Genomic DNA, 70,701 nt, shown 5'->3' with positions numbered 1-70,701 from the left:
ACATGTGATGAATGAAGATTAAGATTGTAAGCCCAGTTGTCTCAAGCTCATTTAAACTTATCACCATGTTAATGAATCTCCAACGTAAGCCATTTGAAATGAAGAAATGGATATGGCTTGGGCCAATTCATTTGGATTCACAATTGTACTTTTCACCTCTTTTTATTCACTCATAATTCTATCATTTATACACCAAATCTGAAAAATAACATAAAATCTTTATAAATTAAATATTTCCATTTAAAATAATTTAATAATTAAAAACATGAAAATAATTAATTAAATTAATTTTATGTCTACAATTAAAGACTTAAAATGTACAAATACGAGTCTTAATCAGGGTTTTTCCTCTAGGGCAATGCACTCTCGTGTTGTTCTGTCCCTTGTACCGGGTGGTTTCCGGTTGTTGGTGTGCCTTACCTTAATCATTTTGTCAAGATGATTGTGATTTTTTCCTTGTGTTGTACAAGTTGAGATGAGCTTGGTTTAGCCTTTGTTTAGTTATCTCCTTGTGAAATCTTTGCACTTGACCTTTTAGGCTTGTCCCGCTAAATTGTTGATGTTATTTCTCTTTAAAAAAATGACGTGGCAAATGAAATCTATAGTCCAAAAAAACACTACAATACTACCATGTTATTCGGCATAATATTTAGTGCATATTTTGCGTGGGCAAATATTATAACTCGTCATACTATTTAAAAAAAAATAGCGAAATTCCTTTCTGTTTTAATTTTTACACTTAATCCCCTTATCTTTTTTTTTTTTGACAAAATTCCCTTAAATTTATTCTTTGCTAATTTAAGGTGTCAGTTAGATAAAACCTTTAAATTTCAACTAGATTACTACTATATCGACTTTGAGATTTTACTGTTACATATACACAAATATATACAGTGATCTTCGATTTCAAATTTAACAGTAATATTTAACTGACGTGTCAAATTTACAAAGAAAAATAAACTTAAGAAAATTTTACCACTAAAAACGAGTTAAATGTATAAAAATTAAAACATAAAGGAATTTCGCTGCAAATTGCTCTTAAAAAAAGCATTTGGGTTATAAGAAGAAAAGGCAAATACTACAATCTCCTCAAGAAAATAAAACAAAGAATCTTACAAGAATTGGACCAATTACTTTGCTTTCATACTCCTAAATCCAAATGCTAGCACATCTTCAAACTCTTGTTGAACATGATAAAATTATTGTTCATTTACTAACCACTCTTACAGAAATTTTTACCTAGGAATTTAGCAAACAAAACACAAAAATCATTGAACTTGAATTCATTCCAGTTCTACAGCTATTAAATTACTTGAAATGCTTTAATGAATCATAACAGAAGAGAAAAAAGGTCAAGTTGGGAGATCTCTGAAGAGATGGTATCTCAAAGCAATCATTTCCCATAATAGGATCAATCAAGTCAAGCTTTGTAGAGCCTTAAAACATGAATCCCAGATACTTTAAACGGTTGGCGAAGCAACGAAAATTGCTGACAACATGGCCAAATCAATTGAAGAGTTCTGGGTTTAGCCAATCTCTGGAAATTACACACACAAAGATTGGTCAGAAGGGTAAAGTGTTTAAACCAAATCTACAATTGGCATACATAAGAGGGAAAAAATGCATAGGACTTACTTGGTTATGTCATCAAGGTGGTCATCGAAATCTACCACGTCTTGCCATTTTTCAGTTGAGATATAATCCAATAGGACCACATTTGCCGATGGCTCTTTTGTTGTCAAAAGGTAGCCTCCGCCTGATCCAACATGCTTCCAATTCTTCGATGCATCTTTTGCGTAAAGCTGGAAGTTTAGGAAAAGAGAAAACAAAACTAAAACTTCGGCTACTTTCAAGGGAAATCTAGGAGATTTGAAAGGCATCATGCACTAAGATTTCCAATGACCAATTCATGAACCAACCAACTCAAAATAACATCTTTGCAAGAATATTCTTGCCTATCATTTGGGCAATTATCAATAATTTCTAGTTTGTACTATGTCAAATGTTTAAATAGCATTATACTGATAAGTAAAACAATACAATATAGAGCTACTACTATACCATTCCCGTACTAAAAGACGTGACAAACGCCTTTTAATACGATTAAGATACCGAACAAAAGCATTTGGAAAATTACTGGCACATACTTTTTCAACAATAGGACATGCGAGTAAGGTTGTTCATTATTACAAGAGTAACATCAAAAGAACCTTAGGTCACATTTAGAAAGTAGGATTGAATTAGTTTAAGGAATATAAGAAAAAATTCTTAGAGAATCAATTAATTTGAATATTTCCAAACAATAAATTGTCAGAAAGAAAATTGGATACAAGACTGTAATTTTTCTTTTGTAATAGGATACATGAAAATTGAGATTTCAATTGTATAAAATCTAAAGTATTTCAATGATACTAAGTTATTATCTCATCACGATAGCTGAATTAACTAAATTGTTGGATTGCTATTTTCAATATCTAACAAAATATTATCCAATCCTCTTTTCAAACATGATAGTGTTAAATTAGAGTACATTTGGTAGTACGGAGGAAAGAAACACCGAATGAGAATGGAAATAAAAATAGGAATAGACAGAATTTCCATCACTTTCAAAATGGAATGGTCATTCCACCAAAATAATAGAAAAGTTTTTCCATTGGAATGACAATGAGCAAGTTCGGTTCACTGGAATGAAAATTGTAATGGAATTGAAGTTACAATTACAATGTTTGGTTTGTCATTTAACTTTTGTGATGAAACTCCATAATCCATTGTAATGAGAATTCACAAAATGATTTTTGTGAATTCTCATTACATACATATATCTCAATAAAATGATTTTTCTACCCTTCTCTCTCTGACACTAACACAATAAAGCAAAATTGTCAATACACAAATCATTCCATTCTCATTACTATTACCATTACATTCCATTACTATTCCTATTACCATTATATTCCACTAAACCAAACAAAGATTAGAATAAAAATTGATTCTTTTCCTTTCCATTACAATTCATTAATTCCAACCAAACACGACCTTAATATAAACAAGTACAAACATAATGAAAAAACAAAAACCAAACAAGGAATAACAATGGTGATACTAACCTGCATCACAGGGCTTCGATCTTTACTCTTTTCCAAAGATGCAAGCTTTTTATTATCTAACTACAAAATCACCACAATAATTAACAAAAATTAAACAACAAAGAAACCCCATTAAAGCAATAATAATTAACAAAAAAGAATTACATCAATTTCATCACATACCAATAAAATTGGTGCTTGAGGAAAATAACGAGAGATATGATCACCAATATTCTTAGCCACACCACTTAGCTCAAAATCATCAAATCTCTCATTGGCATGAAAATACCCAACAACACCAAATCCCTTCGCAGCATAATACTCTTCAATCTGAACCCCAAATTCATTCAACCAATCACACATCGAAATTTGACCTAAAGGTTAGATCTTTACAATTAAGAGAAAGAGGGGTTTAGGTTTACCAGAATCAGAGAGATCTCAAGCTGAGGTAGAAGACCGATATGGGAGTGGAAAAGTGGGACTGAATCAGTGATCTCGATAACGTCGTCGTTTCCGGGAGCAACGCGGCCGAGTAAGACGGCGTTGACGGAGGAAGCTTTGTGCTTTAGGGCATGAAGCACTAGCTTTATGTAAGCGTTTTGAGCTATCTCGTACTTTAACTCGCCACCCATGACTCACTGAGTCCGACCTTAAGATGAATCGCCGAGTAGAGAGAGAATTGCAGTGAGTCCAAAGTTTGAGTATTTTTTTTTTTCTTGTGTAGATTTTTGAGGAAGAAGAATCTTTTGTTTGGAGATATTTAAAACGTTGTCGTTTTGGTTTCGTCTAATTAATTTAAATTTTAGTAAATTTAAAAAAGGGTAAATACCATTTTGGACCCTGTGTTTTGCAAAAGTTACAGATTGGACCCTATGTTTTGTTAAATGACAAAATAGACCTTGTATTTTTTAAAATAGTAAAAATAGGACCCTGAGCTTAATTTTTAACAACTTTTTTTTTAATATAACCAACTTGAAGACAATGCTTAATACGAACAGATACAAAAAAATGTAAACAGTTTTGTTATAACACTTTTAGATCAGATTATAATTAAACTTTATTTTGATAAAAAATCAATTCAGGGTCCTATTTGTACTATTTTAAAAAATACAGGGTCCATTTTGTCATTTAACAAAGCGCAGGGTCCAATTGGTAACTTTTGTAAAACAGAGGGTCCAAAATGGTATTTACCCTTTAAAAAATTAGGGTTTCTTATTCTTAAATTTATAGTTACATGAAGTTATGTTTCCATGAGGTATAGGTGCGGCTTGGTCGGAATTGTATTTTGTTATTGTGATTCGATTTTTGGTCTTGTCTTTGTGATATAGTTTTGAGTGTTTTAGTCTTGTTTGTGGGATATAGTTTTGTTTTGTTATTTTGTTGTTGGTTTTTCTTTGTTCTTCGATGGCTCGTCATCAAATCGTTGTTAGTAGTTGAGAATAATAAGTTCTCTGTGATTGAAGGGATTGTAAGTAGTGCAATTACGTACCTTGTACAATAGTTGAGTGTTCAAGATATGAGGTTGCATGAACCTACGGGAACAATTTTCTACTATTGTGTATTATGAGCGATAAATGAAACTGAATATAAGTGTTCTTAAGGTTAATTGTGATGTTTCAACCTTTTTAATCTAATTTTAGTTTTAGTTTTTTTATCAAACAACCTAAAAATTAGGCAGTTGATTATTTGGCTCGTTTTTCTAATTCTAATTCTGATCGTGTCTCCAACGAAAGAGATGTCCCGATTGGATTGCAGGATATTATTTTAGTTAATTTTATTTAAAAAAAAAAAACAATTTTTTTTTGCCAATTAGGTTTTCTCCCTCTGAACTTTTCAGGCCGTTAAAATTTCTCTCAAACTATTGAGATTGTTTGACACAAGGACCTCTGTCCAATTCCTTTCAATTTTACTTAGGGATGTGCAGAAAGTCATCCAATCTAATTACAACTGATCCAATAGTTACGAATATTCAATCATAATTGGATAGAATCATGTGCAAATTTTAAAAATCCAATTGGATCGGATCGGTTGTTGGATGACATCCGATTCAATGGATAACCGACCAAAACGATTCAATTATCATCCAATGGTCATCCAATTATATTTATATATTTTTAAAATACATTTATAATTTTATATATTTAATATATTTCATTTAAAAATATATATTAATTGATTTAATATACATTTAACACATGAGATTAAAGGAAAAAAAAATCTTAAATTTAAAATATTAATTCTTATTTTTCTAAACGCTAATAAAAGTATTAATATGTACTAAATAAATTTTATTTTTTAGGGGTTTTATTATGATATCATGAGAATTAGGTTGGACTGAACTAATATTTATTATGTATGTTGGATTATTAAGTTTTAAATTATGTTTTTTATATATATTTTTCTTTTTAATGAAATCAACTTAAATGGTAGTTAAAGTGGATTGGATGGATCCAATCTAATTCAATAGAAAACCATTCAATGCATCCAATGGTTGGAACTGATCCAATCCAATACATTCATTGAATCGAATCGGATCGGATGACTCAATTCAATTGGATTGGATCAGATGACAAAATTCAATATCCAATAAATAATTAGATTGGATCGGTTGGGTCCAAATCGGATGTGATCTAATGAACACTCCTAATTTTACTAACGTGGGGAGTGTCCATCTACCATATCGTACCCCCAAACTTTATCATGTACCAAATCACACCCCTAAACTTTCATTTACGTCAAACTTATGTTAGTAAAATTAAATAAAAGTCCTTAAATCAAGCAATCTCGTTCAAGAAAATTTTTAAATTTAAATTTTATAATTGTTTAAATTTTATTTTAGGTATACTAAATAAATATAACTAAATTATTAGTTTGTGAGATTTAGGATTCTCTCTCTGTAACGTTCCTGTTTCGAGCAACTTCTCAAGAGATCATCTATCTTAAAATTACCACAAGTCAAGTATATTTAACGATGCATATTATTAATATAAGTAGTACTAATCAATTAATTTAAGCTTTTTTCAACTACGTAGTCCTATACTTACACTGGGACTATTGTAAAAATATTAAAAATTTCGTACTATTTTTGTAATTTCTTTTTGTTTTTTAAAAAAATTATCCCATCTTTATATAGTTTTTTTTTTAGGTTTAGGTTAAGATGAGCTAGACAAAAGACCAATGGACTCATAATCTATTCTATGGCCGCATTCACTGAATTTTATTTTTACCATTTTATTTCAACTTAATAAAATAACATATCTTTTTTAATTTTTCTATTTATTAGATCTAATTATTTAAATATTAATTTTAATAAAATAATTATAAAAAAATATATATTTTAAATATATTTATTATTAAATCGACAAAAATCTTAATCAATCCACTTAAACCTCCTTTTCACCAAACAAAAAAATAAAAATAAAAATTCATTTAAAACTCCCCTTTGCCTATAAATAACATAATTAAGTAAGTTCCAAAGTTTGTTATATATATATATATATATATATATTAATAATTTTCAGAAAAGTATAATAAAGAAAATGTATTGAACCAACAATTATTATCATGACATAGTTCTAAAAAAAATATTAATTGCTCAAAAATAATAATCAAATTTATGACTTGATTAACCGTGGTTGGGAGACTTAAGACTCGAGATAAAGCGTTGCAAATAAAACAGGTTTATTTGTAATGTCTTTGTTGTTAGGTTAATGCAATAATTTAGCAGTAAAAAATTCGGGAAAAAAATGTATATATATTTTAATTAGTTATACAATATATTTATTTGTAAAGGTTAACCTAGATTGGTTTAGGTTGATTGTAATGTGTTATTAGTAATTTCTAAAGAGTGTGAATCACTATAAATATGTGATTGTTAGGCTATTGTGAGATATAAAATGAGTAAATACAACTTTGGTTCAATTGGAGTTTGGTTCAACTTTGATTCGAAGAGTGCATTTTAACAGATTTATCCTGTCTCGAAGAAGACAATTATCTACTATAATGAGAGATTAAGGGGGGTCATTGTTTATTGTATAGTAATATGTTGATCAATGAATTCTTACTTACAAAAAAGGAAAAACTAATAATAAGAACCGAAAAAAAATATTATAAGAACCTAAGGGAAAAAAACAAGGCCAAGAAAGAGTAGCATCTGACATGTAAATATTTAGGTGATTTTACATTAGCCGATGATGTTGAACAATTCCCTCTCCCTCCCGCTCCCCCTCGAAATTTGGGAGAGCCACCACGGCGGGAGCGACCACCACGAAGGATACGACGGTCGCCATTGCCATCAATGATAACTTTTTTGAAGTTATAATAACTCGTTTTATGAATAATGACATCACGATCATGAGTTGAAATAATATTACTTAGAAGTAGTACTATTAATAATAAGAAGAATAAGATCATAATAATATTCTTAGTAGAAAAACAAAGAGAGTTTTTCATATTGAGAGATGGAATAGTTTTCATTTTTTTTTTTTCCTTTTTTGTTCTTAACATAGAGATGGAATAGTTCAATCGAGAGGTTTTCACCTACTTATTTGTAATATAATAGATTAGTTACCTTCTTTTTTGAGAAATTAGTTACCATTTTGACTACCCATTTCGTGGAAGATTCATTTATTTATATATAGTAGTAATAATAATAATAGTTTCTTTTTGATATTTAAAAAATTATCAATAGTTAAAATTAATAACAGAAAAAAACAATACTTAAAATGACTTTACTTAATTGAATTATAGGAAGGGGTAATTTAATTCTTATTCATCTCATTAAGATATGTATTATTTTTTAGAGATAATTATGATTGAATTATAAAGATGGAATTTTTCCAAAAAAATAAATTTGGTCTCTCCTAAATTTAATCTTCTTCTAATTCTCTTTAATTCACTTAAACCTCTTTTACAAAAATAAATAAAAATCCATTTAAAAAGTGATTTCCAAACTTTGATATTAGATCAATTTTATAGAGATTCAAGGTCAAGAACTAAGTAAAAAATATATATATATTACTTTGTTTATTATTAAGAATATTACATTGCAACTGTTTGCAGGTATGGTTTATTTTATTAGGTAGAATTGAAATATTTATACATTTAAGCAAAAAAAAAATTATAATTGATAATTTAATTAAAAGTGATTTTAAAGCGAGATTATTTTTAATTTTGTTTGTAACATGTAAGTAAACCTGTCCTTGGTTGTTTTATAAATGATGACCTTTGTAGTTTTGATTAATAAAATTTTCTCCTGTCATCAAAGAAAATAAAAAAGAATATTACAAAAATAATTGAAATTAACACAAGTGAAAAATTCTCTCACTACCAATAATCTTTACATGAACAAGTACCATCTTTGAAACAATGGAACCTATTCCTATCACGTACAACAATCTCTCTATTCCCAATAGTTGAGATCAATTTAAAAGCTTCATGACAATCCTCACAAACTCGAAGATTCTTCATAACCCTAATCGGTGTTCTAGCCGGGGTGTTAATCAACCCGAAAACCACAGCAAGTTTCTCACTATGTCTATACAAAAACCTCTCCTTTTCGGTTTCTTCAATGTCAAGCAACACAACAGAAGTGTTAGGTACATACCCCATCACCTTCATTTTCTCAACTAGTTTGTCCCAAGTTTCGAATATCTTCTTAGCTTGGGGATGGCTCTCATCCCCGGCTACAAACTCGTGGACAACTCCATCCACGGTGATTGAGCTTGCCCCGGGAGTCTTCCTCACTCCTCGGTCTCTCATCAACTTCCTCACTCGCGCAGCCTCTTCCCACCTCTCGGCCTCTGCATAAATGTTCGATAAAACAACATAATAACCATCATTAAAAGGATCTAATTCCGAAAGGTTTTCAATTGCTTCTTCAGCTAATTCAATGTTCTTATGAACTTTACATCCACCAAGTAAAGCTCCCCACACTACTCCATTCGGTTTTATAGGCATGTTCTTGATGAATTCCCGCGCCTCTTGAAGCAACCCTGCTCGGCTTAACAAATCAACCATTGAACCATAATGCTCAATCTTAGGAACAATGCCATAATCACTAGTCATACTAGTAAAGAACTCTCTTCCTTGTTCAACCAATCCCATATGACTACAAGCATGTAATAACCCTAAAAATGTCACCCAATTCGGCTTCATCCCAACTCGAATCATCTCATCGAAAACTCTCAAAGCTTCCTCTGCTTTACCATGTATAGCAAGACCTTGAATCATAGCCGACCACGAAACAACAGTTCGTTCTTTCATCTCATTAAAAACGCCTCGAGCTTCCTCTAAACAACCACATTTGATGAACATGTCAATAAGAGTATTCGAAACCCGAACATTGCTTCCAAACCCGCTTTTGTTAGAGAATTCATGAATCCTCCTACCCAAATTCAAATCACCCAAATCAGCACAAGCAGAAAGAACAGCCACAACAGTCACCTCATTAGGTTCCAACCCAACTTTCTCAAACTCAAAGAACAAATCAACAGCTTCCTTAGGTTTCCCACACTGAACAAAACCACTAATCATCAAAGTCCAAGACCTCAAATTTCTCACAACCATTTGTGAAAACAAATCAAAAGCTCTCTCAATATCATCTCTCTTAATCAAATGAGTTATCATTATATTCCAACTCACAACATCTCGTTCAGACATTTTATCGAACAGTTTCAACGCATCATCAAATTCACCACAATAACCATACAAATGAAGAATCGTATTTTTCAAGAACAAATTCGAACTCAACCCAAGTTTTTCCACATACCCATGAACGATTCTACCGTTCTCAACATCCAATAAACGCAAACAAGCCTTAAGAACGAAAGACAGAGTGAAACTATCAGGTAAAAGACCGAACTTTATAATCTGGTAAAAGAGCAAAACGGCGTCGTTTGGGGATTCGCCTTCGGCGAAAGCTTTCAAGCAAGAATTCCATGTAAAGATTTCTGGGGTTTTCACTCGTTGGAAGATTTTCTGAGCGTAAGTGAAATTGGGTGTAAGAGCACAGACTGAAGCGACCTGGGTTAGAGGGAGGAGTGAGAGAGGAAGAGAGGTTTTGATGAAGTGGGTGTGGAGTTGTTTGAGCTCAAATGGTGAATTGAAGCTTTGGAGAAGATGAAGATGTTGTTCAGTGGGTAAACGAAGGTGGTTGTTGTTGTTACCATGGTGAAGAGAAGAAGAAGAAGAAGAAGAAGAAGAAGAATAGCAGAGCATGGTGATGTGATACGTCACAGTGAGGGAAACGTAAGTGAGAATGGAGAGAAGAGAAGGTGGTTGAGGCCGGCGCCGGCGTTTAAAGCTCCAGCAAAGCTTGCTGTCTGTGAAGAAGAAGGTGGGGAGGAGAATTCACATAGTTTTTTCGCTTTTTTTTTTTCTTTTTGTTTTTTTTTTTAAATTTTAATGTAATTAGAATTTTTGCTTCTAATTTCCACATAATACCAAATCATACCCCTTACAAGTCATTGAAAATTGAGATTGTTGAATTTCAACATTTTTATTCAATTTTAATAAAAAAAAATCTAACATTAATAGCAAAAAAAAATTTAAGAAACATGATTTGATACATGTGATCAAAAATTCTAATTAACCAAAATAAAAAGAATAATAAAATAAATTATATATTTTTTAAAATGATACAAATAAATCCTAAACTTATTTATTGTGAAAATAAAATTTAATAATAATTTAATATTATGACAAAATTAGTTACATTTTTTAAATCTGTTCGTGTTGAAAATTATCATCAACATGAATTGAGTTCAGATTTATATTTTATTATTTTAAAAAATACAAAGTCTAATTTATCTTTTTACAAAATAAATAATTCAATTGATAATTTCAACAAAATACAAAATCTAAAATGATATTTACTAAAATAAAAAAAATAAATAAAAAATTCTTGAGTACTTTTCCAATGCACATCTTAACACGATGCACTGATTCATTCTTATCTATTTCGACATTTAAAAAATAATAGTCTAATTTTTTTCATAGTTAGTCATGTATGTTAAAGTAGTTTACAAATACACCTTAAAATTTTCCAAAATCATTTTAGCTACAACAAAGTTTATTATACTTATGGTCTTTTTTTCCTTTTAAAAAACACCAAGTTCATTAACCAACTAGTAAGAAGGATAGATGGGATTGGGAATCACAGAGGTAATTTAATTTCCTCTTCTTGAATTACACCATTTACTTGTCTAGAAATTCTAGAACTTTTTACAAGTCCATTTGCAAAAGAGTTTAAACAACACTTACTACAATCTGCGACTTAATTAATTAGACTTAAAACTTTCTTATCTAAAACTCTTCACAATCAGAAAGAAAGTGAATTGTACTCCAAGAATTCTAGCACATGTGTATCTACACGAAGATAATCTCAACTTAGGTTAGATATCAAAATTTCACTCTAAATTAGACTCAATTCCTAAGCCTCTTTGATGTTAAATTATCAATTTACTTTGTTGAAACTTAAAGTTCCTATCTCTAATAGTATTCTTTATTTTTTTTTAACTAAAATAACAAAAAAATTAAAATAGAGAGCCAATTTTATTGTTGTTGTTCCAATCATAATCTCTACTATAGTTAATATTTAATTATTTTAATATTATTTTATAATCAAAATTTATCAAATATAAATTAATTTTATAAAATAATAGAGAAATAATAATATTTTTGATTAAAATAATATTACAAAAATTTAACAAAAAATAAAAAGATCTCTACATTTAAAGAGATTCATATCCATTATCTATTATAAAAAATTATGTCTTTTTGTATGATTAGAATTTAGAACTCATTTTGTAAGTTCCACTCTCTATTTTAGTTATGAACTGTTTAGAGAACATAATTGAAGATACTCTCATTGCTTAAATAAATAAAATTGGAACTAAATTATTTCTTTTGTACAAAAGTAAAGAAAATAAAGTAAAAAATATTCATATATTTCATGATTAAAAAACATTGTAAGAATATTTATTTTATTTATTAAATTTTATAATCAAGTCGATTTGTGTCAACCTTACAAAATATGCAGAAACTATAATTTATAATTTCAAAAAAAAAATTACAATTCATATGAAGGAGAATATTCATGTGCATAAAGAACATGTAAGAATGTTTCCCAATAATTATGAATGACTGCCCATCTAAAAACTATATTATAAAAAAAATACATAACATCAATATCTGTGGAGCAATGTAATACAAATTTAGTCATAATAGGCTATGACATTCTTACTTTCTATTAATGGAGAAATTATTCACAAGATAATTTTACAAATGTATCATTTGATCTTTATCTCATTGCAAAAACAATTACAGGGATTTTCTATAACATCTACACAATCTTTTTCTCAGTCACAAAGCAATTCAAAATTTGACTATTTGCTAATAATAAACATTAAAATGTATACTCTCCAAACAAACAATGACTAGTCATATGGGAAAAACTGTATTAAGAACACACCACCAATGTGGTTAACACAGCCAACCATAGGCAAAATAGAATTTCATTACTATATCAAAATTGACACTTTTCAATTTTCACTCAAGAAAAAAGAGAGTTAAGAGTGAAAAGCTATTAACAAAGTAAATGTAGTGTGATCAATAATGAGAGTTAAAACTCCCACAAGGCCATTTGGTATGTCATATCGACTAGATGTTATCTACCACCAAAAATATATAGTCAAACAGTATGCATTTCGTCGATTCTAAAACAAAAATACTTCTAGCTAGTACTAGTACTAGAAAAGCGAGCCACTCGAGCAATCTTATGCGAGAATGGTTCGCGAATTGTGTACGTTAATTGTTTTTGCCTCGCCTGTAAACTATAAAAAACTAGTCCGGCCAAGACCTATAACATAAGTTCTAAACTTAAATTGACTATCATAAATCATAAAACTTAAGTCATTAAATAAGGAAATCTCTAGCTGCATCAAACTAAAGTCCTGCAAGCTGTACAACTATGTAAAAAATTTCAAACATATTCTAGAACAAACTTAAGTAGATTGTATCGAAAACACGACAGAAAGATAACTATAATCTGTTAACACGCTATATTCAAATTAACTAAAGGAGATAAACACTGCACTAGCTTTGAAGAAATCTATAAAAATATCTCTAAGCCATACAATAGAAGATTGTCTAATAAAAACTCTTCTGATGGGATTGTTCAAAGCTTTGCCAACTTGCGATTTATAGGGGTGGCCTCTAGCATTTGTAAGCAAGTGCCTATTGGTGCGCAAGAAGGAAGAAAACTAGAGGAACCTGTGTCATATACTTCTATGGCAAAGCTTACTGACTAGTGGCCCTTCAAATCTACCTTGCATATGGGTGGTACCGACTACTGCCACTATAGCCTCCTCTTCCATAAAGCCCACCTGCTCCACCATAACTAGCACCAGGGCCAGACTCATAACCACCACCACCAAAGCCTGAATTGCCATACCCTCCTTCATAGCCTTCACCACGACCATATCCACCTAAACCGCCCGCACCATAACCCCCACCATAACCGCCACCATAGGGCCCATATCGACTAGAATAACCAAAGGAAGATTCACCACGGTAGCCACCTAAGCTACCGCTGCCAAAGCCTCCATAACCCCCACCAAATTCGCCACTACCACTACCATACCCGTAACCTCCTCCACCAACTCTGCCCCCAAGACCCCCTGGAGTCCTATAGGGACCAGGACCATAACCCCCATCAAACCCACCATATGGACTGCCAAATCCACCGTAGCCTTCATTGAAAGAACGAGCCCTAGAATTGCTACCATATGCAGGAGCAGGTGGTGGATTAGAGGCTTTCTTTGGTTCAGCTTTCTTGATCTCCACCTACAACAAAGCAACTTAGTTAACCTAGGTCCTGCTGCAATAAAACTATGATGGGAGCCCTGTCCTGGTATAACCTATACCTGTAACAACCTCCATCTAAAATTAGAAATAAAAGCACTAAAGTAATCTCTATAATTAAACATCTAAAAATTAAAAATAAATTTCCTTTGCTATTGAATATCATTAATAAGATCTGAGAATGCAATAGTGCACTCTCAATATTGACAAGGAGTTTGTGTACATGCTTGTTACTTGGACACCATCCAAACAAGCTCACCTGGGTACCAGACATATCAATCATATTTCCCTTTGACAAAATTTCATCTACTACTTCTTCACTGTCAAAAATTATAAATCCAAAGCCTCTAGATCGATTGGTCTCATGATCACGAATAATTTGGTGTTCAGCAACTTTCCCATACTTTGAGAAAAAAGTTTTGAGTTCATCTGACAATTCAAGAAGGAGATCACTAATCAGTTAAAAAAAGTCGGCCCTAAACGAAACTATTACAACGAAAACCGGAGGACATACTCTACAAAGTATTTCCCTAAAGCAATAACATATAAAATCCTTACCTTCTGTAACAGTTGAGGGAATCCCACCAACAAATATCTTCTTTGTTTTAAAGTCCTTTGATTGACCTTGGCCTTTAGGGATAGTTCTTTTGATCTCAACCTGCTCATATATACCAAAGTGTGTGAAATAAGGACAACTAATATACACAAGTGTGCATGAATGGGATGTTTTGTTTATGAGATCGGTAAATATTATCAACAAATAATACCCAAAAAAAAACATTACCTGTTTTCCATTGATGACATGTGTATCCTCAATAACCTTATCAACAACTGCAGGATCAGCATAAGTAATAAAACCAAAACCTCTAGGCTGACCAGAGAACCGATCTTTCATTATCACAGAATCCACTACCTCTCCATACTTTCCAAAATGCTTATTGAAGGTAGCTATAGACCAATTGAAAAATTAAACTAATAAGGCTCCCAACATATCAATCTAAGACCCAATTCAATCTATCTACCAAAAAAATAATAAAAATCCTTCCTTTTTAATAAACATGTATTTCAAGACTAACCGTAATTGGTATCTTTAGCCAATCCTCCAATGAAAATCTTGCTGCAATATCCAAAGTACTCAATTTTCAGTTATAACACGCATACAAGATTCAATAAAGATTCAAATTAAACCTTATTGATGAAGATCTCAAATAATCGAAAACAAAATTCTTGAGTAAATAAAATTGAGCTAAAAATACATACCCAGGACTAGCGCCGTCGCCGGTAAGTGGATTATCGCTCTTTGATTTCGAGCCCATGTTATCAGATTAAAGAAATTCGCCAATAAAATTTAAAAAAAAAATCGAACTTTTAGGGATTTGCAGAGAGAGATAGGAAAGGGATTAGGGTTTTAGAGACGAATGACGGTGGTTTTTGGGGAAAGAGGAGATTTATATATAAAAAATAAAAATAGATGTATTTATGAAATGACGAATATGCCCCTGAAGAGAAAAGATTTAACGAAATATTTTTCTGGACTGATTTGGCATTTAACTAATTGGGGATTTTTCTTTTTAACTTGTTTTGCAAGGTTACTCTTTTATCATTTTCCTTTTTGAGAAAAAAAGGTTTTTTTTTTTTAATCAAACAAATAATAATTACTCTAAATTCAAATAATTTGAAAATAAGTGTTCACGAATTGATTTAGTTCAAATTTTCATAAACTAAAAATATTGAAATCAAACCAGAACTTTGAATTCACGGTTTAGGCGAAGATTATAATTTTTTTTAAAAAAAAAATAAATAATTGTACTATTTATGAAGTTTTTAATTTTATTTTTTAAAGTATATATTTAACATAATAAATAATAGGGATATTCGCGGCTAAACTACCTGAACTTTACGTTTTGTAACACTTAACCGCAAAAACTAAAATTTTGGTGGCAAAACCTACTAAACTCCCATTCTGTTTTGCTTTGTACCCCTCCGTCCAAAAATCAAAGTTAAGTGACACGGTGGACTGTCCACGGGTACACACTTGTACACATGGCAAATTTTTAGTGGTCCACATAATATTAGTATTAAAAAATAATTATAAATATTTAGTAAAATTAAAAATATATTTTTTTTTACTTTTTTTTTCTTTTTCTTCTTCTTTCTTCTTCTTTTTCTACTGAACTCCTCCCAAGCCCTCTTTTTCTCTCTCGTCTTACCACCGAAGCCGAAACACCAGGCCAGAGGTGAAGGCTCTCTCTTTCTCTCTCCTGATCTTCTCCTTTTTCTTTTCTTCTTTTTCTTCTTCTTCTTCTCTCTCTCTCTCTCTCTCTCTCTCTCTCTCTCTCTCTCTCTCTCTCTCTCTCTCTCTCTCTCTCTCTCTCTCTCTCTCTCTCTCTCTCTCTCTCTCTCTCTCTCTCTCTCTCTCTCTCTTCGTGGTGGTCGTCGGAGGTCTCTCTATTTGTGGTGGTCGCCGAGGTTGGTCGAGAGATTGGGGAGAGGAGGAGGTCAGGGTTTTGGGTTTCGGGGCTTAGGGGTTTTAGGTCTCCTGGTCTGTTGGTGGCTCCGACGCCGCACAAGGGGGTCGGGGGTGTCGCCGACGTTAGGGTTTGCAAGGGTTTTTTAGTGAAGAAGAAGAGGAAGAAAAGAAAAAGGAAAGGAAAAAAAGAAAAAAAGAAAAAAAGAAAAAAAGAAAATAAAAATATAATTTATTTATTTTTATAATTTTTAAATTATTTTTTTTAAAAAAAAAAGAAAAAGAAAAAGAAAAAAAATTATTATTTATAATTATTTTTTAAAACTAATATTACGTAGACCACTAAAAATTAACCACGTGGACAGTCCACTGTGACACTTGATTGTGATTTTTTGACGTAGTGGTACAGAGCAAAACAGAATGGGAATTCAGTAGGTTTTGCCACCAAAATTTTGGTTTTTATGGTTAAGTGTTACAAAACGTAAAGTTTAGATGATTTAGTCACCAATATCCTTAAATAATATGTATATAGCAAATATATAACAATATAAAATTATTCTCAAAATCAAAACATAATATAATGATAATATTAATAATATTTTTTATTAGGAAGCTATTATATTTGTAGAGTTTTACTTCTTAAATAAAAATATTGAATATTTTTAATAATTTTAGCGGTTTGATCTGGTTAACACGCACAAATAAAAAAAAAATACAAATATGATAGATATTTCAAGCTTATTAAACACATTATAGTCTAAATTAATATTAAAATCATCAAAAAAAATTCATAATAAGTAATCATTAATTGAACCAACATTAAGTATTAAATAAATATTCATTCTTAGAACACTCCCATAATCTTATTAGCTAATGTAAATGTTAAATGTAACTAAAAATTCAGTACATTAGCTCCTTTATTTTATCTTTGTTTACCTTTATTATAGTAGCTTAGGTATATTTAGCTATAACTATTTATGCTTTAAAATAATATTTTATTATTTTATCAATCTTTTTAACTTAAATATTTTAATTGAAATAAATATATTAAGAATATAATATTTAAATAATATAGAGAAAAAAATAAATTAATCTATGGTGTAATGTTAAAAGTTGAGGTAAAAAAAAATTACAATAAATTTAGCAATTGTTGAAGGTGAAAAATTTACAAATGAATACTTACTAAATTTGGAAGGTGAATATTGTTTGGTTCACCTCGATTCCCTCTAAATATTCTGCTAACACTAAATTTGGAAGGTGAAGGTGAAAATAAATTAATCTATGGTGTAATGTTATCTTTGTTTGGATTGACGGAAGCCTTGGGGTTTATTTTGCAAAAAAACTCTTTGATGCTTAAGTCAGTATAGATTCTATTTTAGAGAGAGAGAAAACACAGGAAAACTAGAATTTGAATCCAGGGAGAGAAAGAGAGAAAGTTCAGTCGATTCAATGAATAACCCATTGATCGGTAAACTCCTTAAGCAACTAACCCTTTTTTCTTATTGTTTCGCACTCTTTATAGTAGAGTTTTGCCAAAGGCGAGAAAATCATTGAGCTAGCTAAATGTAGTTGACTCAACAATAATTTGAATTATGGACCCCAAACTTTTTGCTTACGCCCTAACTAATTTGGGTGTGTGGATAAATGACGGAAACATCACACTTTTTCTGTTTTCTGAAGATTGATGACATCATTAGAAATAGATTTCCTCCTTTCGGCATGATTAACTCCTCGTGTCTTATGCAATTAGGTTGGGTTATTCCGTTGTTGTGCCTTGAGCCTTCCTTACTTAAAAGAAAAAATGGGCCGAAATATTTGAACTCAATAGTGATGTATTTTAAACGATGTAACAGAAAATTTATTGAGAGCACTATTAAAAATATTAAGCAAAAATACATCAACATATTACTACTAAGTCTTTTCCCTTTCAAATAGCTCATGAAAAATATGAGCAAAAACCCATGAGCAATTTGAAAGGGAAAAAACGTGCTCATGAAAAATGTAAATTAGTTGTTAAAGTAATGGGGTTTTGTTCTTTTTATAATAACCGAAGACATATATCTTACATCTTCGGTTATCAAAATACTTTTCTCTTCGTCTGGAACCTCTATCGAAGATGTTCTAGCAAGTGAAAAAATATTTCCATGGGAAATATGTGCATCACACTTGCATGTGATGTAATCCAACCTTTTGTGCCCTCTATAAATCAACAAACAATATGTATTATGTTGGTGATCTATGGATGGTTGCACATAATAGAGAGTTTCATAGAGAGTTTCCTTAATACTTCCACATTTACGGTAACTATATATTATTATAATACCTAATTAATTCGTCAATAATTGTTTGTTCAATGCAAACACGATTATATTTTATAATTTTACATATGTTGGCCCTCGCTCCGCCATTAGTTGTATTATTGTGTTCATATTTACAAATCATGCTATTTATGTTTAAACATAGTTATAAAAAGGGTATTTGCAGTGAAACTTACTGAACTCAAGTCCTATTTTGCTTATTAGATTTTCGTTTAAAAATCTCAGTTAAGTAGATTGCTTACGTGTATACAAGTGTACACATAGTACGTTTTTAATGGTCCATATAATTTTAATTATTAAGATATTATAAAAATAATTTTAAAATATGAAAAAATAAATAAAATAAAAATAAATAGTAAAAAATTAAATAAAAATGTTAAAAAGAAAATAAAACATTTTTTTTTTCTATTTCCTTTTCTTTTTTATCTTTCTTCCTTCCTGATCTTCATAACCAGCCACCATGATAAACATCCTCATCACTTTGGCTTGGATTCGACTGTGACAGTCAGTAGTCCTGTAATTCGTACATGAAAATACTGAGTAAGCTGTGCAATTCCACATTGCTTGGAAAATGTCAAGTGTGATGATTTTGAGGCTGTGTAGGTATGTGAGTACACAGTTGAAGAGAATTAAATATATTGATTGATACTACCTATATCAACAAGGTGCATCTTATTTTCTAGTGGCTTATTACGAAAGAACTCCACGGTAAAGCATGCTTAACCTGGGATAATTTCAAGATGGGTGACCTGTTAGGGTTTATAAAACACTTAAGAAATATATAAATCACAGATCTAAACATATTCATAAAGTGCTTTAATATAGAAAACCCTAAATCATAAATCTATAAAGCCTTTGCTAAATTAAAGAAGAAGATGATTATAAAATATGAGCGGAAGCACTAACCTGAAGCCATTGTTGGAGATTGCAGAGAAGGTTTTGATCTTCCAAGAATACACTATTTTCTAAATTTTCTAAAGTATTTTCTCTGATGGGGAAGGAGAGAATACAGAACCCTAGTGTTTCTTGGGGACCACTACCTATTTATAGAGTCATCTTAGAATAACTCTTGGGTATTTATAATTTGGCCCCTCAACAAATTATAAATTAACTTATGGTATCTACACACTAATTCCATGACACTTTAATACCCTTTTGATACCCATAACATAATTGGTCACTTAATTTTGTATCACACTTTATAATAGCATATACATTATACATATGTGCCCACAAAGGATTTTTAATCCAACAATCTCCCACTTGGGCAACATATGTTACCTGATAAATGTATAACCTTATGAGCTCAAAATTTGCTATTATGTAAAGGTATTTACAACAATCTCGTCCATCAACTATACCCATATAGGATCAAAGCGATTTTCGTCATATCAATCATGACTAAACCCATCAATGGTCACATATACAAATATAGCCAAATGACATAGATCAATCATGGATGTGTAGCATGGAAATTACATGCAATGTGAACCGAACATGCCTATTTCCAACTGGTCCTCCTTAAACCAAAGTGAGGTCAAACTTAAACATAACAAAACAGAGTGAATAAACTGAAAACTTTATTTCTGATCAGAAAATAACCAAATACATAAATGTCTTAAACAAACATAAAGCAAAGAGAATACAAACTCCCACTAAATCATGATATCCTCAAGTAATACTACACCCATATGAGCAGTGTGCTCATGAAAGACCTTGGGTGGTAATCCTTTTGTGAGCGGATCCGCTATCATGGAGTTTGTCCCAATATGCTCTATGGAAATCTGTCCACTCTGCACTCTTTCTTTCACAACTAGGAACTTTATGTCAATATGCTTTGACTTGGATGAGCTCCTATTGTTATTGGAATACAACACTGCTGATTTATTGTCACAGAATATCTTAAGTGGTCTTTCAACATTCTCCAAAATACGCAGCCTAGTGACAAAGTTTCTCAGCCATATTCCACCGATTTGATGCCTCATAACACGCTACGAATTCGGTTGCCATAGTGGAAGAAGCTACAAGTGTCCGTTTGACACTTTTCCGGGATATAGCTCCTCCGGCTAACAAGAAAATGTAGCACGATGTAGACCTTGCTATCTTGGCATCCGGCGAAATCGAATCGAATACCCTACGACCTCCAAATGATCCGATTTCTGTATGTGAGCATGTAATCTTTTGTTCTCTCAAGATACCTCATAACCCTCTTGGCGCTATCCAATGGTCCATACCGGGGTTGCTTAAATATCCGCCTAACATCCCAACAATGTACGCAATATCCGGACGCGTACATACTCGAAGATACATTAGACTCCCTACAACCGATGCATAGGGAATCTTTTTCATTTCTGAATTTCAAGGTGCTTTTAGGGCATTGTCTAAGACCGAATTTGTCTCCTTTAGCAACGGGGGTATCACACGGTCTACAATCTTGCATGCCAAACCTTTTGAGTACTTTATCGATATAGCCCTTTTGTGATAATCCAAGAATACCCCGAGAACGATCTCGACGTATTTGAATTCCTAATACAAAAGAGGCGTCACCAAGATCTTTCATCTCAAATTGCTTAGATAAAAATCTCTTGGTTTCGTGCAATAAGCCTATATCATTAGTAGCAAGCAATATGTCATCGACATATAGAACAGAAATATGTATTTACTCCCACTGAACTTGTGATATACACAATCATCAATAATATTCATCTCAAAACCAAATGAGATAATTACTTGATGAAACTTGTGATACCACTGACGAGAAGCTTGCTTGAGTCCATAGATGGATTTCTTTAATTTGCAAACCATATTCTTTGGGTCACCAACCACAAAGTTTTACGGTTGCTCCATATAAATTGTCTCATCAATGTCGCCATTGAGAAACGCCGTTTTAACATCCATACCGATGTAACTCAAGGTCAAAATGAGCAACAAGTGCCAATATTATCCTAAAAGAGTCTTTCGATGAAACCGGAGAGAAAGTCTCGTATAATCAATGCCTTGTTTCGAGTATAGCCTTTTGCTACAAGACGTGCCTTAAATCTCACCACATTACCATATTCATCCTTCTTGGTTTTAAGTATCCACTTACAACCAATTGGTTTTACACCTTCTGGTAATGGGACAACTTCCCAAACTTTATTGTCTTGCATAGACTTATTCTCTTCATCCATGGCATTAATCCACTTTTGAGAGTTAGAACTTTTCATGGCCTGATGCAAGTTGATTGGATCATCTTCCATCATTCCAATTTCATCCTCATGTTCTTGAAGAAATACAAAATAGTCATACGAAATAGCATTTCTTCTCTCTCTTGTGGACCTCCTTAATGGCTCTTGTTCTTGAGGGTGTTGAATTTGTTCTTCCGGAACAATAGCCTCATTTTGATTTGGGAGTTGTTCAACATTATCTTGTTGAGGTTCGGATTCATTTCTTGATCAATGACGAGTGTGGAAGCACGAACATTGTCTAAAATGATAGTAGGAACCGAGTTTGAATTCAATTCCTCCTCAAAAACAATGTCTCTAACCTTATTTCTCCCCCCAAATTCAACATCCTCAAAAAATGTTGCGAGTTCCGTCTCAAATATATTTCGACGGTGGGATCATAAAACTTATAGCCCCTAGATCGCTCGGAATAACCAATAAAGTAGGCTAAGCTGTTTTGGAGTCCAATTTATTTTCATGTGGCCTATAAGGCCTTGCCTGTTGGACATCCCCAAATGTGGAAATGCTTTAGACTAGGCTTTCGACTCGTCCAAAGCTCATAAGGTGTTTTTGCAAGTGCTTTACTTGGTACTCTATTCGAATGTAAGGCTGCTTGTCTTTAATGCTTCTCCCCGTAGGGACTCGGGTAAGGTAGAATGAGCGATCATGCTCCTTACCATATCCTTAAGAGTCCTATTTCGTCTCTCGGCAACACCATTCATGCTAGGTGATCCTGGCATGGTGTCTTGTGGGACAATACCACATTCCTCTAGGAATTTAGCAAATGGTCCTGGACGTTGTTCACCTGAGCCATCATATCTACCGTAGTACTCACCACTACGATCAGATTTGACGTTCTTAATCCTTTTGTTGAGTTGATTCTCAACTTCAGCTTTGTAAGCTTTGAACACGTCCACAGACTGAGATTTTTCATGAATGAGATATAGGTACCCATAACGTGAGTAATCGTCTATGAATGATATAAAATATTGTTGACCATTCCAAGATGCCGTAGGGAATGGCCCACAAATATCTGTGTGAATCAATTCTAAGACTTCTGAAGCTCTATTGGCACCTAATCTCTTAGTTTTGGTCTGTTTTCCCTTGATACAATCTACACAGACATTGAAATCTGTGAAGTCAAGAGACTCTAAAATGTCATCAGACACAAGACGCTCAATTCTACCTCTTGAGATATGACCTAAGCGTTTATGCCATAATGACGCTGAATTTTCTTTATTTAATTTGCGTTTAGTACCTCGTGATTCCACATGCAAGGTTTCATTATAGGATGCAATTGTTTCTAACAAATAAAGATTGTCATAAGTATTCAAATAACCAGTTCCAATAATATTCGAATTTAAAGACAAGGTAAACTGATTGTTTCCAAATGAACAACAATATCCAAATTTGTCCAACAAAGAAACAGAAACTAAATTCCGCCTAAAAGACGGCACAACAAAAGTGTCTTTCAAATCCAAATAAGAACCAGTTCCTAATAACAATGCGAAATGCCCAATTGCTTCCACTTCCACCGATTGACCATCGCCCACAAAGATGTATCTTTCACCATCACTTGGCTTTCGGTAGCTCGAGCAACCCCGCATAGAAACACTTATGTGAGTAGTAGCACCGTAATCTATCCACCAAGTGTTTCTAGGTACTGAAACTAAATTAACCTCAGAACAGACCAAAGCAAGATTACTACCTTTCTTTACACGCCATGCGTGATATTTGGCACAATCTTTCTTCACATGTCCAGGTTGGTCACAAAAGAAACAACCCTTAGAATCTTGTTGTTGTTTCTTTTGAACTGGACCCTTAGCAGCTTCATTCTCAAATTTCCTTTTCTTGCCCTTATCCTTAGGGGTAGTGGCCAAATGAGCACTTTCGGTTTTGTCCTTTTTCAACCTTTCTTCCTCTTGCACACAATGAGAAATAAGCTCGTTGAGAGTCCATTTCTCTTTTTGACAGTTGTAACTAATTTTAAATTGGTTAAACTGTGGAGGAAGCGTTAACAAAACCATGAGTACAAGTACATCATCTGAAAGCTCAATCTTAAGTGTCCTTAATCTTGAGACAATATGATGCATTTCCATAATGTACTCCCTTACATTTCCTTGACCCTTATACTTCATGTTCATTAAAGAACCAAGAAGTGTTGTCATTTCAACCTTATCGTTTTTAGCAAAACGTTCCTCAATTTGTTCAAGGAAATTCTTAGCCATAGTAACCCCTTCGGATTCGGTGCCCCAAAAGGCTTCTGGAATGCTGTGTTTCATAATCATTAGACTCATGCGATTTGAACGATCCCACCTCTCAAATTCCCTTTTATCATCATGGGAACTTTCCTTAGTGAGAGGTGCAGGTTGTTCATTCCTTAGTGCATGGTCCAAATCCATACATCCCAGAACTATAAGTAGGTTCCTTTTCCAATCCTTGAAATTGGTCCCATTAAGCATATGAATAGAATTAATGTTAGCAGATATTGAAGCAGCAGAAGATGAACTAGCTGAATATAGAACAAATAAAACAAGCTCACATTAATATGCATAATTAAACAATAAATTCAAAATTTGGTTAATCCCATCTCAAGATACCAAACACACATTAATATCAAGTCTTTGGACAGTAATATTAACTGTAAGCGGTACTCTTGGTGTAGCAATCAAATATTGACAATAAAACTGTGTCAAACAATAGATTAATCTTTGGACTAACGTATTGCTCACACAAAATACCTTATAATTGTCACACATTTATCGCCACAGGTATGTTTGAAATCTAGCAAAATATTCACTTACCTTTGGGCTAGTCAATATAAGCATCAATTACAAACACACAACCAACCTAATATTTAAATAAATTAATCTACACAAAAGAGGTCACTTTGGCGACATATTGTTTCAATTAATTTACTCAAATATTAGTCATAAACCAACACCAAAATTTAAAATAAATTGTTTAAACCAAAATATATATATATTTTTTTTTACCAAACTATACTATAATATATATGACACATAATACTGAAGCAAATAACCAATCATCACATTCAACCGAGAAAACAATATATATGATTATATATATAAAGTACAACTAGTGCACGACTGAAACATTCAATATACCAATTATTCATCTCATTGAAACAATCGAATATATCTCTCTCTGCTGCGAATAAAAATTGATATATATACGTATATATAGTACAGTATATAAGACAAATATATGATTATATATGTATGAATCCACACAATAATCGACAATTACATTATATATACATAAAAGTCGTCCACACATTAAATTGAAACATATAATATATGTACTCAATCAAAATTTCAACGCCGAATTGAAACAAAAATACAATATACGAAGATAAAAAAAAAAAGAAAAACCTAATTTTCAAAATCCCCAAATTTCATAAACCAAATCATCAGATTTTCAATCAATTTAACAAAGGTGGCTCTGGTACCACACTTTAACATAATTGGTCACTTAATTTTGTATCACACTTTATAATAGCATATACATTATACATATGTGCCCACAAAGGATTTTTAATCCAACATGACCTCCTATGAAATTTTCTTAAGAAGTGTGAGAGTGAGAATGAAGTATGTTGGAAACACTCGTATTAGTCTGTAGGGCTAGTTGTCAGTTCATGAAGCAGCTAGAGTGGCGTACCCGTGTATAAGAGCCATGAGTCCATGGGGGAAGGCCCAATAGAAGCTTGAAGCGAAAACATTACATCGACCGTGCACCTGGTCGTCCGCTGGCCTTCCGCCTGCACCGAGATAAAGGAACAAAGAGAGAGGGGGAGGCGGCTAGGATGGATGAGATGAGCTAGGGTTTTAAGAAAGGAAAAAGAAAATAATTGTTTTTAAATTTTTATCTATTTTTTATATTTTAAAATTATTTTTTTATAATATTTGAATAATTACAATTACGTGGACCACTAAAAAAGTGTCATGTGTATATTTGTGTACATGTGAGCAATTCACTGTGACACTTTACTGAGATTTTTGAATGAAAGTGTAATGAGCAAAATAGAAGTTCAATAGATTTCACCGTCAAATTTTTTATTTTTATGATTAAGTGTTAAATATTGTAAAATTCAAGTGATTTTACCGCTATTATCTCACTATAAAATAACATCATGCAAAAATACAATTATGCATATATGACACGAACATGTTTAAATACCTTAATAATATAGTTAGAGAAAAATGTTATAAAATTTACTTTACTTTCTGTCGACCAAAAATAAATAATTAATTAAAAAATCCTAGACAATGAGTACATCTTCCATATTGTATACAAAATATATATTATTGAAATATAAATAAATAATAATTTCAAATAGACTTCAAAAATTATGAAAAAAAGGTCTCATAGCACATTCAAAACTAAAAATCACTTTTGTAGATAACTACTTTATTGTTATCTTTAATGGGTTGTTTAATCAATATTATAGTTCAACATTACAACTTCAAACATACCTATATTTTAATAAAAAGATAAGACTTTATTAAGCAATATTATGGTTCAACATTACAACTTTAAACATAGGGGCATTACTTTCTATCTATAATACTAGGATTTAGGGTAAAAACATGAAGCTAGTGCTAGATAGTGAGCTATTCTATTTGGAGATTATTTTACAAAAATAAATAAATAAGCTAGAAGGTAGTAATTATTCTTATCAAGCAAGTAATAATAAAAATATTAAAGTAGTAAAATAGCTATGTTTAGATTAGATAAAATTTCAATAACAAAAACAAATGAGATTTTGATAAAACAATAGTGCTTGAAATAAGTATGCTTTTAGTATATTTTAAAGGGTAAATTGCGGCATAAATACTCAATGTGTAAGATTTTATACATTTAAATACCTAATGTTTATTTTTGGAGGCAAAAATACCTAATGTTACATTTCTCTTACACCGTTATTACCACTTCCGTTAACTTATGGACACGTGGAAAATTCAGATACATTACATTTATTTTTATTTTATTTTAAAACTTAATATTTTTAATATCAAAAACTAAATGCTACTTGTTTCAGAAAAAAAAAAAAAACTTGTTCTCATAACAATTTTCACATGATATTGGCACTTCAATTCAATAATCATGTTCCATATACAACACTGGTTCACTCAGCTATGGTAATTTAGTATTGCATTTCTCTTATTTTTTTTTTTTAAAAAACAAGTAGTATTTAGTTTTTGATATTAAGAATATTAAATTTTAAAATAAAATAAATAAATGTAATGCATTTTGGCCCTCTACGTGTCCATATTTATGAGTTAATAACGGAAGTGGTAGTAACGGTGTAAGAAAATTGTGACATTAGGTATTTTTGCCTCAAAAAATAAATATTAGGTATTTAAGTGTATAAAATCTGAAACATTAAGTATTTATGCCGCAATTTATCCTATTTTAAAACATTAATGAAAATATTATTATTATTATTATATTTTTTTTTTCATGTATATGTTTATTTAAAATAAAATAATCATAAGAATGATTAATGAGATAAAGATATCCAATCTTTCTATATTCCAAACATTGGATTAAATAATTTGTCTAGTCCGATAATTTTATCCCGTTAACCAAACACTCATACAACTTATGTCGACAAGATATTTTATCGCTACTTTTCAAAGATAAGATTGCTGACTGTAATTGTTATCTAGTCACGTTAAAATTGCAATAGTCAAATTTATATGACTGGCGGTTTCATTACTGTATTTAATTTTGAAGGCTAAATTAGGTATATGCGTTTTTAAAATGAAAGAATAACAGCAAGACATTTGATTTCTTTCCTCAGAAAAGACCGTTTTCTATTATTTCTTCCGATTTATACTAAGAGAATCCTCATATTAAATACATACTATATATTTCCTTATGCCTTAATGATTTTTTCTTTCTAAAATATCTAATTAAGTTTGGCCTCTTATTAACTAATATTTGCAAAATAAGCCTAAAAAATTAATAATTTGTCAATTAGGTTAGACCCACTAATCCAAATCTTTTTTAGTATTTAGCCCAAAACAACTATGCAAAGACCATGTTATGAATGGTGTGCCCTACCCACTCTTCAAAGACTATTTTTGCCCATAAAACTCATCTTGAAAAGGACAAAGAAAAAAGTATTACAACAATGGGAACAAGACAACACTTGCAATAATCAACCCAATATTGTCATTAAAAAGTTATTCAATAGAAAAGTAAAAAACTTTGTCACACAATTACTTAACTACCTAAAAAAATGGTTTACTAAATGAACTATGACTCAAAATTGTTCCTTGATATCTTAGTACTACATAGCTTTGAAAATTGAAATATTGCATTTACTTGAAGTCTTGAAGTATTAACATAGTAACACAAAATAATTACAAAAATAATGTTCCTAAAAAAAGCCACCAAACCAAAGTGTACAACATTGTTACATCCTTTTAATGTTAATTTTAGACATTAACATTTTCTTACACACAAAGTCAATATGTTGATACAATAACAAGAATTGTTAGAACAAAGTTAATTTAATTCAATAAAAATAAGAAAAAACATTCGAAATAAAAATTTATTTCTATTTTTAGCAAATATTTTTATTATTTCACATAAAAATCTAATCTTTTCTATTTAACAACATAAAAATCCAATCTTTATTCACAACATAAAATTGAAAAAAATAAATATATAAAATTCAACAATTTTGTCCAATTTAGAGCAAAAGGGTCAACAGTTTTAGTTCCTAAAAATTTTTCCATAACCAAAAAAACAGTGTTCATATTCAATCTTTACATATGTTGTTTGTATATATTTTAGTATAAAGGTCAGATTTTTAATTATTACATTTCTCTTAAACTCTCTTCTCTCTCTTCTTTCTCTCTCTTCTTACACACAAACATACTCTCTTCTCTCCTTTTCTTCTTCATTTTCTTCTTACAGAACACAAGTATGAGCAGTAGCAGCGGCGTTGGTGGTTCTAGGGTTTCAATCCCAACCAATGTGAAGAAAACAATCAATGACATAAGGGAGATCACTGGGAAGCAGCACAGCGATGATGAAATCTATGCTGTCCTCAGAGAGTGCTCTATGGATCCCAACGAAACTGCTCAAAGGCTCTTATACTTAGGTATAATCAACATGTGTATATATATGTGTGTATGTGTGTATGTGTGTTTATGTATGTATGTATCTTTCATTTGGGGTTTTTTTTTTAAGGATTATGAGTCATTTCTTTGATTTTTTAGGGGTTTTTGATTGATGGGGTTTCTGGGTTTTTCTTATTTGTTAATTGGGTTTTTGTTTTGATTAACATCATGAGCTAAGTTAAGAGCTTTTGAGTTTGTTTTGAAAAAAAAGCTTTAATGGGTTTTGTTGTTTGAAGGGTTTATTCTTGGTTGGTGGGAAAAATTGTTTCAAAATCATGTAAAAGGTTGAGACTTTTTTTTTTGGTTTTTTGTTATGGGACAAAAAGAATCCATTGATGTTGAGTTTTGTTCTTTCAAAAGCTTTCAATTCTTTTACTCTGTCTTCTCTAAAGGTTTGGAAAAGCTTTGTTTTTTTATTTATTTTCTTTGATATGTCATTTCATTCAAATTTCTTGGAAGTTTTGTAGGAATTTGTTTATGTAATTCAAGATTGTACCCATTATATTTTTCTTGATCTTGAAGTAACTGGGCATTGCTTGGTTTACAGATACATTTCATGAGGTTAAAAGCAGGCGTGAGAGGAAAAAGGATGTTGTAAGAATGGACTAATGATTAAGAATTTCATTTTGTTGAAAGTAATTTGGTTTTCTTTTTTCATTAATAATTTGGTGTTGTAATGATTTGTAGAACTTTAATACTAGAGGCTCTGAAGAGAGATCACCAACAGGTGTGCAGAGGAGAGTTAAGGGGAGTGTTCAGGGGAACTATGGCTCTAATTTTTCATCAGGTAAATATTTTCTTTATCGAAATTTTAAGTTAACTTCAAAGTGGGATCTTCTTCCCCATTTCGAGTAGATTGAGTTATCTTATTGTTTTCAGATGTGGGTGGAGGGAGGAATGGCGGTCGAAGAGAAAATGGGAATACTCATTTCACCGATAGAGGTCCTATGTCTCCTACGGGGCCATACTCGCAGAGAATGAAAAATAACGCCTCTTCTCGAGTCACAAAGTAAATTCCTTTTCCTGCTGTTGGATTTGCTGATTTAGAGGTGTTTTGTTAGTTGCTTATATCGTTTTTTTTTTTTGTTTTCTTTCTACAGGGCAGTGACTGGTTTGCCCAATGGCACCGCAAATATGCCAAATGGGGTTTCTTCGGCTGATGCAAACAAATTGGAACCAGCAGCTCCTCCACCTGCTGTTGCTTCTTCCCCTCCTACCGTTGCTTCACTGGTCGATGAGCAAGGAAAGTCAACAACTTCAGATTCTCCTTCTGCTCCTGACTCGGGGGATTCTTGTGTTGTAAGTATAGTAGAAAAACAGTTGGCAGCTGAACCAAAGGAGGAGATTAATGTAAGCAACACTGTTTTGGGCAATAACAATCTTGAATTAAGTGACTCTGTGAGTGAGGAAGTTGTTCAGGGAGCTGCGGATTCTAAGTTGAACGAGAAGAGTTGTGAACCAAGTGAAAACGAAACAGTGTGTGTCACTGAGCCTTCAGAACCCCCTCTTTCGGTAATCCAAGAAGGTAATTTTGCTTGCTCTAAATGCGTTGCGTTCCTGACAATGTGTGATCTACAATCTCAAAAACTTGTGTTATTGTGCTATGGATTCCTTAATTTTCTCTAATGCAAATATTGAAGTTTTAATTGTATTATCAATTGTTCGATACTGCTATGTTAGGAAGCCAATGAACTTTTTACTCTGTTTCTATTTGTTAAGCAGTTATCACAACCGAAGCTTCAAGTACTGTAGTTGAAGGTAGTTCTCAATCCGAGTCTAATGTTACTGAATTCCAACATGTTACCTTTCCAAGTAATTTTGAAGTCCCGGAAGCTTTGAAGAACGGGCTAACTTTTGGAAGCTTCGATACAAAAGTTGAGTCAGTAAGTGAAGGTGTTGAGAATATGGGCCTTACCAAATCTTCTCAGGATACTGATGAAACTTATAAGGAACGTTCTTCTAGTGTCCCGAGCGATTATCTTGAAAATTCAGAGTCTCTCCCTCAAGTGCTTGAAAAGCTACAACCTTTATCTGAGGGTACAGATTTAAAGGGTAAACAGTTAAAACAGGAGACAGTCACGCAGCTTCCTCTAAATGGAGCTCAGTTCCCAGTAGTCATAAATGCGCCAAACTATGGTGTCGGTTTAATGCCTCCTATGCTCGGTGGTCATCATCTTGTACGTTTGGAAGGACATGAAGTTCAAGCTCATGAAAACCGCTCCCCTAACTTTGCTGTAAGTTTACTGATCCAACAAAATAGGAAATGATTTCGTTTTGTGCTAATACTCTTAATCGGTTCGGTGATCTAATGCTCTTTCTATATTGCATTGTAGAATGGGAATTCTGTGACTTCATCTACAGCAACTTCGGTTGCACCAGTACCGAGCTCCATGGCCATGACACCACAACCACTCCCAGTTTTCAGGCACGCATATCCTTCGAATTTCTATCCCTACCATTGCATCCCTCCTCCATATTATGTGCCAAACATGCACCACCAGTATTTGAGCCAGAATGGGTTTCCATCTTCAAACGGAAACATATTTCTACCACCACCACCACCGCTGACAGCTGCTGGGCTCAAATACGCTGTTTCACAGTACAAGTCACCGAACAACGGTGGAAACCCAACTCATTTAGGGATGCAGCCGACCAGTTCATATCTTACCGCTCCAGTTGGTTATGCTCAACCGATTGTATCTGCAAGCTTGATGGGTAATGAAGATCCAGCGGCCTCTCACCTGAAAGAAAATCAAATCTACACCACTGGACAGCCGGTTAGTTTTCGTTATTTCTTTAACAAAAAATAAGAATAGTACTCGAGCAAACTCTAACCTTAACATAAACAAAGCTCGAATCGAGCTCCACAAAATGTGAAACTGTGAGCTTTTCGTGTAATTAGAGAAAGTTAAACAAAACTCAAATCGAGTACTACAAAATGTCACTAATTCTTGCTCATAAACTTAGTTTTTGTTATCTTTAACAAATTAATGAGAATAGTACTCGAATCGAGCACACCACAAAATGTCACACTATGAGCTTTTCGAGTAATTAGAGAAAGTTAAGCAAAACTCGAATCGAGTACTACAAAATGTCACTAATTCTTGCTCATAAACTTAGTTTTTGTTTTCTTTAACAAGATAATGAGAATAGTACTCGAATCGAGCACACCACAAAATGTCACACAGTTTTTCGAGTAATTAGAGAAAGTTAAACAAAACTCGAATTGATGTCACTAAATCTTGCTCAAACTTCTGCTTGCTATATATTTTTTTTTCTCTTTTGCAGAGTGAAGCATCAGGTTATTGGATTCATCCCACAGGACAAGAAATGCCCGGTTTACAGATGAATTCAATGTACAACATTTCCCCACAACACATTGCATACGCAGCACCTCAGCAATCCGCTCATGCTGCCTATGCTGGAATCTTTCCTCCACCCGGGCATGCTATGACCGCTCCTTCAACCCTTTTGCAGCATTCTCAAGCAGTGACTGGAGCTACAATCGAAAATGCAGGACCCCCGAACGGTACTTACCAACAGCCCCCTCAGCAGCAGCAGCCTCAGCATCCACAACAAATGAATTGGAATGCTTCCTTCTGATAACTCCGAATAAAAACATTTTCCAAAGCCCCCCCCCTACAACAACAAGTGAACAAACATGTCTAGTGTGGATCAAGATTAGTTTTTTTTGCGAGTTTGATGCGCGCCGATGGCCTGTTCTTGAGTGTAAATATAAAATGTGGCCTAGAATTTTGATTTAAAGAGAAAAAAAAAAAACACAAAAAGAGAAAATCTTCTATTGGGGGAGTCATTTGATTACTGACTAATCAAGAATTAAGGGGGATAATAGTTTTTTCCTTTTTTTTTTTACTTGTTTTTATGTTTCTCCTCATCCCTTTTGTTTTTGGTAGTTGTTCTTGGTTATATGTTGGATGAGTAGTGAGAGAGAGAGAGAGACCTTTTTAGTAATTTCTTTTAGAATTAAGAGGTAATATAGGAAATATTGAAATGAAGAGAATGATAGAATAGGTGGGATTTTTTTTTACCAGTTTTTCCTTTTTTTTTTATGATGATATATCTCACCTGTATACTTCAATAGCAACAATTATTATGGAATTATAAGATTTTAAGTCATTATATGAGAAGGTGGGTTACTTATATTTTGCTCTGTTTTTATTGTTATTATTTTAGAATGTTAGTTCAAAATTTTCTCAATGAATCAAATATGCATGTGTATGTTTTTTGTGTGAGGAGTGCAAGTGTTTTCTTGATTATTTTTTGTTTCCGAATGTTGAACAAGTTAGGGGCGATAGTGATACTTTTTGTTTTGATAGAGATCCGTTTAATATTTGAGTCAATTTTTTCAATGTTTTTTCTTTTTGAAATTGTAACTTGTATTATAATTAGTGTTTGTGAATAATAAAAAATATGTAATATTATGTATTATTTTTCTTTTAATACAAATGAATTTCCATAGAAATTCTCCATCCCATCTTATGGTGTTGGAGTAGCACTCTCTAAGTGTTCATCAAACCTCATATTGTATTAAAATATGTATAATACATTTTTAATTTTATTGAAAGTTTTATCTATTCACTAAAAAATTTACTTTTAAATTTATAATCTTGCTTGAATTAGACTCTTAAATTAGAGATACAATCAAAAGTTTGTGACTAATCCATCTCCCTCTCTTCTCATCTTTATTTTTTAGAATTCAAAATAAATTCGAAAAAAATAAAATAAAAATGGATTGACTCACCTAAAATTAATAACTCGAAATTACACACTAAAAATTTAATTAATAATAGAATGAGAAAAAAAAATGAACTATGGCAACAATTTCATACTAAAAACTTCATATTATACAACTATTATAAATTAAACCCGTGATCCCAAATAACTACAATAACAATTTATGCAATCATAAAAATTAAACTAAAAAAACTCATTTAAATACTAAAACAAATAATAGTGTACCTAATATTTCATTGTCTTGTATTTTTTTCTTTTTCTCCATCAACTTGTCTATTTTCTTAGAATCTTTCAGTGTAATTTTCTTTTTCACTATTAGTGTTTAGTATTTTTTAAAGTGTGATATCACTATTAGTACAATTAAGTAACGAATTTCATATAATTTAGAGAATTGTTAAAAGGCGCCAGTGATACCTAGTACTCTCTTCGGTATCATACCGCTATTAGTATAATTATGTATCAAATCTCATATAACTTAATTTTTTTTTAGAAAATATCGCTAACCAATCATAAAGAGCTACTTATAGAAAGTGTTGGATATTACTGATGCCTAATAACATACTTTATAAATTAATATAATAACTTTTAAAGAATTACTAACTAATCGTAAAACACTATCTCTAAAGCACTATCTCTAAAAGATATTAGGCACGAGTAATACATGATAGCAATGCATACTTTTTTCTTATTTATGACTGTGTCCAATTAAAAGACTAGTACTAGATTATAGTACTATTTGTAGTCTATCCAATGAGAATATGAAAAGTGTGGAGTATCTATTGTTGTGATTCAATTCAATTCAACTCTCTCATTTTTTCTTTGATTGTCTAGTATTGTCCAGTTAAAAGAATAGAGTTTTAAACAAATGCATGAAAGCCATTTGGCAAAGCCAGAAAGTATATCACTCAGTAGTAGATTTGATTTGATTATATATGTATGCAACTAAGCTTTTGGATTTTAGTGCTCTTTTGCATCATCACCTCCTTAGTAACCTTTTCCCAAAAAGCCCTAGAAAAGTAACATTTTTCCCACACAAAAAAAAAAAAAAAATATTTATATGAAAAATGTTATTGGTGCACAATTACAAGTTTTATTGTTATTGAGTATTGTATTTGTATATTTTAATTTAATAATTATTATAGAAAATTAATAATAATTTGTAAGATGTCTTGTTTGATTAGTGTTGGGCTATCAATTCAAGTTCTTCATTAGAAGAATAGGTAAGAATTATCTTGAATATAAGTGTTTTATCTATTTTATTAGTATGAGACATTTTGGGAAGATGCTTAAAATAATACCGTAAGGACTTAGGTCAAAAACGAAAAAAATATCATAATAATGTAGAGTTAAGGTGAGGTAGTAGCCAAACAAGGTGGAAAAACGAAGCCTAACAAGCGGTATTAGGGTAAAAGGTTTAGGAGCACTGGGATAGTGGATTGAATTTGCTGTGGGAGAAGCAATGTGATGACCTCACGAATGAAGATCTATATGGTATCTTGTATCGAATGTCTACTTGATAATGAAGTAGTCAGGCAGCGTGTCCTGTTGGAGATTAAGACGGTACAAGATGGAGATCTATGTTTGGTGGCTTGTGTCGAAAGTCTTCCTGACAATGTTGAAGGTTAAGCGACAAGTTTTGTTGGTGATAGCGACAACACAAGGTAGTTTTACTGGGAGGCCACAATGTGGTCCTTGGTTTAAGGGGAGGATTGTTGGGGTGTCAACCCAAGTCTCTTATTAGACTTAGAAGAATAAGCAAGAGTTGCCTTGAATATAAGTGTTCCACCTATTCTATTAGTATGCAACTTTTTGGGAAGGTGCCCAAACTTTGAGGACTTAAACTCAAAGCAGACAATATCGCACTAATGTGGGAGTTAAAGTGAGGTGACAACCCAACAAGGTGGAAGAATGTGGCCCAACAGTTAAACACACTAATACCTAATAATAATACTCAATATTAAGTACTAGTAATATCTGATAAAAACACCACAAGATATTATACCATTATTAATATAATTAAGTATTCGGTTCTATGTATGTTGAGCACCGCTAATAACTAATAAAAATATTCTAAATAATGTTATATTGAAACATATTTGCATGCAATTATGGTAGCTAATCAATGAATTTGTAACAAAATTATTCTATAATTTCCCATTAAACTTGTAAATGAGTGGATATATTGGGATCTTATTGTTTGAAATTATCACTCATCATTTTAAAATAATTAATTATTTAAAAATACTTTATATAAGTTGAACAATAAAACATAATGCCCAACTCAAATTTAAAATTGTGAAAAATAAACTATGGTGTAGATTATCTTCTAAAAATATTGTTTTAGTGAAAAATGTATAATATTAAGTATAAGGTGGAGAATATAATAACCCATATTATTGACCATGTTTTAACTATATAAATACTTCCTTACAAAAAAAAATAAAATTATTTGAGTGAAAAAATAGTGTAAAAAAATTATCACTCTTTTGTTCTTTGCTCTTACTTTGGATGATATTGAAATCCAATCCTTAAAGCAAAAGAATCAAACAAACACATCCAAAAATAGAAATAAAAGATTGTTGAAATCATAAGTAACAAAACACTTTTCTCATTACAATAATAATAACAATAATTGTAACTACTTCATTAAATGACTATGTACACTTCTTCCTTTTTTTTAGCTTATGAACAAAGTTGAGTAAAGTAAACCCAAAGCCATTACAACTTACAACCCTTCTCTTCTCTTTCATCATCATTTTTTTCCAAATGGTAAAAAAAAATTAACAAAAATGAAGAATTTCCTATGTTACAATCTTACAATACTATGTTGTTGTTCTTGTTGTTTTTCTATACTTTCACATCCAAAATTTGACAATTATCTTGGAGAGTGGTTTTTTCAAGCTTGTCTTTGAGATTAAGTGATGTGTAAATTGACATACCACATAGAGCTGCAACAGCTCCACAAATGCTCACAATCCCAGGATCTGAATTGAAAATGAGGTAACTTCCCAATAGTAACACACATGTTTTGAACTGTCCTAGGACAACATGTGATGTTGCTGAGGTTGCCCTGCATAAATGGACAAAATCAAATTCTTGTCTTTATTAGTTTAAGAAAATAAGTTTCCCAAAAAAAGAGTGTAGCTAGCTCGGATTTCGAGTATTTCTTAGGTATCTAAACCTAGATACAAAGTAGAGATGGTAACGGGATTGGGTAACGTTGGTTTTTGAATTTACCATTCTCGTTCTTGTTCCTATTCATGTACCAAAACCGTTAAATTTTAGGGTTGGGATGGTTTTCGGGCTCAAATTTGTGCATATATAAGTCACACATAAGCTTAATACACACTTATATAGTAATAAGCAGGACTAACTCAAATAAAGATGATTGTTTGAAATTACTTGCCAGGTAAGTAAACTTGTGCACAAACCATTAAATGTTAGGGTTGGGATGATTTTCGGGTGCAAATTTGTTACACAAATCATAAGCTTAAGTCAGTTTTAATAAGCGGAACCTAACTTAAATAAAGATGATTAGTTGAAATTACTTGTCACGCAAATATGTGTTAAGTTTATCTGTGAATCATTACTTTGTTGAAATACTATTCACGACATCTCTGAAACTACACTTTTACATTGGAAACTACAATTTTACGGCCTCCAATTTCTGAAGGCCGACCTAAAATATTGTAAGGTTAGACGGAGATAGTTTAAAAAGAAGAGAATGAAGTTGAAAAGTAAGAATGAAGAAAAGTGTGTTGAAAAGTCTTAATCACTCACCCAAGTGCTAAAGCACCAGACCATTGAAGAAGAAAGCCAAGTAAAGCAGAGATCATAATTGCACAAGTGTTATTGAAATCCCAATTGAATGATAATACTCCTGGTGGGTCTAACCATGGCATCAAAGTTACCAAGAAGAAGATTGTTATTGGGGTTGTCTTCCACATCAGCCTGCATGTATATATATATATATATAAATATTTGTTTGTTTGTGTTTAATTGTAACAATAATCTCAGCTCATAATAATAACAATATTTATTTATACTTACGCCAAAGCAGTCCAATTGGCTTGTTGTTGGAGATTAGACCAAAGAATCTTGTTTATTCCACTTGGGATTATCCATGCAATAGCAATAATAGCACCAAATAAATTGAATTCTAAATCTGTTACTGTTGCCACTGCTACACCTGCTGAAACTACCACTAGAGCCACAACCTGAAAACCAATCAAATCAAATTCAATTTAGCTCTGATCGAGATTTTCGGTAACTAATGATAAAGAAAAAGTAAGAGAGATTAACTGATGTAATAATAAGACATCACTAGAATTTTTAAGTGGTTCGGATATTAAAATTATGACCTATACAATATTGTGCTCCTTGAATTTTTCAGCTCGTTAAAAATATTCCCTGAACTATTCACATGTTGTAAAATAATCTTTTTGTCAAGTTTTTTCACACTCGACAAATAAAATAATTGTATTATAGTTGATGAGAGTTTACAGCAATGACGATTCTTTAGGCTATGTTTGAAAATTGGATTTCAGGGAGTAAAGAAATAGGTAACATAAAAAAATTTAACTTTTCATACCAAGTTTTTTATTTTTTAGTTCCCCTACAAAATCCAACTTACAAACATAGGATTAGAGTAATATCTCACTATTTTCAGAGTAATTAATGGAAAGAATCTGTTAAAAAAGTTTCATATGAAGATATGTTTTTCTTCCTTAATTACTTTATACTTACCTTTTGATAAGAAATAGATTTCTTGAAGAGAATAAACTCAGCTAAAACAATGGTTGGAGTAACAGCAATTTTAGCCATTTGGTAAAAACCAACACTGCATATCATATCATATCATATCATCAAATCAAAACAAAAACATTATCAAAATCAAGAAAAGGGTTATTATTATATATATTCATCAGAAAGATTCCAAAAATCAAAACCTGTTATGTTGAAGGCTTGTATTGGCTAAACCAGAGGCAAAAGCCATGACAGCACCCAATGAAAAAAGAGAAGAAAATGGTGTTGTTTTTGAAGGAGGAGACACAGGTAAAAGTGAGAATGTTTTGAATATTGCTAGTAAAATCCATGCTGTTGTGTAATGAATCAAAGTTAGAAATATTGGAAAATTGAATCCAACTCTTCCCATTACCTGAAAACAAGAAAAAACCCGAAATTATCCAAACAATCAAAGATCAAATACAAGAGTGAAACAAAAAGGTGTTTTAAAACTTAAAGAACCAATGTAAAAATCCAACTCTTCTAAAAAAGACTGTTGTTTACAATGTTGAAGAAACACTAATCCTTAGAAATGTAAAGATATTTGTTTTTAGGTGTATTGTGTAAATTTCCCCGAAACAAAACCCGAAATTATTCAAATAATCAAGATCAATACAAGAGTGAAACAAAAAGGGGTTTAAAAGCTTAAAAAACCAAACCATTTTATTAGCTAAAATGATCCCAACAGCCACCATGAAATTGAAACTCATTGCCACAATAGGTCCACAAAATCTCTGTTGTTGGCGTTTAGCACCTTCTGATGTTCTAATATCATTGTAAAGAGTACTTCTAAGCTCTTCAAGGGCTCTTCCTGCTAATTTTTTCACAAAGACATTTTATCAAACACATTAAGATCACACAATAAAATCAATGAAATTTAAACCAAACCCAGAAAAGAACATAGCTTTATAAGAAAAACCCAGATTCATATTCACATTATATAAATCTATATATATATATATATATATATATATATATATACCTGCTTCTCCAACATCACTATCTTTTCTTTTGATAAATTTTGAAGCTTTTAATGAAAGAAAGTAATCAAACAAGCCAAGATCAATCCAGAACTTAAGCATTTGCATCTCAAATATTTAACAACACTAATAATAGAAACAAAATGATGATTATGAAGAAATCAAATCAATGTGTTTATATATATATATATTTGAAAAACACAGAGAGATTCTTTTGTTTTCTGTTTGAAAAAATCAATGAAGAGAAACAAGAGGAAGAGAACTATGTATATATAGGCCATTTGTAAGAGTTTTATAGTATTGATTCAAATCAAATCACTTAAAGTTGAGACAACCTTAATCTTAACTAAAATATAATTATTATATTATATTTTTTTAAAAGTATAATTATTATATTATTAGAGAAAATAATATTATTAATAATAATAAGACAAAGTAATTATTTATGTATGTAATGATATACAAAGTATGAGTTGCATTATCTAAAATTGGCATTTAAGTGAATGTTTAAATGTATATATATATATATATATATATTTTTTTTTATGTTTTATTTACAATTTTATGGTTTGTTCAATGAAAAATAATTGAAAAAAAAAACAAAAAAAATAACTTTACGAAATTTATAAATAAACTATAAAATAATAAAAAAATTTAAAAAAATAACCCAATAACAGCTATAATACAACTATAAATAAACTATAAAATAATTAAAAATAGTTTATTATTTTTGTTAAAGAGTTATTTTTTAAAATAAAAAAATTAAAAAGAGTAAAAATAATTTATTTTTTCAAAGTTTTGTTTATTATGTAAATTTTTCTATTTTATTTCACTTTTTTTTTAAGAAACAAACATTTTTTTTTGAACAAATGTAAGGATCTTTTTAAACATTTGTTATTTTTAGTTTTGAAATATTAATTTGATTATAAAATAATTAAATTTGAATGTTATTAAATTAAAAAGTTATGGAATAAAATCTCGTTTGACTTTTTTTTTTTTTTTTTCAAAAGAAATAGACAACGTGGTCTCTACTCTCTCTACGTGAAAGTGAAACTTTACGTGAATTTGTATGATAAAATGAATTGAATATATTATTATTATTATTATTATTATTATTATTATTATTTTGACAAAAAATAATAAAATGAAGAAGAAGAAATGGTTAGATAATTCATATAAAAAAGATGGTTAGATAAAATATATAATGAAAGTGAGGGTTTGGCATTCCCCAAATTGATTAGTGTTGGTTCCCAACTAGATTTGCACTAAAATTAGAGATTTGATACATTTAATCACTTATTATTTAAATAGGATTGGTATTTTAGTACTTTTTAGATATGTTATTTTATAATTAGTTAGCAATAATTTTTAAAAAATTATTATATTAAATTATATAGGACTCAATACTTAATTACACTAATTTAAGGTGCTAGGAACCACTGATACTTTTTAGCATTTCTCAACAAACTTTATAAGTATTGCTATTAGGCACCAGCGGTGCTTAGCACTTCTAAATATATTGTCTTGCGATTGGCTAGTGATATTCTGTAAACGTTATTATATTAAATTATACGGAACTGATACTTAGTTGCATCAATAACGATATTGACACATCAGAGGGTGCTAGACAATACTAGTGTCCTTTTACATTTCTCAAACTTTATTTACGCCTTTAAGCGTTTCACGAAGTGTCACCTTTCAATTAGTTAGCAAAAATTCTAAAAATTACTACATTAAATTATATTGATACTTAGAAGGGTGCTAAATATGTTAGGCTTATGCTTAGGGCCCACCTAACTCAAGGTCCAAAAAAGTATTTTTCCCTTCTAAAATTATACATATTTTTTTTATTAATTTTAAAAAATACAATATTTTTTCTAAATAAGGACCCACAAATAATTTTTTTTCTTATGATCTACTAAATTTCAAGACCAACCCTAATGCTTTGTGTATTTATTTTTTATTTATTTTAGTTGTAGATCTCACAAGTTAAAAGGAAATCAAATACATTGGGATTATAGAGCTCATAATCCAATAAATTGGGATTTATAAGAAAAACTAGTTTACCAAGGAGACTTTACATGCTACACTATTTTTTTGTTGAGAGTTTTATTAGCCCTCAATAATTTATAATGTTATTTATTTTTCATTTTTACTATAGATAAAATATATATTTAATTTATCGTACACATTTTGTTTTTAATAATAAGAAAAATTTATAATAAGAAATACAAAATTTTATTAAAATTAAAATAAAAATATATTAAAATATAAAAACAACATAAAAATAGTATTAATAATTAATTTAAATGTGGAGTTTACTAAGTAGAATAAGTTAATTAGAATTTTGCTTGTATAAATTTCTTCTGAACTATTTACAGTGTTTATATACAAGATTTCGGTTAAATTTTATATTGGACTAACAAAATACTAATGTATCATTATCATATCAATCAATACATATGTGTAATTTAAATAAAAATTAATTAAATTTAAGCATTTTTTTCCTTATCAACAATATAAAATTCTTTTATTTTATTTATTAATTATCAATAACAAATATATATTTTTTAAAATTTATATTGCACATGTTGAGTTGTTATGACAATAACACATCAACCACATCAACATTTTATGAGTCATATGAAATAAAACTTAACAAAATCCTATATATCTTATCATGTTGAATAATTCAAGTAATTTTCAAGGAGCAAAAATATTAGATACAATTTGGTTATAGTATTTTTATTTTTTCTTTTTGAATAAAAGTAATGGTATTAGTTCAAGAGATAAAAAACTAAAAAAAAATAATCTGCCGCATAAATACATAAATTTGATTCCTAATTGCAATAGTAATAATATTTAATTTACGTACCTGACAGTTAAGTATCGAGCTAATAATCACATGACAATCCATGATTATTACATGTCATTAAATTTATTTTTTATTTAAAAATAAATTTAAATATACCAATAAATTTAAGGAGAATTACCCCATATACTATTTTTTTAATTTTTTTTTTTTTTCAAATTTACGGTTTGAGTTTCTAAAGTGGTTACAGCGCTAGTTGCAATAGGGGTTTCTATACGATTTTTTGTTGTAATTTAGGTTGCAGCGCTAGTTGCAATAGGAGTTTCTATGTAGAATTTCGTAAAAATGCAAAAAAAACTATTTAGAAGTGTAAAAATTAAAAAACCCCTAAATTTAATTCCAGAAATATAAATTAAGTATTATTACTTTCAAAAATTAAACTGACCTATTTCAATAAAATTAAAAATTAAAGTTAATATTTACACCAATTACTCAAATTAAAAATCCTAATAGCAAATAGAATAATAGTTGCCATGTCGTATGACTCCACTTAGTGTCGTTTTGACACTTCTCATCATTTTCTTGAATATAACCCAAAAGATAACTTGAAACACAACAATGGCGAATGAATTCAGCTAAAGAGTTAATCTTTCCATGGTAATGATCAAGAAGCTTACCTTCTTACTAACCCATGCTCGAACTATTGATCACCTTAGAAAAATTCACTCACCCATAATCACCCATGGTCTTACCCAACTTGAAACCCTTTTGGCCAATCAACTTCTTCTCTTAACAACTCAGTTTTCTAGGAATATAGCTCAATACATAACCAGAATCCTTCACCATTTACAGAACCCAGATGCCCATTTATGGAGTTTTGCTGTTAGGTTCTTCTCCCATAATGGGCAATTCAACACTGCATTGTCTCTTTATGTTGAAATGCTTAGACTTGGTCTCTGTCCAAGCTCTTTTGCCTTGTCTTCTTCTTTGAAGGCTTGTGCTAAGATTGGAGATAGATTGAGTGGTTGTTTGGTTCATTCTCATGTTTATAAATATGGGTTTTGTGGCTCTGTTTATGTTGAGACTGCTGTGCTTGATTTTTACTCGAAATCGGGTGATATGGTTAGTGCTCGAAAGGTGTTCGATGAAATGCCCGAAAGAAATGTGGTTTCGTGGAATGCGGTGTTATCGGGGTATTTGAGGTTTGGGAATTTGAAAGAGGCTCAAAAGGTGTTTGTTGAGATTCCTTGTAAGGATGTTGTTTCGTGGAATTCGATGATTTCGGGTTATGCAAGAACGGGAGATATGGATCGGGCGATTTCTTTGTTTGAAGAGATGCCTGAGAAGAATTTGGCTTCTTGGAATACTGTGTTGAGTGGTTATGTGAGTTGTGGGTGTTTGGAGTTAGCAGGAAGCTATTTTGTTGCAATGCCTGTTAGAAACAATGTTTCTTGGATTACCATGATTTCGGGGTACTCGAAATGTGGAGATGTTGCCTCTGCTCGTTTACTCTTTGATCAGATTAAGAGAAAAGAACTTCTTTCATTCAATGCTATGATAGCATGTTATGAACAAAACAACCAACCAAAGGAAGCTCTTGAGTTGTTTAATCATATGGTCAAAACAGATTTCAACATTCAGCCAGATGAGATGACTTTAACTAGTGTTGTATCTGCTTGTTCACAGCTAGGTTATCTGGAATTCGGGTTATGGATCGAGTCATACATGAAGAAGAACGGGATTCGATTGGATGATCACTTGGCGAACTCTTTTATCGATTTGTATGCTAAGTGTGGAAACATTGAGAAAGCATTTGAGCTATTTCGTGGTTTAAGAAACAAAGATTTGGTTGCTTATTCTGCAATGATTTCGGGTTTTGGTGTAAATGGTAAAGCAATCGAGGCAATCGAGTTGTTTAAAGAGATGAAAAACGATCATATTTCCCCGAATTTAGTCACTTACAAGGGGCTTCTCTCTGCTTATAACCATGCTGGTTTAGTTGAAGAAGGCTACAAGTGTTTCGATTCCATGAAGGAACAAGGGCTATTGCCTTCGGTGGATCATTATGGGATTATGGTTGATCTTTTAGGCAGGGGAGGATTGTTGAAAGAAGCTCATGAGTTGATAAAGACTATGCCAATGCAGCCTCATGCCGGGGTTTGGGGGGCATTGCTTCTCGCATGTAGAATACACAACAATGTTGAGCTCGGGGAAATCGCAGCTAGGAATTGCCTCAAGTTACAGCCCGAGAAGGCGGGCTATTCGTCTCTCCTCGCCAACATTTATGCCTCGGCCGAGCGGTGGAATGATGCTGGGAGATTGAGAAATGTTTTGGACAGCAAAATTCCTGGGTGCAGCTGGGTGGAATCATGTTAAACTTAGTCTTTTTTCGAGTTTTAAGATCAAGCTTGGACTAAGAAATGGCAACTGAAAACCAAATTGATTATTATTTGTATTTGTTGGATGATGTATACAAAATGATTACATATTACTTTAATCTCAAGTGTAGTTCTTACATTAATCAATAAAATAAAAATGGAAATAAAGGTTAAGGAAAAGCTTGAACCTTTTCTTCTTCTTTAATTTCCTTTATCTTTTTTGTTGTATCTTATTTATTCAATCATTTATTTCTTTCACAATCCACAAGCTAATCTAGATTTGGTTTACAATTTCTACTATAGTTTTTGCATTTTTACTCAATTGGAACACTTCAAATTTTAATCTCTTGGAAGAATTTAACTTGTGAGATGCCCACAATATTTCTCAATCTCCCAAGTTAAAGGGAAAATTATGCTTTCTATATATATAAATTTATATATATCTATTCTATATAAAGTGTGCCTATATAACCGAATTCTTAGTTTATGAGAAATTCGTGGGAGACTTTTTATTTATATTAAAAATAAAATGATTTATTATTAAAAATAAAATAATTTATGAGAAATTCATGGGTCACTTTTTATTTATATTAAAAATAAAATAATTTATTATTAAAAATAAAATAGTTTATGAGAAATTCATGGGTCACTTTTTATTTATATATAATAAAATAAGTAAAATAAATCCCATTAAATCTAAAAAAAAAAATAAGATTGAGTTTTTGTTGTTGTACATTTATGATTTTTCTCTTCTTCTTCTCTTCTTCTCTTCTAGAATTACCATTTTCCTATAAAAACACCCATTAAAAGAAAAAGTTATATTTTAGCACATACAGTATAACTAAGAAGTCATAAAATTTATAATTTTGTCTTCTGTTAAATAAAAATAATAGCAACTTGAAGCATTATTATAATTATGCTGCTTTGTACATGCTGCGACAAAAAGGAATGTCAATCTTATTAATTTCTCCATATTCTAGCTATTAATGCAAACCAGAAAAAGAAAAACATTTTCTAAAACCCACCAAAACTTATCATAACTAAACTTCAGGCATTAGATGCAAAGAAAAAAAAAAAAAACAAATCAGAGAGTACATTACAGCACTGTTTTTGATCACGTGCTCATAAATTAGAAGCACAATTAAATATATTAGCGAAATAGCGACTAACATCCAAATTTCAGAGTTGATGTAGAACTTTAGAAGCACAATTAAAGTTTTATATTTACTTTATAAAACTTTTGTTTTAATATCTTACTATTATTAACACCATTTAATTTGGATGTAGAAAATATATTTTTGGATTGAGGCGGCAATAAAAATAATTGATACTGTCCATAGTTTTTATTACATGTTATGTGACGCATGTCATAAAAAAATAGATTTATACAATCGCAATGAAAAAATTATATGTGACAAGCCATCATGCAGCCAGGAAGGATTTCTTACACCACGGTATATTACAAAAAACATATGATGTTATTGAAATTAAGTTAAAATAATAATAAAAAAAAAATACTAACAATCTTATTATGCATTTTACAGTGCTATAGCATATGTTGAACTTGATGACAATACAAAGAGCCTATCTGTTGTCATGTTCGCAGATATTGTGGAAAAAATATTTTCGTGTACTGCTGCCCAACTAATGAAATATACCGCAAAGGTGTAATTTTTAAAAAATAAAATAGTTTTACATACCTTTCATAAGTTGATTTTTTTAATTAAATAAGCTATGCACACCATGTCTAATCATTTTAAATGAAAATACATCACGATTTGTAGGAACACCGCCGTTTTGTCGACACTACCATATTTAATTTATCAATGAAAAAATGGACAATCCAGATATATGCGGACCCGACTAGAATGAAAAGTGCAAAATACAAAGATTACACTATTGTCTTTATCGAAGCAAATGAAGATTGAAATCCACCAATGACTATCATTAGTTTTCTTATCTACAATTTTTAGACAAATGCTATCTTCAATTATCAACAATTTAGAAATTGATTTTTAATTTTCTTTCTATCTTACACCCATTTAAGTAATGTTTCTTTAAGTATTAGAACATCACCTTTTAATTTATTTTTGGATTAACTTAAGAACATATTTAAATCATCAAGCTTTCTTAAACACTAAATATATTACATTCGGTATTCACTTTTAATTGACAACATTATAAACTATAATATTTAAATACACATAATAATAATCTCACCTAATAACTAATAATATTTTTTCTTTAATTTTTAATTGTATCATTTTCAAATAACATAGAAAAAAACTAACATAAAATTTAGTATACGTGCCTCGCACGTAATTTTTGCTAGTATATATATATACATTTATATATATATAAATACACCAATACCACATTGATAACAAACAAAAACCCAAAAATATTGAACCCCTACATTAGTCAGCTAGCTTAAACATGAAAGTAAATTCAACAACTTATATTGTAAATGAACAAAAAATACACGGTATTAGCTTGTATTATAATATTTACAAAAGAGTGGGTACTTGACGACATGTGACATACTCTATGCAGGGGACCGTTTGGTATGCAGGAATTATAAACCTAGGAAAACAATATTACTGTGTTTAGAAATATAAATATTACTTTATTTGGTTGACATAGGAATGAAACGTGATTATGCTAAATAAATATGTCTTATTTTATAATTTACACACAGTCACATGTCCATTAAAGATCTCTTTTCGAGTTTATTGAAAATCCTCTCGGAAGAATATTGTGGTAACAAACAACACAAAAACAAAAGAAAAAAAAAATACAAATCTCACACAACACAGCAGAAGTAAAGATAAACCAAAAAAAAAAAAAAAAAAGAAAATCACTCACAAACCAAAGACAAAAAGTGCAATTAGTGCATAACTATTACACTTCATGTACAAGATTATTATTCTAAGCACACCATAGGTTTCACTCGAACATTAACCTAACAATGTTTGTAAAGACTCTTTAAGACAAATGACAAACTATCCAACTATCCAACTAACGTAACAACATCAAGTAAACGGGACAACCCTCTGAAAGTCGAGCCAAAGACATTTCCCATGAAGGCAAGATCAGCAGCATCAAGAGATAAAAGTTGAAGAAGCTCATTGATCTAGTAACAAAATAAAAAGTATAAAAATAAAATGTCAAACTTAGCAATTACAGAACATTTAAATTGAAATAAAGAAGAAAAGTTACCTGTTGAGTAAAAGAGACTCATTATTACTAAGATATGTATATGATAGGTATGTGTTGAATCTTGGGCCAATCTTCCCCTATTCTTTCCTTGCACCTGTCACTTAACAGAGGACATTGTTCTATCCTCAAAGTAGTAAGAGTTTGGGGCAGTCCTTCTTCTGGTAAGCACTCGAGCTTGCTCAAGTCAAGAAGTTCCAATCGTTGAAGTGAAGTGAGGCGGCGAAAACCTTTGCCATTCAGAGTTGTAAGCTTATCAAATCTACCGATCATCAGATAACTTAAAGATGGTGGAAGTAACAATTCTTCAGGAAATGAATCCATGGCTCCTTCATAATACCAAAGTTCTAACTCAGTCAACGATGAGAGTCTTTGTAAATTCCATTTTATGCGATTTTCTATGAGCACATCACATGCTGTGATATATAAACGTTTCAAAGTAAAGGGCAATAATCCTAATTCTGAAAATGACTCCAACCTTGAACAAGTATATATGACCAAATTTTTAAGGGAGGGATATGCAACATCAATATGAGTGTTACTTGGTGGAAATATAGTCACCAATTCATCACAATCTTGAATTTCAAAATATTCTAAAGATGGAAAGTTACCTATAGGTAATGCCATATTTATCTTCCCACAACTTCTTAGATATAATTTCTTCAAGCAAGGAAAAATCTCACATGTTTGGTCACTTGTATTTGTAAAAGACCAGTCCAATGTAGTTATTCCGTCGAGCTCTAATCTTGCTAAGAGTGGAAATGGCTTATTTAAGGAAATACCCTGAATATCACTTCGACAACAGGCTATATGAAGATATCTCAGTGAACGTCGTAGCTGAAATGATAACAAAGACAAGCAACAATTTTTACATTCTAGATAAACCTCTTCCAAAGTAGAGAATGATGCTTGTGTTACCCAATCTGGTAAGTTTGTGCCGTTATAACCTTGTATTTTCAGTTTCTTCAAATTCTCATGTGGTTGGAGTGCATTAAGTACTTCTCTTTCTTTTCCTGGATCATCTGCTTCACCGTTCCATCTTAAAATAAGCTCAGTCAAATTCTTTTTGTTCTTCAAGTTCCCTTCCAAAACATCACTCACTTCCTTAACATGTACAAGGCCTGAAATCTGCAAGCTTCCATGCAAATTCTCCAACTTACTCAGCTCTTTGATCCTAGATCCGTCATTTTCACACAAAACAAAATCACTCAACGTTTGAAGATTCATCATATCACAAATCCTTGGCGGCATCTCTTTCAAACAAGTGTCTCTCATCATTAAATGGCGCAGGTTGATTAACTTTGAAATGTTGGTGGGTAATTGTGTGAGTGTTTTACAATATGTCAATACCAATGTTTCCAAATTGTACAACACACAAATTGAAGCAGGTAGTTCTTTTATTGCTGTGCCGCCTACATCCAAATACCTGAGATATTTTAAATTTCCAATTGAATTAGGCAACTCTTGGATATAAGATTCTGATAAAGAAAGTGCTCTTAAGCATCCTCCATCCTTTACAACAATTTCATGTGTTAAGCTGGTCTTTCTTGTAGAGTATATCACTGACATTGGTAAAGCCAACACGCTACGCAAATGCTTCACTCTAGACAAGCTGTCAAACTGTATTGTATCTTTCAAGTCTTTCATGTATGATAGATGATGAGTTTTGCTACTAGGCTTGTGCAAGTCCTTACAACTATCATAAATAAAACAACATTGACTTGATACATACATAGCTAGATCATGCATCAGATCATGCATAAAAAGAGAATGATCTCTTGTGTTTCTTTGAAAAAATGATCTTGCTATTAAAGCATTCAAGTAGTCTTCTCCAACATCTTCAATTCTTTTTTCTTTTTGAGGTTTCAAAAGGCCTTCTGCCATCCATATTAAAATCAGTTTTTCTCTATCAATATCACCAAAATTGTAGTCTTTGGGAAATATTGAAAGATAGGAAAAACATGGTTTTAAATAAGAAGGCAGAAGTCGGTAACTCAACCACAAAGCTGGAACAATTTCGATATTGTGAGAATTGGGAAACTCCCACACATCACTCAGCAGTACATGTCTCCACTCGACAGGAGTTGACATAGATCGTAAAAGACCAGCCATCGACTTTACAGCTAAAGGAAGGCCCTTACACTTGTTAACAATTTCTCTTCCAATTTCTTGGAACTCGGACAACACCACCTCGTTAGAGCCTACATTATCAAATGCATGATCTGCAAATAACTTCCAACATTCATCATCAGACATCTTTTTAAGCTGGTAAGTTTGAACATCTCTGGTCTTCATCTTCAGTGCGACATCTTCATTACGTGTGGTGACAATAATCTTACTTCCTCGTGCGCAAGATTGAAAAGAGCTTTTCAAAAGATCCCACAACTCGTAATTTTCATTCCATACATCATCGTGAACAAAAAGAAATTTCTTCCCAGCCAAAACATCATTCAAGTCTTTTTGAAGTTGATGGAGCTCATTCGTTTTATATCTTTTTTCAGTGATCTTCTCCAAAATAATTTTTGTTATTTTAAGAACATCGAAATTGTCAGATATAGTTACCCATGCTTTCAAAGAAAAGTGTTCTTGGACACTAGTATCATAATATACATTCTGAGCAAGAGTAGTTTTGCCAATTCCACCCATCCCTACTATAGGAATAACAGAGATCTTAGGGTCAACATCATCATCACACATCAATAGCTTAAGAATAGCCTCTTTATCACCCTCTCTTCCATAAACTTGTGAATCATCTAACAAAGGGGCATGTGGTCTATGTAAAGTTGTTTTATGGTCAACATTTTGTAAACCAAGGTGTTTTGTTTGATCTAAAAGCAACTTCAATCTACGAAGGATCTTCTCTATTTCAGATTTCACAGCTATTTCAAATGGATTATAAAACTTTTTAACTAAGCTCAAGGACTTACTTGTTGTGCTTTTGAGCTTATCCTTCTCCATCTCTCGTCGCAGAGCTTCAGTACTGATTTTGTCCATCACGTGATTTGCTTCGTACAATACTTGTTTAAGCTCATCAAGCCAATTCCTCACGTTGTTGTTTCCAAGTTGTTTCTCCTCAGCATCATTCAGCAACACATTAGTGGATATCAACATAGTCTTCAACTTTTCGAGCAGCTCGAGATTGAGTTTTCTTCTTCGAAAAAAGTCAAGGACTTGTTCAGAAGCAAGCTTATCAAAGAGGACATTGATAAAACCAGAAAGAAGAGCACCAACAACCACTAAGTCAGCCATGGAGTTTGATCTTGAGAGAGAGAGAGAGGATATTAAGAATGTGAGTACTAGAATTATATTAAAGGAAAACTTAATGGTATATATGAGAAGTGTTATGTTTAAATATTATTATTATGAGAAAGACATTTACCTAATCAACAAGATATAATTATTAATTTTTATTTTATTTTAAATAATGACAACCATTGTTGATGGTTCCAAGAAGTTTCCAAGCAAAGTTTGTTAGGAGTCATTTGTCTACCAAATTTTTCATATTAAAAAATTAAAATTAGGTATACCAGATAATCTAGTAAAACAAGCCTAAGCACTCGCGTATTTATTTTTGGGCACTTTTCTAAAAGGTCTCATTCTAATAGAAATAATGTCCACTCTTGTATACTCAAGATCATTTTCAATTTTAGCCAATATAAAACTTTCAACACCAACAGTTATGACATGTTAATATGTAGAAATATTGTTTGATATAATAACAAGTGTATGCGTTTATAAAAAGACTAATTCAAACAAAACATATACATATATTATAGTGAATGTAATCATGAATATGGTTTTATCTGATCATTGCAAAGCTATAGCTAAGATTCATTTATATAAGTAATCATGTGTACATGGTTTTGAAATTTCTGTAGGATACTACCTTAAAAAGTTTAAGAGATATTTTAGTAGATTTTTTTTGGTATTTAGAAAAAAATTTTAATTTAATTTTTTTTTCTCATAATCATATATGTTATAGCTATTTAGAACTACTTATAAATTTCAAAAAATTCTAAATATATTACAGTACCGAAAATAAAGTTCAAATAGTTACGTACTGTGCGTAACAAAATATTCAAACTTTATTTTTCAAATTATAAACTATGTAATTTTTTTTTAAAAAAAAATTCAGATAATCTTAAATAACTATAATATACACGATCATGAAAAAAATTAGATTAAACTCACTCATCTAGATGCCTAGATAAGGCTTTGTGTTTTACTTTCTTAAATGACGATCTAAGGGGAGTGCTTAGAAGAATATTCAGTAAGAAGTTGTTAAGAGTGTGTGTATATTTGATCACATCTATCTAAAATGAGCTGGTTGTGAACTTCTTGTAATTACCTCTGTATTTTACCACTGTTAAAAATTAATAAAGCTTGGCCAAATGGTAGTTCTTCTCGTAGAATAGTCACCACAAAAGGGCAATAAATCTCGTTAAAAACTTGTGTGACTTTACTTAGTTAAAGTTTTTATTACTTTCGGTTTTTTTTTTTATCTATTACTTGATTTTAGTGTTCGAGTACTACAATTTCTATTTATTTTTTATTCTTGATAAGTGTTAATTTACCTTGATTTAATATAGAATTTCTACTCTAATTTTGACCTTCTTCATCAATTAGAAGTTGGAACCTATTATGATTTTTTTTTCTACTCCAAACTATTATCTTACCTGAAATGTTGTTTTCACAGTTGGAAATAAAATTGCATATCGATTTTAGTTATTTCATATTACTTTTATATATTTACATAACAAAAAAAATAGTCAAATTTATTTTAACTGTATAAAATATTAAAAAATTAATTGGTAAACAAGTATATAAAGTTGTTAAACAGTGTATGTACTTAATATCTAAAAAAAAAAGAACTTGGGAATTTAAACATTGAAAGTAAAAAATTTAAACTAATTATCCTACAGAACTATAACCTATGGTGTTAAGTAAAATATCTCATGATTTTTACAGCTTTGGCTTGAATTTAGAATCCAAAGAAGCCAAGCTCACTAGCACTCTCCTTCTCGATTGTCTCGAAGTATTGGTAAATAGTTGTCACGGCGAGCAAAATCCCCGTGCCAGAACCAATAGCTCCCATAAAATCGGCCAACAGTGTCAAACCACCAATGCACATGCCACCGAACGCTGCAGCGGTAGGAATGTAACGGTTAAGCTCCTTTTGCAAGTTCGCTTCGCGGTGTCCAGGCATTATCATTTGTTGTTCCTACAATTAAAGCCAACAAAAAAAAAATGATATGTAAAACACACATTTTATAACACTATTGTAGTATCCGCTTTCTCAGAAGGGTAATTTCGTAATTTTAATCGATGAGGGTATTTTTGTCATTATACCTTAAGTTGTTTGGCAACATCTCTAGCAGTTGTTCCTGAAACTTGAATCCATAATTTTGAGAGAATTGCACAAATAGATAATATGAACACAATATAGAATGATGCATGGATTGGATTGGCTGCTATAAAACTGCACAAAAAAATTGAATAAATTAATATTAAGAGATTGTTGAAAATGAAATAATAGAGAAAATGATAATTAGTTACCTTGGAGGTTTGGTGATATAATAAGCTAATCCACCAACAGGGACATACTCACCACTACCTGAATATTGTTCAGATTCTTTCCAAATTCCCAAAAGATTTACTAGAAAATTTCCATTAAATCTTTTGTAGAGCAACTGTATATACACATATAAAGAATAATAAGAAAATGTAAGATTAATTGGTAAAGCAAAAAAAAAGTGTTTAATATGTCAATAATAATAGTGTATTAGGTTTTAGCTATGGCTAATATTTTTGTGTGTTAACATGTATTAGGTGTTCTTTTCTTTTAGATATTAAAACTTGGGATATTTGCGGCAAAATTTCTTTAATATTTACAATTGTTACACATATGACCTTAAATAAAAAAAGTAGCGACAAAAATATTTTATCTTACGATTTTATTGCAGTCGTATCTTTTTTTTTTGCCATGGGTTAGCTAGAAATATGTGGCGATATATTATTGAACCACGTATTAAATAAGCTAAAGAAATATATCGCCACGTGGTTCTGAGCTGACACTTAACAGGCTTAATAGGCATTTAACAACCAAAAAATGATACGACTACGACAAAATCATAAGATAAATACTTTTGCTGTCATTCTTTTTAATTTGGGTCATGTGTAACAATTGCAAATATTTAGAAACTTTCGTCGAAAATATCCCTCTAAATTTTAATGGTGCCCTTCTAATCTTTTTAATCCAAAAAAGTGATTATGACAAAAAAGAATATCGAGATCACACACACCTGGGAGATAAAGTAAATGTTGGAAACAAGTGCAGATTGAAGTATAATAGGCATGTTCGAGGTGTAAAACAATTTGATAGGATACGAGCCTTGTTGTCCACGAGCATTCTTCGATCTCACGCGAAGAAGAACACGAAACCCTTGAAAGTAGACAACAACGAGGAAAATCATGACAGTTGAGAGCAAATTCGTGACATTAGGCAAATTTCGCCTAAAAAATGCTTCATGAAGAGCGCCAACTTTGTCTGTTCGAGTTAATAGTTGATGGAAAAGAGCTATAACAGCGCCTTCAAACTCAACTCCGCGGCCACTACTGCTAATAGTGACCGGGCTAAACGCCTTCCATATTATATTCTCACTGAAAAATCATGACATTATCCAATCATTAATCAAATCACTAATAAAAGAGCCATAAAAGAAAAAAGACTAATTACTTACCAAACGTTTGTTGTGATGAAAAGCGAAATAGCTGAGCCTAAGCCATAACCCTTTTGTAGAAGCTCATCTAGGGATATGACAATAATAGAAGCAAAGAAGAGTTGAAGAATAATAAGGATGGAATTTCCAATTCCAATTTGATCAACACTTCCATACATTCCTGAGCAAACATAAGCAACAGCTTCACCAATCGCTATCAACATACTCAGTAATTTTTGTGCTCCGTTTCTACAAAAAAACAACAAATATTAGAATTTTATGTAAGTCAGAATGTTAATGTTACATTATTTCTCTAATTTTGTGCTACGATGTTTCTTTCATGTAAGGTTACTTATAAAAGAAAATAAAACAAAAAACAATATCAAACAGACTCGAGTTAGTTAGAGTAAACATACAGAAGAGCTCGATCCTCGCGAACATTATTGTCAACTCGAATGATTTTTGAGCCAACCAACAATTGCATTATAAAGCCTGATGTTAGAATCGGTGTTATCCCGAGTTCCATAACAGTGCCACGGCTGCTCGCAAGAATTATACGCATCCAATAGAATGGATCCGTGGCGGTTATAGATTGAATACCATACAATGGTAATTGGCTGCATACTAAAAATATGAACAATGCTAAAACACTGTACAATACTTTGTCTCTGAGTGTAACCTTTCTGTTCGCGCTTTGAACTTCAGGTAAAAATGAAAGAAAAGGCCGCACCATATTCAGCAAACGAAAACCACTAGCTCCCATTTTTTTTTTAATTGAATTGAAAATTGAAGTATTTGTTGATGAATAATATAGAATTAATTGAATTGGAGTTTCTTTGTTCAATTCGTAGGTAAGTGAGCTTAAATGCTTTATGCTTTCATCCTTTTATAGTGAATTTAGAATTATATACTTCTATTACAAATATAATTAATCAGAATAATCTTCTATATTATATTAATTTTAAATTAAATAATTTATCAACGTATATATATCTTTTATTTAAAAATTTAAACTACTACTACTGATATATTTCGTATCGTCTTCAAAAAAAAAAAAAAAAGGGAAATTACGTTTTTTATTAAAAAAGATATATTTTTTTTATATAATTTTTATAATTAATAATTAAGCTAAAAAACTAAAATATCTATTTTCTTTTTTTTTTTAAAAAAACAGCTAAAATATCTATTAAATTAGGGAAATTACCCATTATACAAACTTTTGCAATTCTTTTGCAATTAGGGAAATTACCTTTATTTACATAAAATATATATATATATATTTTTTTTTAAAAAAAACAGCTAAAATATTTACATAAATATTTATTTTTGACTTTTGAAATCAATTTTCTATAGCAGCTTGTCTCGGATCAAGTACAACAGAATATGAGTTAAATCTCAACTTCACCTACAATTTTAACAATTAGGTCGTGTTTGGAATATTGAGTTGGATTGAATAATTTTTATAAGGTGGCTTTGTTATGACATTGAAGATAAAATATTGAAAAAATTCATCAAATAGTCTAAATAATTCCTAGACAGGGCCGGCCCAAGCATTGGGCAGCTTGGGCCATTGCACAAGACCCCATTTTTTTAAGGGCCATTTTTTTTTTATTATTATATATACATAAATAAAAAACTTATAATTGAAAATTTATGAACGAATCTTAAAAAAAAATGCTAGTAATAGAATGTAGTTTTAATGTACACAATCTTTTCTTTTTAAAAGAGTCCAATTTTAAAATTTTGCACCCCAAAATGCTTAGGCCGGCCCTATTCCTAGTATATGATAATTTGGGATTTTTGTAATCAATTTAATCTCCATTATATTTAACCAAAACTCATTCTTTCTTCTATGTTTCTTTGTTTTATTCCCATCTAATTCTAATTTTAAAACATACCATATCATTAATTAGAAGTAGAACAACAATCTTGAGGCTAAGAAACTTAGTTGTTGAAACTTGAAACAACATCAATTTAATTGCTTATGGAGTAACTGTGTATAAATATATTTATATTCTGAAAACATGCTCTTTCATCAAAAGCTTAATCCAAAATAAGTAATTGTAAAAGTAGCATTACTGGCCATGCCAATGTTTTATTCCTTGTTATATCTCTCAGTTATAAATACACTTTTCTGTTATATCTTCATAATTATCATGTGTCACACCTTACTTAAAATTGCTGCTTTGAACATTCTTGTGGCATCTCACCATTGAACCTTTTAGTATCTTTGCAGTAATCGTATATCATGTGCTCACTTTTCACCCAATCCAACTGACCCTTCTGAACATTGCTCAACTGCTTGTAAACAGGGGAACTCCACCAGTTTCCCGGGGTATTATCGGCACATTTGGCCAATGCTCACAGGTCATCCATTCCACTTGTAGGCCTTTCCTCTAAACCGACGGAACTTAGCTGTGAATGGCGAGCTATTCCAGTCTATCTTAGCTATTAATCTATGAACTATTTATGTTTCTCAGTAAATGTAACTTATTAAAGGTCTCAAATTCATAATTTCATACTACTCAGTACTCTCTTTTCAATTAGATTAGAACCATAAGTTTGAAAAGCCATGACCGGAGTTCATTCTCTCTCCAATTGCTAACAAAATCATTGGTCAATAACAGTAGCCCATCTCTTCTCAGTTATAAATAAATATAAGGATTTTTATTTCTTAAATCTTGTCATGGTTAAAAACTTTTATTTGAAGAAAGAGTGCCAAAGAAATGTCATTAATGAATAGATTCAATCAGAGCAATAAAATGAGGGTAGCCAGATTACTATGCAGACCTTATGCTCATTAGAAACTGAATATTAGTCAACTTAGAACAATGTATAAAATGAATATTAGAAAAATCTTTACAAATTAAAATGACATTTCCAATAACCAGTTCTAACATTGGAAAGGTGGATTAGTAGTTAGTACCACTAGCCCTAACAGAGCTATCAAATTTATTAGATATATAAAATTTTGTAAAAACTTACTGTAGCTGTGAAAGCTTTGCAAAATCAGATAAGTTGGAAATAACCAATAACACCAAATAACATAATTTGTATATGGTTTTATCTTATTCATTTATGGATGAAGTTTGCATTTGTAACAGTATTGAACAATAGAGAGAAGAGTAATTTCTTTTACTATTTCCATGAGTGACATATTCCTCACTTAACCACATACAAACCATAAACAAAAAGTGCAAATAGTAAACTATATAACAGATCACTCAATCATTAGCCTATGATCAATGTTAATAGAGACTGTTTATGGCAAATGACAGACAATGAGTTCAAAAGCGCCAATTAGAAACAAACTCAATCCCTCTGAAAGTTGGGCTAAAGAAAAGTTGCATGTATGTTAGGTATGTGTTGAAGATCCAATAGAGGACATTCTTCTATTGACAAAGTAGTAAGAGTGTGTGGGAGTCCTGTTGGTAAACACTCTAGTTGTTTCAAGTGATGAAGATCCAACTGTCGAAGTGAGGAGAGGTGGCAAAAACCGTTGCTGTTTAGAGTTGTAACCTTATCAAATCGACCGATAACAAGATGAGTTAAAGTAGGTGGGAACAACCAATCTTCTGGAAATGAATCTAGCACTCCTTGATATCGCCAAAGTGTTACAATAGTCAATGATGGGAGTCTTTGTAAATTCCATTTCATGCGATTCTCCATCAGCATATGGCATTCTGAGATACCTAGACGTTTCAAAGTAGAGGGCAATAATAATCCCATTTCTGAAAATGACTCCAACCTTGAACAACTATATATGCTCAATATTTCAAGAGAGGGATATGTAATGTCAATACCATTACTATTTGATGGAAATATAGTCACCAATTCATCACAATCTCGAATGATGATATGTTCCAAAGATGGAAAATTACAGATAGGTAATGCCACATTTATGTTCCCACAATGCTCTAAAAAGATTTCCTTCAAACAAGGGAAAATCTCATAGTCTGTATTGGGAAATAACGACCAATCCAATGTAGTTATTCCCACAAGCTTCAATCTTGATAAAAGTGGAAATGGATTATTATTCCAAGAAATTCCACTAAATTCAAAACGCATATCAAGACAAGAAATACGAAGATATCTCAGTGAACTTAGTAGTCGAAATGATAAAAATGACAAGCAACAATTTTCACATTCAAGATCAATTTCTTCCAAATAAGAGTAGGATGGATGTGTTACCCAACTGTCTGGTAACTTTGTGCCATTATAGCCGCGTATCTTCAGTTTCTTCAAGTTTTCATGTGGTTGGAGCGCGTTAAGTACTTCTCTTTCCTTTATTGAATCATCTGCTTTTCCATCCCATCTTAAAATAAGCTCACTCAAATTCTTTTTCTTCTTTAACTCGCCTTCCCAAACATCACCCACTTCCTCGACATATTGAAGGCCTGAAATCTTCAAGCTTCCATGCAAATTCGACTCCAACTTACCCAACTCTTTGATCCTACATCCATCATTTTCACACAAAACAAAATCACTCAATGTTTGAAGATTCATCATATTGCAAATCCTAGGTGGCATCTCTTTTAAAGGTGTTTTTCTTATCATAAGATGTCGCAGGTTGATAAGCTTAGACATGTTGGTAGGTAATTGTGTGAGTTTATAACATCTATTCAACAACAGTGTTTCCAAATTGTACAACACACAAACTGAAGCTGGCAATTCTTTGACTTTTGTGGCACATAAATCCAAGTATCTGAGATGTTTTAAATTTCCAATTGAATTAGGCAACTCTTCGATATCAGATTCTGACAAAGAAAGTTCTCTTAAGCATCCTCCATCACTTACCAAAATTTCACCTATGAATCTTGTTTGACATATTCTATATGATGTTGAGAGTGGCAAAGCCAACAGGGTACGCAAATACTTCACTCTAGCTATGTTGTCGAATTCTATTGTATCTTTTAAGTCTTTCATGTATGATAGATGTCGAGTCTTGCTACTAGGCTTGTCCAAGTCCTTACGACTATCATAAATATAACAACACTGTCCCGATACATACATAGCTAGATCATGCATAAGATCGTGCATAAAAAGAGAAAGATTCCTTGTGTTTCTTTGAAAAAATGATCTTGTTATCAAAGCATTCAAGTAATCTTTTCCAACATCTTCAATTCTTTTTCCTTTTTGAGGTTGTATAAGACCTTCTGCCATCCATATTAAGATTAGTTTTTCTCTATCAACTTCACCAAATTTGTAGTCTTTGGGAAATATCGAAAGATAGGAGAAACATGGTTTTAAATAAGGAGGCAGAAATCGGTAGCTCAACCACAAAGCTGGAATAATTTCGATGTTGTGAGAATTGGGCAACTCCCACATATCACTCTGCTGCACATGTCTCCACTGGTCAGGAGTTGACATAGATCGTAACAGTCCAGCCATCGATTTTACAGCTAAAGGAAGCCCTTTGCACTTCTTAACAATGTGTCTTCCAATTTCTTGCAACTCAGACAATATTACCTCTTTAGAGCCTACATTATCAAAAGCGTGCTCTCTAAACAACTTCCAACATTCATCATCAGACATGTTTTTAAGCTTATAAGTTTGAACATCTCTCGTCTTCATCTTCAATGCGACATCTTCATTACGTGTGGTGACAATAATCTTGCTTCCTTGGCCGCCAGATTGAAAAGAGCTCTTCAAAAGATCCCACAACTCGTAATTCTCATTCCACACATCATCATGAACAAAAAGAAATTTCTTCCCGGCCAAAGCATCCTTCAAGTCTTTTTGAATTTGATGTAGCTCTTTTGTTTCACATCTTTCTCCAGTGATCTTCTCCAAAATAAGTTTGGTTATCTTAAGAACATCAAAGTCATCAGACACAGTTACCCATACTTTCAAAGCAAAGTGTTCTTCGACAGTAACATCATAATATACGCTCTGAGCAAGAGTAGTTTTGCCAATTCCACCCATCCCAACTATAGGAATAACTGAGATGTTTGGGCTACTAGCATCATTATCACACAACAATAACTTAAGAATAGCCTCTTTATCACCATCTCTTCCATAAACTTGTGAATCATCTAACAAAGGAGCATCTGATCTATGTATAGATGTTTTTGGGTCAACCCTTTTCAAACCAAGATATTCTGTCTGTTCTAAAAGATCCTTTAGGCTATCAAGAATTTCTTCTATTTCAGATTTCACAGCATTTATGTCAAATGGATTATTAAAGACAAAGCTCAAGGGTGGCTTACTTGCTGCTGTGCTTTCGAGTTCATCCTTCTCCACATTCAGTCGCAGAGCTTCAGTGCTGATCTTGTCCATGACGTGATCTGCTTCATAAAGTACTTCCTTTAACTCGTCAAGCCAATTCCTCACGTTGTTGTCTCCAAGTTGTTTCTCCTCGGCATCATTCAACAGCGCATTAGCCGAAAGCAACACAGTCTTCAACTTTTTGAGCAGCTTCTGATTGAGTTTGTCCCCTCCAAAAAAGCAAAGGACGTCTTTGGAAGCAATCCTATCAAAGAGGACATTGATGAAACCAGAGAGAAGAGCTCCTCCCACCATTAACTCAGCCATGGTTTTCAGTTTCTGAAGAAAAACACAAGAAATGAATACACAAGAAATGAAGAATACACAGAAAATATTATTATTTATGCTAAGAATCTTTTAATGGAGTAATTGTAAATTGTATTTTTCGTTTAACTAACTATTTTTATATTTTAATTAATATTTTTGAAAGATGTTATATGCACATGGTTTTGCTTTGGTTCTTGCAAAAGTTGTTTTTTTTTTTAAAAAAAAATTCATCTTTTGTGAAAAACCAGATTCCATTCTTATTTATTTATTACTATATAATCTCTATCCTTTTTTGACAATATTATATATACACTAGGTGAATGTACGTGCCGAGCCACGTATTGCTAGTTTTATTTAAGATTTTGGTCTTTTTAAAATTTTGAATGTATTTTATTTTTAAAGATTACAAATTTTTTGTTTGAAAAAATTAAATATTTATATTTGAAATATTATTTAATAATGTATTAAAAATAATATTAGTGTAATTATAAAATTGTAAATAAATTTATTATTGGAGTAGTAGATTATTCTATTTAGTTCTTTTTTTAACATAGCATTGTAATGTAAGTTTATATCTATAAATATTTTGTAAAGTGTTAATATTATATGAACATCTCCATTTATAAAGCTAAAAAGTGGGTCAATGACAGAAGTGGTATATCTGCAATCACACAAAGATAGAAGTGGTATTTCTGCTTCCTATGCTTATCCAGAGAAAACATTAGATAACGTGAGTTAACTTTAATATATAAAGATTTTTTTAAAAAAAAAATAAATAAAAAAATTTATTAATATTCTCTCAGATAGGTTTGTTAGAGAGATATGTGGTTAAAATGTTTTTTTTTTTTAATTTAAAAAGAGATTATTAATATTTAAAAGATTGTTTAATTTTTTGGGTTTAATTATTGAATTTATTTGTTAACGGGAGATCAAACCTAATCGTTAAATTTAACAGAATATTCTTTTATTTTTAAGTATATTCTGTTAAACCAAGAAATGTCGTTAGATAGACACTTTTAATATATAAAGATATATTCATCACTTCAATGTATAGAGAAAAGTTACCAATGGTACATTACGTACTTGAGACATAAATCAACATGACTATTTCATAGAATCCTCGTAGCAATAAAATTTGTTACATGTTAAAAAGAAAACTATAAAGGCTCGTTTGGTATGTCTTATAAGAGTTGTATTGTATTAAATAATAAATAAGAGTATATGTTTGAATAAAACAATGTATTGAATTAATTATTATGGCTAAATTTTTCAATACAATATAAGTTATATTATTTAATACATAATAAATAGTGATCTGTATTAGATTGTATTATAATATTTACAAAGTGAAGTTAACCCCAATCTTCGACCCGGACCTGGGATCCAGTCCTGAATTTGGACCCGGGACCCACACCTAGACGGGAAACCCAGACCCGGTCCTGGACCTAGGACCTGACCCGTAATTTGTGTTGGGGTCGAGTGTATTGAAAATATATTGAGGAATACCTCAATATAATTTAGGAGAATTTTCATGGATGAAAGGCTTAGAGGAAACTAACACATCCAATGTTATATGAATCTAACATATTCCTCTATATAATGTTATATTAAATTAACACTTCCTATTGAATCTACTTTTATGTTTTATTCTTAGTTTTTTCTTCTCTTTCAAGATAGGAGTGATAGAAATTACTATATTGGTATATATATATAGCAAGCATAATTTCTTCTTAACTTATTGGGAGATTGAGAAGTATTGTAGACAGCTGACAAGTTAAATTGTTCCAAAACATGAATTGATTAAAAATGCAAAAACTATAGCAGAAATTGTAAACCAAATTTCTACAGTTGATATTACTTTTCAGTCTATGATAATTTTCACATTAAATCAGTAGAAATCACCAACTAATAAAGCATATAGTATTAGCTATATATAAAAAGATCAAATAAATAAAATTTTTTTATATATCTTTTTATCTTATTAGTAGGATCGGCCCTAAGGTGAGGTGAGCAAGACGTGCTTTTTAGGCCCCCAAATCCTCAAAGCCCTGAAATTATGAAAAAAATTTATTAGTATATAGATAAAATAGTAATAAGGGACCAATATTTAATTACTTCAATAACAATATTCCCAAGCTATTGGTCATCAATACCTTGAACTCAATAGGAGTGTCATCCATATTCCTAAGCTTAACCACTATATTTATAAGAGTATTGGTATTAGTTCCACCTAAAGGTGACACTTTGTTATTAGTTAGCAATATTTTTTAAAAAATTATTATTAAATTATAAGGGACTAAATACTTAATTGCACCAATATCGATATTTCTTATTTGGTCCATAAACACCTTTTTTTTTCTTATAGGAAGAGAAGAAGATCACATGTCCATGAGTGATCTCTTCCCGAGTTTATTGAAAATCCTCACTTATGGCGGAGGAATACCGTGGTAACAACAAACAACACAAAAGGAAACTAACAAAATACAAATCTCACACAACACAACAGAAATAAAGATAAACCACACAAAAAAAAAAAAAAAACAAACAAAACCCACACAACACAAATAAAATCAAAAGCGAAGGAAAATCACACACAAACCAAAGACACAAAGTGCAAATAGTACACAACTATTACACTTCATGTACAATATTATTATTCTAAGCACACCATATATAGGCTTCACACAAACTCAAGACGAAACAAATCACTCGAACATTAGCCTAACAATGTTTGTAAAGACTCTTTATGACAAATGACAGACATCGAGTAGAGGATTTTGCCAATCAAAAACGAAATCAATCTGCTTCCAACTGTCCAACTAACATAAAAGCTTCCAGAAAGTGGGACAACCGTCTAAAAGCTTCAAGAAGGCAAGATCAACATCATCAAGAGATAGAAGTTGAAGAAGCTCCTCATTTATTGTAGCTCATTGATCTAATAACATAATAGAAATTATAAGAATAACATATAACACTTAACAATTACAGAACATTTAAATTAAAATACAAAAAAAAAGTTACCTGTTGAGTAAAAGAGACTTTGTTACTAATGTATGTATATGATAGGTATGTGTTGAATCTTGGGCCAATCTTCCCCTATTCTTTCCTTGCACCTGTGGCTTAACAGAGGACAATGTTCTATCCTCAAAGTAGTAAGAGTTTGGGGCAGTCCTCCTTCTGGTAAACACTCGAGCTTGCTCAAGTAATAAAGATGCAATCGTTGAATTGAGGTGAGATGGTGAAAACCGTTGTTGTTTAGAGCTGTAAGCTTATCAAAATCGTCGATTGCCAAATGAGTTAAAGTCGGTGGGAGCAACCATTCTTCTGGAAATGAATCCACCTCTCCTTCATATCCACAAAGTGATAACTCAATCAACAATGGGAGTCTTTGTAGATTCCATTTCACGCGATTCTCCATAAGCATATCACAATTTGAGATACGTAGACGTTTTAAAGTAAAGGGCAATAATTCCATTTCTGAAAATGACTCCAACCTTGGACAAAAAGATATTTCCAATACTTCAAGGGAGGGATATGCAATGTCCATTTGAGTACTACTTGATGGAAAAATAGTCACCAATTCATAACAACCGTCAATCACAATCTTTTTCAAAGAAGGAAAATTACCCTCAGGTAGTGCCACATTTATCTTCCCACACTTTATTAAATGAAATTCCTTCAAAGCAGGGAAAATCTCACACATTTGGTCATCTGTATTGGCAACTGACCAATCCAATGTAGTTATTCCAAGAAGCTCCAATCTTGTCAAGAGTGAAAATGGCTTATTTAGATAAACCCCACGAAATTCCATACAAAAGATATGAAGATATCTTAGCGAAACTAGTTGCTGAAATGATGACAATGACAAGCAACAATTTTTACAGTCTAGATCAACTTCTTCCAAATTAGAGTAGGATGGATGTGTTACCCAATCTGGTAAGTTTGTGCTTCTATAACCTTCGATTTTGAGTTTTTTCAGATTTTCATGTGGCTGGAGTGCAATAAGTACTTCTCTTTCCTTTACCGAATCATCTGCTTCACCATTCCATCTTAAAATAAGCTCAGTCAAATTCTTTTTGTTCTTCAAGTTTCCTTCCAAAACATCACTCACTTCCTTAACATGTACAAGGCCTGAAATCTGCAAGCTTCCACGTAAATTCTCCAACTTACCCAGCTCTTTGATCCTAGATCCGTCATTTTCACACAAAACAAAATCACTCAATGTCTCAAGATTCATCATATCACAAATCCTTGGTGGCATCTCTTTCAAACAAGTGCCTCTCATCATTAAATGGCGCAAATTAATTAACTTTGAAATGTTGGTAGGTAATTGTGTAAGTTCGTAGCACATGTTCAACAATAGCGTTTCCAAATTGTACAACACACAAATTGAAGCAGGCAATTCTTTGATTGGTGTGTTGCTTACATCCAAATACCTGAGATGTTTCAAATTTCCAATCTTATCAGGCAACTCTGTAGTATGAGATTCTGACAAAGAAAGTGCCCTTAAGCATCCTCCATCCTTCAACAACATGATTTCATCTGTTAATCTTGTTTTAGTTGGAGAGAATATATTTGACAATGGTAAAGCCAAATAGCTACGCAAGTTTGAATAAAAGTCGTTTTCATCGTCAAATTCTGTTGTATTTTCTAAGTCTTTCATGTATGATAGATGGCGAGTCTTGCTACTAGGCTTGTGCAAGACCTTACAACTATCATAAATGAAACAACATTTACTTGACACATACATAGCTAGATCATGCATCAGATCATGCATTGAAAGAGAAAGATCCCTTGTGTTTCTTTGAAAAAATGATCTTGCTATTAAAGCATTCAAATAGTCTTCTCCAACATCTTCAATTCTTTTTCCTTTTTGAGGTTGCAAAAGACCTTCTGCCATCCATATTAAGATTAGTTTTTCTCTATCATCATCACCAAAATTGTAGTCTTTGGGAAATATTGAAAGATAGGAAAAGCATGGCTTTAAATAAGGAGGCAGAAATCGGTAACTCAACCACAAGGCTGGAATAATTTCGATGTTGTGAGAATTAGGCAACTCCCACACATCATTATGCAGTACGTGTCTCCACTCGTCAGGAGTTGACATAGATCGTAGAAGTCCAGCCATTGATTTAACAGCTAAGGGAAGGCCCTTGCACTTCTTAACAATTTGTTTTCCGATTTCTTGCAACTCAGAAAATACAATAGCATCGGTGTCTACATGATCAAAGGCATGCTCTGCAAAAACCTTCCAACATTCATCATCAGTCATGTTTTTAAGCTTGTAATAAGTTCGAACATCTCTCGTCTTCATTTTCAGTGCGACATCTTCATTACGTGTGGTGACAATAATCTTGCTTCCTCGTGCACCAGATTGAAAAGAGCTTTTCAAAAGATCCCACAACTCGTAATTCTCATTCCAGACATCATCGTGAACGAAAAGAAATTTCTTCCCAGCCAAAGCATCCTTCAAATCTTTCTGAATTTGATGTAGCTCGTTTGTTTCGCATTTTTTTCCAACGATCTTCTCCAAAATAACTTTTGTTATTTTAAGAACATCAAAATCATCAGATACAGTTACCCATACTTTCAAGTCAAAGTGTTCTTGAACATTGGCATCGTAATACACATTCTGAGCAAGAGTAGTTTTACCGATTCCACCCATCCCTACTATGGGAATAACCGAAATCTTTTCGACGACATCATCATGATCACACAACAATAGCTTAAGAATAGCCTGTTTATCATCCTCTCTTCCATAAACTTGAGAATCATCTAACAAAGGGGCATGTGGTCTGTGTAAAGTTGTTTTGTGGTCAACATTTTTCAAACCAAGATGTTCTGACTGTTTTAAAATATCCTCTAGAGTTTTAAGGATATCTTCTATCTTAGATTTCACTTGAATGTGGAAGAGGTTACTTGGTGTGCTTTTGAGGTCATCTTTCTCCACCCTGAGTCGCAGAGTTTCACTACTGATCTTGTCCATCACGTGATGTGCTTCATAGATTAATTCTTTAAGCGCATCAAGCCAATTCCTTACGTTATTGTCTCGAAGTTGTTTCTCCTCAGCATCGTTGAGCAGTGCATTAGCCGATAGCAACATAGTCTTCAACTCTTTGAGCAACTTTTGACTGAGTTCATTTCCTCGAAAGAAGTTAATAACCTCTTTGGTAGCAAGCCTATCAAATAGGACATTGGTGAAACTAGAGAGAAGAGCTCCTTCAACCATTAAGTTGGCCATACTTTTTGCTTTTGAGAAAGAGAGATAAGAGAGAGAGAGGAAAATGGATCAGAGAGAGAGAGAGACAAGTGCTATATATTTTTCTATTTTGTAAGAAAAAGTGATCCATTAATTTACAGAAAAATTCTACAATGTACTTTTTCGATGCGCCCTTATCTGTTTTGGTATTTAGAAAAAAAATTAATTTGATTTTTTCTTTTTTTCTATTTATGATCGTATACGTTGTAGTTATTTAAAATATTTTTTTTAAAATTTTGAGAAATTCAAAAAAATTTAACACGCTGAAAATAGAGTTTAAAGAGTCTGTTGCACGTGTGTGAAATAAACAGTTTGAACATCTATATTGTAAATTATTTTAAATTTCACAAAATTTTATAGGATATCTAATTTCCACTGACATGAAAGATAACTAATCAAGTAATCACTTAATTTAACATTTTTTTTCAATATATATATGAAAATAATATTATTGCATACAAAATATATAAAAAAAATCTTTAAATGTAAAAATATAAAAATTTTATAAAAAAATAATGAATTATGTAATTATCTCAATTATTTTTTAATATTATGAAAATAATATTATTGCATACAAAATAATATAATATAATTTAAAAGACTAAATTATAATTTAATTTTAATAAATAATTTCTACATAATTTTAAGAACTATATATATATGTATATAGTGTTGCTTATCTGTTATTTTAGAACAATGATGTTTTAATGTTGTTGTTATAGTAACGTGAAAGTAATATTTTTTTAAAACAAAAATATAAGTGAAAATCTATATAAAAAAAGATAAAAAAATAATTGATGAAAATGTAAATAAAAAAAAAAGTCCTTAAAAAAAGAGTAGAGTTTTCATTTTTACAGGTTTAAAGGTATAAGTTTGAAAAAAAAAAAAATTATCTTATGGAAAAATTTTAAGAAAAGTTGAGAAATATTTTTCCCATATTTTTTTTTAACTTTCTCTTATATATTTTTATATATATAAATATATATATATATTGAAAAAAATCTTATATTTGCACAAATAGTATAAAATTTCATAAAATTTATAATTTTCTCAAAATTTGTAAAAAATATTAAAAAAATTATGTTTTTACGTATATTGCGTAAATTTCTTATTATTTTTGGACATATAAAAATGAATTAACATTATTAAGTTAAAAATGATAATTTACAACCAAACTCCTTAAATTTTTTAGTTTAGCATGATCAACTCTCATTACTGAATTTTTAGGAGTAAAACTCTCCAAAATACAATTCCGTTTTGATCTTCACTATTTCGTCACTTTGATTTGTTAAGTGCTAAGGTAGACTGCCACGATGTACAGAAGTGTACCCGTGCTAAATTATTATTGGTCCACCTAATATTAATAATATTATAAAAATAATTTAATTTTTTTTTAAATCAAAAAAGAAAAATTCTCTTTTTTTTTTTCTTCTTCTTCTTCTTGGAAATCAAACCCCAACCTAGAGCATTGTCGTGCGTGGTGGTCGTCTTTGATCAAAAGTGGTGCATGGAAAAGCGAACCATGGGATCTGGAAGCTCTCGACACAAGGAAGCTAGAAACGAGATTCTTCTAGCTTATTGACAACCAAAGAGGCCAAATCGAAGCCAAAAAGCTTTAGCCTCATCGATAGAAAAATTGAGAAATAGAGAGAGACAGACTCAGGGGATCACTGGGTTTAGGTTTCTAGGCTTCGAGATCAGGTTTCTGTGGTCCTTTTAGACCATCAGCGACCATGGACGGCCGTCGTGGCAAGGTCATGGTTGAGTCGAGAACAGAAGAGAAGGAGCAGGAGAGAGATGGTGAGGAAGGAAGAGAAAGAGAGGCTGGGGCCCGGGGTTCTCGGGCTTGGGAGAATGGATATGAGGTATGACTTGAGAGATGGTCAGAGCACCGTGCTCCTGGTCGGACTTCGACGCCGCACCAAGCAAAGAGAAAGAGATAAGGAGAAAGAAGAAAGAAAGAAAAAGGATACAAGGATAAAAAATAATTAATATTTAAATCATTTTTTTAATATTTATATAATTAATAGGTGGACAAATGAAATTTTTTTACATGTATACTTTTGTACACCGTGGCAGTTAATCTTGACACTTAACAAACTAAAGTGGACAAAATAGTGATCAAAACAAAACTAGAGTTTGATGAGTTCTACCCCAAAAATTAAGTAATGGGGTTAATCGTAATAAACTCAAAAAATTAAGAAATTTAATCACAAATTAAACTTATTTAAAATGATGACTATATCAAAGTTAATGAAGAAAAACATTAAACATTATGATCTGAGTTGTAATGTACATTGATAAACTATATATATAATATACTAAATATATAATTAATAATATTGAACAAGAAATAAAGAACTTGATCAAATAATTACCTTATTAATTTGTTATAGTGAAATATCTTTGAACGTATTGATGAAGACTCCAAATGAAGAAGCAAGCTATGAACACAAAAAATTGCAACATTATTATTAGATTATAAATAGAAAAATTAATTATTCATATATTTAAAAATTAAAAAGAGAAAGATAATATATTGACAAACCAGATTAATCAATTGTATGCAACAACCAAAATCTTTGAACTACAAAACCCAAAAGATAACATATATATATATCATTATTTATTTTACTGTGTAGTAAAAAATATATATATAAACTCGAAAAAAAAAATATACTTGTCTTGCTGTTGTAAAAGAAGAAAAGAATGATTCTTTTTTTTTTTACTTTCTTTTTTTCTGAATGAATCTATTTTCTTTTTCTTTAGTAAAATTAAATCTATTTTCTTTTCTTTAGTGAAATTAAGGTACCTATTATTTATGAAAGTCCTAATTTCTACCAGTTCATATTGATGATTCTTAGCAGATTAATTCTATGTTATGAATTAGAAATTAAAAACAATGAACACAGAATTTACAAGCTTCCTCTGCATTGGAAACGCATTCCAACCGAGTAGTGCTTGGGTTCCCTTGAACCGGGTACAGTAACTTTCACTAAACAATCAATTCAATTACAATATCCAGTTCTGATTCATCAAATCAAACAAAGTAATCTAAATTGACTTTTATACAAAGTTACCTAATGCTTGAACAACCTCAAGCTTTGAGATCTAAACACATTTAGATCTCAAACACAAGAAACACACAGCTGAACAACCTTCAGCA

The 70,701-nt window shown here is 31.3% G+C and overlaps 10 protein-coding genes and 1 pseudogene across 12 annotated transcripts; 2 read left to right on the top strand and 9 right to left on the bottom strand.

Annotated features, from left to right (window-relative positions):
- Positions 1-1,032: 1,032 nt before the first annotated feature.
- LOC133038679 (ER membrane protein complex subunit 8/9 homolog) lies at positions 1,033-3,870 on the bottom strand. Its single transcript, XM_061116811.1, has 5 exons — positions 3,509-3,870; positions 3,270-3,416; positions 3,108-3,167; positions 1,636-1,802; positions 1,033-1,537 (listed from the first exon to the last, which is right to left on the bottom strand). Exons 1-5 carry the CDS (start codon positions 3,716-3,718, stop codon positions 1,507-1,509), a joined length of 615 nt encoding a protein of 204 aa, XP_060972794.1. The 5' UTR covers positions 3,719-3,870; the 3' UTR covers positions 1,033-1,506.
- Positions 3,871-8,317: 4,447 nt separating this feature from the next.
- LOC133038676 (pentatricopeptide repeat-containing protein At5g66520-like) lies at positions 8,318-10,559 on the bottom strand. The gene has a single exon (XM_061116806.1). The coding sequence runs from the start codon at positions 10,302-10,304 to the stop codon at positions 8,412-8,414; it is 1,893 nt and encodes a 630-aa protein (XP_060972789.1). The 5' UTR covers positions 10,305-10,559; the 3' UTR covers positions 8,318-8,411.
- Positions 10,560-13,080: 2,521 nt separating this feature from the next.
- LOC133038678 (heterogeneous nuclear ribonucleoprotein 1) lies at positions 13,081-15,487 on the bottom strand. The gene is made up of 6 exons (XM_061116810.1): positions 15,210-15,487; positions 15,026-15,066; positions 14,734-14,897; positions 14,508-14,607; positions 14,209-14,378; positions 13,081-13,931 (listed from the first exon to the last, which is right to left on the bottom strand). The coding sequence occupies exons 1-6, from the start codon at positions 15,263-15,265 to the stop codon at positions 13,410-13,412; spliced, it is 1,053 nt and encodes a 350-aa protein (XP_060972793.1). The 5' UTR covers positions 15,266-15,487; the 3' UTR covers positions 13,081-13,409.
- Positions 15,488-28,762: 13,275 nt separating this feature from the next.
- On the top strand, positions 28,763-33,260 carry LOC115705633 (GBF-interacting protein 1). The gene is made up of 8 exons (XM_061116807.1): positions 28,763-29,078; positions 29,645-29,691; positions 29,785-29,884; positions 29,977-30,106; positions 30,198-30,622; positions 30,820-31,331; positions 31,431-31,874; positions 32,386-33,260. The coding sequence occupies exons 1-8, from the start codon at positions 28,901-28,903 to the stop codon at positions 32,698-32,700; spliced, it is 2,151 nt and encodes a 716-aa protein (XP_060972790.1). The 5' UTR covers positions 28,763-28,900; the 3' UTR covers positions 32,701-33,260.
- Positions 33,261-36,439: 3,179 nt separating this feature from the next.
- On the bottom strand, positions 36,440-39,932 carry LOC133038677 (nucleotide-sugar uncharacterized transporter 2). 2 transcript variants are annotated; one of them, XM_061116808.1, is made up of 7 exons: positions 39,620-39,932; positions 39,297-39,451; positions 38,802-39,010; positions 38,599-38,692; positions 37,903-38,069; positions 37,633-37,803; positions 36,440-36,922 (listed from the first exon to the last, which is right to left on the bottom strand). In XM_061116808.1, exons 1-7 carry the CDS (start codon positions 39,723-39,725, stop codon positions 36,700-36,702), a joined length of 1,125 nt encoding a protein of 374 aa, XP_060972791.1. In that variant the 5' UTR covers positions 39,726-39,932; the 3' UTR covers positions 36,440-36,699. The 2 variants fall into 2 exon arrangements, with proteins under 2 accessions (XP_060972791.1, XP_060972792.1); XM_061116809.1 differs by having other exon boundaries at positions 39,297-39,448.
- Positions 39,933-43,027: 3,095 nt separating this feature from the next.
- Positions 43,028-44,991, top strand: LOC133038675 (pentatricopeptide repeat-containing protein At4g22760). The gene has a single exon (XM_061116805.1). The coding sequence runs from the start codon at positions 43,084-43,086 to the stop codon at positions 44,803-44,805; it is 1,722 nt and encodes a 573-aa protein (XP_060972788.1). The 5' UTR covers positions 43,028-43,083; the 3' UTR covers positions 44,806-44,991.
- A 2,519-nt stretch (positions 44,992-47,510) lies between these two features.
- LOC133038674 (putative disease resistance RPP13-like protein 1) lies at positions 47,511-51,338 on the bottom strand. Its single transcript, XM_061116804.1, has 2 exons — positions 48,027-51,338; positions 47,511-47,940 (listed from the first exon to the last, which is right to left on the bottom strand). Exon 1 carries the CDS (start codon positions 51,270-51,272, stop codon positions 48,054-48,056), a length of 3,219 nt encoding a protein of 1,072 aa, XP_060972787.1. The 5' UTR covers positions 51,273-51,338; the 3' UTR covers positions 47,511-47,940; positions 48,027-48,053.
- A 1,481-nt stretch (positions 51,339-52,819) lies between these two features.
- On the bottom strand, positions 52,820-55,505 carry LOC115697691 (uncharacterized; annotated as a pseudogene).
- Positions 55,506-57,873: 2,368 nt separating this feature from the next.
- On the bottom strand, positions 57,874-60,832 carry LOC115725048 (putative disease resistance RPP13-like protein 1). The gene has a single exon (XM_030654459.2). It carries the CDS (start codon positions 60,665-60,667, stop codon positions 58,076-58,078), a length of 2,592 nt encoding a protein of 863 aa, XP_030510319.2. The 5' UTR covers positions 60,668-60,832; the 3' UTR covers positions 57,874-58,075.
- Positions 60,673-63,456, bottom strand: LOC133038969 (putative disease resistance RPP13-like protein 1). The gene is made up of 3 exons (XM_061117697.1): positions 63,430-63,456; positions 60,751-61,288; positions 60,673-60,701 (listed from the first exon to the last, which is right to left on the bottom strand). Exons 1-3 carry the CDS (start codon positions 63,454-63,456, stop codon positions 60,673-60,675), a joined length of 594 nt encoding a protein of 197 aa, XP_060973680.1.
- A 205-nt stretch (positions 63,457-63,661) lies between these two features.
- Positions 63,662-70,148, bottom strand: LOC115725047 (putative disease resistance protein RGA3). 2 transcript variants are annotated; one of them, XM_061116802.1, is made up of 3 exons: positions 69,914-70,148; positions 64,298-67,525; positions 63,662-64,211 (listed from the first exon to the last, which is right to left on the bottom strand). In XM_061116802.1, exon 2 carries the CDS (start codon positions 67,515-67,517, stop codon positions 64,323-64,325), a length of 3,195 nt encoding a protein of 1,064 aa, XP_060972785.1. In that variant the 5' UTR covers positions 67,518-67,525; positions 69,914-70,148; the 3' UTR covers positions 63,662-64,211; positions 64,298-64,322. The 2 variants fall into 2 exon arrangements, with proteins under 2 accessions (XP_060972785.1, XP_060972786.1); XM_061116803.1 differs by lacking the exon at positions 69,914-70,148 and having other exon boundaries at positions 64,298-67,662.
- Between the last annotated feature and the right edge of the window lie 553 nt (positions 70,149-70,701).

The sequence above is a fragment of the Cannabis sativa genome, chromosome 6, assembly GCF_029168945.1.
Source record: "Cannabis sativa cultivar Pink pepper isolate KNU-18-1 chromosome 6, ASM2916894v1, whole genome shotgun sequence".
In the NCBI taxonomy this organism is placed as follows: Eukaryota; Viridiplantae; Streptophyta; class Magnoliopsida; order Rosales; family Cannabaceae; genus Cannabis; species Cannabis sativa.
This window is presented reverse-complemented; position numbering and strand designations above follow the sequence as displayed.

What these genes read in the sequence shown, in the direction of transcription:
- LOC133038679 (XM_061116811.1), bottom strand. Translation starts at nt 3,718, where the DNA reads ATGGGTGGCGAGTTAAAGTACGAGATAGCTCAAAACGCTTACATAAAG. An exon ending in ATCGAAGCCCTGTGATGCAG is followed by an intron (nt 1,803 to 3,107) that starts GTTAGTATCACC and finishes CTAAACTTCCAG; the next exon opens with CTTTACGCAAAAGATGCATC. An exon ending in CACCTTGATGACATAACCAA is followed by an intron (nt 1,538 to 1,635) that starts GTAAGTCCTATG and finishes TGTAATTTCCAG; the next exon opens with AGATTGGCTAAACCCAGAAC.
- LOC133038676 (XM_061116806.1), bottom strand. Translation starts at nt 10,304, where the DNA reads ATGCTCTGCTATTCTTCTTCTTCTTCTTCTTCTTCTTCTTCTCTTCAC.
- LOC133038678 (XM_061116810.1), bottom strand. Translation starts at nt 15,265, where the DNA reads ATGGGCTCGAAATCAAAGAGCGATAATCCACTTACCGGCGACGGCGCT. An exon ending in GGCGACGGCGCTAGTCCTGG is followed by an intron (nt 15,067 to 15,209) that starts GTATGTATTTTT and finishes TGGATATTGCAG; the next exon opens with CAAGATTTTCATTGGAGGAT. An exon ending in ATGTCATCAATGGAAAACAG is followed by an intron (nt 14,608 to 14,733) that starts GTAATGTTTTTT and finishes ATATATGAGCAG; the next exon opens with GTTGAGATCAAAAGAACTAT.
- LOC115705633 (XM_061116807.1), top strand. Translation starts at nt 28,901, where the DNA reads ATGAGCAGTAGCAGCGGCGTTGGTGGTTCTAGGGTTTCAATCCCAACC. An exon ending in TCAAAGGCTCTTATACTTAG is followed by an intron (nt 29,079 to 29,644) that starts GTATAATCAACA and finishes CTTGGTTTACAG; the next exon opens with ATACATTTCATGAGGTTAAA. An exon ending in TCTACACCACTGGACAGCCG is followed by an intron (nt 31,875 to 32,385) that starts GTTAGTTTTCGT and finishes TCTCTTTTGCAG; the next exon opens with AGTGAAGCATCAGGTTATTG.
- LOC133038677 (XM_061116808.1), bottom strand. Translation starts at nt 39,725, where the DNA reads ATGCAAATGCTTAAGTTCTGGATTGATCTTGGCTTGTTTGATTACTTT. An exon ending in TAGTGATGTTGGAGAAGCAG is followed by an intron (nt 39,452 to 39,619) that starts GTATATATATAT and finishes TGAAAAAATTAG; the next exon opens with CAGGAAGAGCCCTTGAAGAG. An exon ending in ACAAGCCTTCAACATAACAG is followed by an intron (nt 38,693 to 38,801) that starts GTTTTGATTTTT and finishes TATGATATGCAG; the next exon opens with TGTTGGTTTTTACCAAATGG.
- LOC133038675 (XM_061116805.1), top strand. Translation starts at nt 43,084, where the DNA reads ATGGTAATGATCAAGAAGCTTACCTTCTTACTAACCCATGCTCGAACT.
- LOC133038674 (XM_061116804.1), bottom strand. Translation starts at nt 51,272, where the DNA reads ATGGCTGACTTAGTGGTTGTTGGTGCTCTTCTTTCTGGTTTTATCAAT.
- LOC115725048 (XM_030654459.2), bottom strand. Translation starts at nt 60,667, where the DNA reads ATGGGTGGAATTGGCAAAACTACTCTTGCTCAGAGCGTATATTATGAT.
- LOC133038969 (XM_061117697.1), bottom strand. Translation starts at nt 63,456, where the DNA reads ATGGATGACACTCCTATTGAGTTCAAG. An exon ending in ACACTCCTATTGAGTTCAAG is followed by an intron (nt 61,289 to 63,429) that starts GTATTGATGACC and finishes GTTTTTCTTCAG; the next exon opens with AAACTGAAAACCATGGCTGA. An exon ending in ACAAGTTTATGGAAGAGATG is followed by an intron (nt 60,702 to 60,750) that starts GTGATAAAGAGG and finishes TAATGATGCTAG; the next exon opens with TAGCCCAAACATCTCAGTTA.
- LOC115725047 (XM_061116802.1), bottom strand. Translation starts at nt 67,517, where the DNA reads ATGGCCAACTTAATGGTTGAAGGAGCTCTTCTCTCTAGTTTCACCAAT.